This window comes from Ananas comosus, linkage group 15, assembly GCF_001540865.1.
Source record: "Ananas comosus cultivar F153 linkage group 15, ASM154086v1, whole genome shotgun sequence".
NCBI lineage: Eukaryota > Viridiplantae > Streptophyta > Magnoliopsida > Poales > Bromeliaceae > Ananas > Ananas comosus.
This window is the reverse complement of record NC_033635.1, coordinates 6,486,997-6,549,589: the sequence shown is the minus strand read 5'-3', so window position 1 is coordinate 6,549,589 and position 62,593 is coordinate 6,486,997. Positions and strand designations below refer to the sequence as shown.

Genomic DNA, 62,593 nt, shown 5'->3' with positions numbered 1-62,593 from the left:
TGATTCCAAGGAAGATAGAACATAAGAAGAGACAAACTTGGACACCAAATACTCCAAATCCAAAGGCAAAACAAGCATGGAAACCAAAGAAGGAGGATATGAAGAGGAAGTCAATTCAAATCGTCGACAAGCCACGATCAACAAAAGCACGCGAACCGACACAACCCAAAACACGTAAAGCTTGGGTGCGCAAAGGTGAACTCTTTCCATGCCTAGTCATTCACACGTCACTTCATGCTTACGACAACTCTTCTTGGTATCTGGATAGTGGCTATTTTATTTTTATATAGATATATTAAAAAATAAAATATATAAATAAATATTAAATAATTTAGACCTGCTGCAGATCGTCACCGCGCTGCGCTACTGCCACGTGCGCGGCGTGGCGCACCGCGACGTCAAGCCGCAGAACCTGCTCCTCGCCCGTGACGGCGCGCTCAAGCTCTTCGACTTCGGGCTCGCCGCCCTCGCGAAGCAGCGCGGCCGCGACGGGCGCCTACGCACGGCGTGCGGGACCCTGGCCTACGCGGTACTGTTTATTAATGGCTCTGAGACTTTCTCTTGAGTTGGTTAGATGCCATAGGAGCTTTAATTTCATTTATTTATTGGAAGGGTCCATAGGATTAGTTTATTTTAACTGAACGAACATATATTTTTTCTACGGCATTTCATCCTCTCTCTCAGCTTCATTTTTTATATATATATATATATATTTCTTTTGAGATGCGCTTTGGATGCAAGATAGTAATCAGTGCTCATTTTGTGAAAACTGAGTTGCTTTTCCAAGATAAATTATGTGAGATTTGGACTGTGTTTGTAGAACTTATTAGTATGTAGCGAAAGAAGTTAACTTGAAAATGGATTTTTATTCCCCCTTATTTGTGTTAGTCCCCTGGATTATTTATCTGCGTATTAAATTGTAAAATGAAGTGAATCGTACACTTCTAGGGTTTTTCAAGCATGTGATAAATTTCTAGGTTTCACTTCTAATGCTACGGGTACGACGGGGTGCGCGCCGAAGCATGGTCGTGCGGGGTCATCCTCTTCGTGCTCCTCGCGGGACAGCTCCCCTTCGACGACGCCAACATCCCGCTCATGTCCCGGAGGATCCACCGGCGCGACTACGCGTTCCCGCCCTGGGTCTCCCCCCTTCTGCAACCACCTCATCTCCCTCTACGCGCGATGCCGCCTCCCCGTCGCCGCCCGCAAGATGTTCGACGAAATTCCCCAATTAAAATTTTCTATTTACATATATATATATATATAGAGAGAGAGAGAGAGAGAGAGAGATAGAGAGAGAGATAGATAGAATATATTCTCCTTTATCTTTTTTTTTTTTTTCCTTTCCAATTTTTTTTTAGTATGTGATTCACATACAAAAAAATAAAATTTAAATTTAACTTTAAATTTAAATACAACAATTAAAATTTTCTATTCAAACATATATATATATAGAGAGGAGAGAGAGAATTATAAAAATATTATATATAATAAAATATATATTTGTAAATAATATTATATATATTAGAGAGAGAAAGAGAGGGAGAGAGAGAATTATTTATATATATATATAATTATAAATTGAATTTTAAAAATCCAAATATTAAATTCTAAATATTGAAATTTCAATTTGATATATTAAAATTTAAATTTTAAGTTTCAACATTTTATATTCTAAATTTAAATTTAAATTTTGAATAATAAAATATTTTAAACTTTAAATATTTAGTTATTTATTTCGATTTTTTTTCGTAAATTTTTCGCTGCGAAGCGCGGGCCTTCACTCGTTGTAGATAAGTTGGTACAAATACAGACAAGAGAAATCAACACGTCTCCAGAGAATCCGTGTTTGCTGTTTTGGTCTGTGCAGAATGTTGTGTTGGCCACCATATTTGTTCGATCCACGCTACCGTTTCCGCTGTGTCAATCCCCTTGGCGATGGCCTTCTTTCCTCGGAACCATTTCCTGCAGCAGCCGCCGGCGCCGGCGCCGGCGCCTCCGCCCCCGCAGCCGTCTCCCTTTAGGTGCGCAAACCGCAACTCCAATTTTTCTCCACCTTGCGGTTCGTGCTATATCTCTTTCCCGCCATCATCCTCCTTTCCGTCAATGTCTAACTAGCCAGATGAAATCAGGAATTTCGTGCATGTTGATGGCGAGATCTCCGCTCCGATCGCGTTCTTCAATCCCGCGAGCTTCCAAGATCACGCGCAACCTACATGTACTATGGATCGTTCCCTTATCCCCTCCCTCCTTATCTTTTGTCGCCCAAAATTTCTAGGGTTTTTCCTTCCCATGATACCCAACTCTTCTCGGCATTCTTAATGGCGGCAGTGTTTAACGCCGTTGGTCTCGGCCCGGGCGCAGTCATGGGCGCAGCGGATGTGGGATCGAACGGCGGATGGGAGCTGAGCAGGAAGAGGCCCAAGGAGGAGAACTCGCAGATCTCGTCCATTGATTTCCTGCAGACGGGGTCGGTGTCCACCGGGCTGGGGCTATCCTTAGAAGACCGGCGTGTGGCCGCATCTTCCGGTGAGTCCCCCCTTCTCCTCCTTCCCATGATTGATGAGGATATCGGCCGAGAGGTCCAGCGAATGGATGCAGAGATGGATCGTTTCATCAAGGCCCAGGTCAGGCTTTCTCTCGTTTCAACTTCTTTGATTGTTGTTGTGATTTGCTTAATCTTTGATTCGATTACAAAGTGCCATACGTGTGGCGGTAGAGGCCAATCTGATGTGAAATGACCTAGAAGAAATGGATTTAACTGTGGGGGTTCTGGTGGAGACATGAAGCGACTTAGTGCTAGCTCTAATATTATGTTGCCTAAAGGACCAAGATACGAAAAGGCCCGCTAGCACACTTAACAGTATTACATATTATTATTGTAATGAATTTGCTCCTGCAGCTAAATCTGCTTTTAGGCTTCTGCTGGTTGGCAGTTTGATAATTTTGTGCTCTTATGTTTGACAGGATTGGGCCCCCCCCCCAAAAAAAAGAAAGGGGAAATAAGTTCCTATATGCTCCTACTATGCTTTCTTTCTTTGGGTCCTTCGTAGATTGTTGAATTGAGAATGTCACTCTCCTTTGAATTCTGAATCATACCTTCATTCTTTTCCTGTTATTATTTAAACTTCTATCAAGACATGCGACACTTCTTCAGTTGCGTGTTAGGAGATTCCGTGCAAAGAAAAGAGATAAAAGGATTCGCAAGATCATGAAATTGTATATTTAGGCTTCATATATGTGCCATCTTGAAGCTGTGCGTATTCTGAGGAATGGAGTGTTTCTGGAGTCACCATTTCACTGGGGATGTATATGCTAGGAGCCTTACCAGGTGCAGGATCAAAAGTTTTTTTCTAGGACAACACCTTTAACCTCTTATTTTACAGCCTACTTATTTTGTCTTGTAATTAAAACTTATGTTGATAAGTTTTATTTCATTTTCTCCGAACATATTACAAAATTCAGGACTTGCATCAAAACCTTTGTTCCACATACACAAAAACGAGATAGGAATGCTATACAACAAGGATAAAGCAATACAACAACCTCTAAAAAGAAATATATATTGGGATACAACACAAGAGGATATGGTTAAGAAAAAAGAAGAAAAATTCTATACAACGCAAGTGGATATGGCAATTGTTTTTGTTTTCTAACATATATATTATAATTTATAAGCCTTAATATGAAAAAATTGTTTATATTTAAGTTAAATTAATAATTTATCATAAACCTAGCAAGAAAGAGATTAAAGATATCCGTGTTAATCTTTAGGTTTATTTTATCGATCATGAATTGATGATGCATGTGTCAAAATGCTGGATAAACTCCTATACTAGGTGTTTGAATTTAGGCTACTTAAGGATTATTCCATCCCAAATTAGACCCTAAGGTATCGTTTGGTTCGGGGATAAGCAAAAAGTGGTTATTTCAGGGATAGGTATAAATTGAGGTATAAGCCGGGATTAGATCAATTTTACGTTTGGATGAAAATTGGGTTATTCCTGAGAATAAGAAAAATAGCGTTTGGTTAGGTAAGATGGAATAAGAAGAATAGTGGGTAGTTATAAATAAAAAATAATAATATTACCCTCTCATTATATTTGAATTTAAATTTTTAAATTTTAAATTTATATTTTTAATTTAAAATTTTAACTTTTAAATTTCAAATTTTNAAATTTAAAATTTTAAATTCAAATATTTATATTTTAAAATTTTTAAATAAGAATAGGGTGGGAACAATTAATAAAATTAATTTATTATAATAAAATTATAAATTTGATAAAAATAAATATTTTAATAAATTTATAAATTTTTTATTATTAATAAATTTATAATTTTTTTAAAATTTCTACTTAAACTTAAATTTAATAAAAATAATTTATTATAATATTTAAATATAATTTATTATAAAATTTATTATAATATTTAAGTATAAATAATATTATTAATATAGTACAATTAATAATTTTATAATAAAAAAATGTATTATAATATATAACATATTATATTTATATAATTTAGCTTTAATTCAATTCATAATTTTAATTAAGTTTGAAATTAAACATTGGAATAGCACTATTCTATTAAAATGGTGGAATAGCAAATTCCAAGCTATTCCGGAATAGTCGGGAATAGCGAGGTTTGACCGGGATAAAATATCCCGGCCAAAAATTATTTTGTTTGGCGGAATAGCGGGGATAACTTCCGTTATCCCCGCTTATACCGCCAACCAAACGGAGCCTAAGGCCCTGTTTGGTTGGGAAAGAGGATGGAATAAGGGTCTTATACTCTTATTCTCCTTGTTGACCCAAACAGGTTGGGGAATTGTAGTTCCCTTTTTAATGGGTTATCCCAGGAGAGCTCATTAATTGGGTGGGATAGTAGTTCCATCCTTTTGGGTGGAACTATTCCCCTATCTTATTCCACAACTAAATTAATAATTAAGCGAGTGAGGCTACTATGCTTCTGGAAGCACGGAGCCTTCCGTGCTTCCAGGTCGTTTTTCATATTGCGACTTTCGAATCGTCGATCGACTCCGTTAAACTTGATCTAGAGTATTTGAAGTACCTAGAAAATAAATTATGCGATTTTTCGATATTATTTGCCTAGTGAACGAAGGGGCTCAAAATTAACGGCTGAAAATAAAAATTTTACAAAACGTGATAACATGACATTAAAATTTTAGATCAAAGATATTCATCTTGTTTTATATAGTATAAAGAATTTTCTATTAAAATTTCACGTGATTTGGATATTTCTACACCGTTAAACTTGCAAACGGCTCACTACGGGCATTAAAATTAGTTGATTTTGAGCCCCTTCGATCACTAGGCAAATGATATCGAAAAATCATAAAATTTATTTTCTAGGTACTTCAAATACTCGAGATCAAGTTTAACGGAGCCGATCGACGATTCGAAAGTCGCAACATCGAAAACATCCTGGAAGCACGGAAGGCTTCGTGCTTCCAGAAGCATAGTAGCCTCACACTAATTAAGCTTATACATATTGCTAATTAATGTATTATATATTAACTTATTTACTAATTAGCTAACTAATGTAGAACTTATTTACTAATTAGCTAACTAAGTAATCACTTAACTTATTAAAATAATATGTAATTAATTATTTGAGAAATTAATTTTTTTTTTCCATAATCAACTGGCTAATTAAATAATTAATTAAATATTTTATGTGCTTATCCATTAAGTAGTATTTTTTGTTATTAAAGAGGAATTTACCCTATTCGAAGTATCCATTACATAATATTCATATTAATTAAAATAATTAATATGTTAACTAATGCAATTATTTGCTAACTAATTATCTAACTGATTAAATAGTTATGTGATTAAATAATTAATAAATCTAACTTATTTTTCATTGTCATTTAACTTATTATTGTGCTTCTCCATTATCTTGTACAATTTTTATAATTAATTAATTAATTAACTTATTAAATTATTACTTTATTAATAATTTAATATTTATTAAGTAAGTAAAATATTTCTATTTTAAAATACTAATCACTCATATTCCCTATATTCAAGCCTAACCATCCAAATTTTATTTCCCTTATTATTGGGACTAACTCTATTCTCATCAAACACAAAGTTAGTCTAGCTTTTGTTTATTCCAAAAGTTGTACTTGTATTAGGAACAAGCAAGAACAACTTATTCCCAAATCCCAACCAAATGATACCTAAAGATCCGTATCATCAAAGTATTCGCCAATTATCTTCCACTTTTAAATTTTAGAAATTTTGAATGCTTCCGTGAAATATCAACTTAGGGTGGCCATATAAAGATTCACGGGAGATTTTACAGTTTGCTTTTAGTGGACTTGACCTATGCAACCAGTGTGGGAAGGAATCAAACTAAATTACTTTGCCTTCTCTTTTTTCTGAACATTTTCATAAACTACTGACTGTCTAAAGGCTGATAAGTGACTTTGGCAATTCATTTGAGTTGACGAGCACTTTAAACTAAAATATAGTTCCTAACTTTCCAACTTGTGGACTGGACTTGGTTCTCTGAAATGAATGTGGAGACTTACTATACCATATTAATGTAGGTACGCCAATATAAATTGAAGATATTTCATGATAAGAAATGAGATGAACCAATTTGTTGGTCTTTTCTTATTGCAGTCACAGCATTGTTTGTCAGCATGTTAGGTTATCTTTTGGTATTAGAACATGAATCACATTTATATTTTTTTTTATTGACTGAAGGTTAAATCACATCAGCACTTCTTCTGAAGTATTTAAATAAACTTGGAATGCAATGGGATGCCTGTTTCATTCATAAAAGTGAAAGGAGTGAGGTATTGGAGAAAGAAAGGTTAAAAGTAGGAGGAAAAAAAGGAAAGAAAATAAAATAGAGGAGAGAGAGAAAGAAGAAAGGGATTGATAAAAGTGGGTTGAGAAGAAAACAGTATTAGACAAATCCTTCAGAAGTTTAGGTGTTTAATATTTTTTTTTGTTTTTTGTTATCATATGTATATATTGCTTGCTGAAACCTTATTTTGTCCATGGAATTGATTCTCCAGCTTAAGTAGGACTAAGATTGTAGCGATAAACACACACAGTTAAATTTTACTTGCCTAACATCTCTGATTATGGAACTAACTCTAATTAAGGGATTGATTTTGCAGCTATGGCTTAGTATTGTTTGTTGGATGGGTAAGCGGGAACTTAGTCTATCTTGATTGAAATGTGGGTTATGCTAATAGTTTAGGGTTGATATTTTACATGGACAATTTCCTCTAGGAAAGAATTTGGATAGTATAGAAAAAGTTTAATTACATTGAAAATTGTCGAAGGTGATACAAAAGTTTCACTTTAGTCCTTGAACGTTACATTTAATGGCCAAAGCTTCGTTGTGTAATGCAATGAAGTGTTGCTATGAGCATCAAATAAATGGCAGTCATAAAAGATAATGTGATTTTTATTGTGATATGATCGGGTATAGGCATAAACATATGTGATCATCATGTTGCTTCATCTAATATTAGCCGACTAGGATGCATTTTGTATTCTATGCCATTGTCTTTTGTAGTTGTTCATAGTGGGACATTATGTCACATGAAAAGTCTTGGTGTGTTGAATGTGACAAATTGAAGTCTAGTGACACAATGAATACTGTATAGTTGAGTGGCGTCTAATAGAATTTACCTAAAATAGAGATCTGTAACACCAACTAAAACTATTGTTATAGTTCTTGCTATTTGAGATCATTTGGTTCGGTTTGTTAATAATAAAGCACAGGGTAAGATTTGGCTCATAGGAGGATTAGATGGAAAGAGGATTTGGAAATAGAAGTATGGGCCTTAAATAGTTCTCCATAATACTTTATCAAATCAATAATGCTCTATATCGCTAAAGATGGGGTGATCGAAGTACTTAGCATTTGCTACCTATTTTCCTAGTAGGGCTGTCCAGGCATCTCGCTTGTTGCAAAATGGCTCATGTTAGGCTCGAATTTGCACCAGTTCATCTCACGCAATTAACAAGAGTTTTCTAGCTCGAAAAAGTGAACGAGTGAAACACAACCCAAGGTCATCTTGCTTGTGTTATCAACTCGGCTTATATAACTCAGTTTGAGTCGGCAAGTATCAACTAAAGGTGTAGATTTCTTTAGATAAACTGTGATGCTATCATCTTTACCATATAAGTTGTGCATGCATTGGGACATAAGGCTATATTTATATTGCATTTAAGGTTATATTTGTACAAAAAGAAAAAGAATAGAAATAATATCTCACAAAGAAAGGGTGAAAGGGGAGAAAGCTACCACATCTCACTATTTCTTGCACATTCATAGTCAAACCATATTAGACAAGACAATTCCATTTCATTCTTTTTCTAAGCATGCAAGAAATGTGAAAATGGTTGCCTTATGTCTTTTTCTCTTTTTAAGAATCGGAGAGAGGAAAATGGTCGCTTCGTTGTTGTTGAACTACTTTCTTGGCTACCTATTGAGTGCACTGTCACGCCCGGGTACCAGCGGAAGCATACCCGGTACATGCACAGACCCGTCATATACCTGCAGTATATAAGACTTCTACAAAATTATGTTAAACAAGAACAGATTGCAATAAGGTTCTAACACGATATCAGAGCAAAATACAAGTCAATAATATTACTATCAGAAGAAAATAAGTCTATACACTCCTGAATTTCCACTTTGCAGAGAAGTACCAAAACTGTAATCCCTGGTTCAAACGACATATACATCACAAGGTTACTCAAAATATAGGTACAATGGTAGTCTCTCTATACACGGGTACATCACCCTCGACCGTAGCATGAGTAGCAAGGTGATCGCCTAGTAAAACTTCAAGCTATGTCTAGCTAGACGCAACTCCCTTGCCGCAATCCCTAGCCTCTCTTGTAGTAGGTGGCTCTGTAAAAACAATAATAAAAAGGGCGTGAGAACTATTAAACAATAGTTCTCAGTGGGTAAGCCGCCAGCCTCGGCGAATTACACCACTAGGCTCATGATGTACTAATTAGAAAGTAGAAACAATTATAACATGAAAGTTTCATCAATGGTAATTGGTAAGGAATTATGTCATGCTGTCAAATATATCTATCAAGTAGAACAAGTAAGGTAATCGCAATAAATATAAATATGTCATGTAACTATACACTACTCAGTGATAATCAGTTATTTTTACCATTTAATACTTTGGTTTAATTCATAGGGACCTACTCAAGGTAGTCCAGCTTGCGCTGCGCCTAATGATCCCGTGGTAGTAAGCACTCCCCACGGCAATCCACTTCGGCACCTAATCCCGCACGGGCGAGCAATCTATCGCGTAGGCTAACTCCGAAGTACCGGCTTGTGGGGTGCGACCCTCACAAGCATGTGCGAATGAGCACAAGGGCAAGCAAGTTCAATTTACAATTTTCTAGTCCTTATTTATCATATTTCAAGTAAATGAAGCTTTCGCTTTCGACCCATAGGTCGCAGTAACCACTAGACGAATAAACTTGTATAGAACTGCTAATTACACGTATACCATAAAAGCTTGACAATATAAGTGTACTATCATTTAGTCGCAAGTAATTGTCCCTGTTCTCTACTTTAAAGAAACAGAATAGAGTCACTAGCTGACTAATATCCAGTTTAACTAACAGCCAATGCAGTTATATACTACAAGTAAGCTCATTGTCCAAGTACTCATCATGTAATAGCATCTTAACCCAAGTGCGCCTAATTAACAATTCTATAATAGCATAAAGAACATAGGGGAGCTTCACTTGCTCTGGTGAGGTCAAACCCACCTACTAGTCAACAGCTCTGGTCGAACTTCACAAACGAGGGTACTTTGATATCTCCAAGTTTCCCAATTTAAGATGCAGCTAGAATTTCCTGTAATTACAAGTTAAAGCACCTCAATTCAGTTCTCTAAGTCTCATTAAGTTGATGATGACAAAACCTACGGTGAACTAATTCTAAAATTGCATTGAAGCAATTATCAACATATTCCAATTTGACGGGATTCTCACCTCCTAATGCTGTAGCTTAAACCTCTTTATCAGTTCAAGTTAGTTCACCAAGTTCAACCTTCGAAAACTCTTTAAGAATCAATCAAAGGTGATTCATTCAGCTGCTGCGAACCTGCTGCCAACTCACTATAAAAAAACTGCATTGAAACTATTATTAAACATCCAATTTGATGAAATTCTCACCTAAATTTAAAATTTAAATCAGGGTTAATCCTCCACTTCGACTTGAATTATAGCACCCCAATCCAGTTTACAATCATCATTAAATTCAGCTCGAAGTGAATAACTGCTGCGATAAGAACTCAAAATCAGTATCTTAATACATCACTAATAAACTTAATCCATCTTTAATAGTGAAATTACTGAATTAATCACCTTTTCACAACTTCACCTTAACCTCCCCTCTGTTTAAGTAGAAGAATTACAGCCAACTAACTCCTTTTTAGCTGCTGAATTCGATCCCCAAACCTGCTGCAGTTACAACCCAAGAACTCACATCAACCTCATCCCTAGGTTCTAAACCAAAGAAAAGTTTAATAACTCACCTTATCAAGCTTAAGCCCAGTGATCTACTGAATTTAAGCTGCGAAAATCCTCTCCCAAGTCCACCTTTTTCTTCTCCACAGCTGATTTAAGTCCCCTAAGTTAGCAAACAACAATAGGAGAAGAGAAATAAGCTCAAACCCTTGATTCCCCTTTTAGAGAGAGAAAAAACCCTAGAGAGAGGAAGTGAGGAAGATGCAAAACCCTTTCTCTGAGCTCTAGTGACTCTCCCGCAGCTTCAGGAGTCAAGCTGGGTCATTTAAAGATAAGGTTGAGAGAAAATTACTATAAGACCTCTGCTGCCAGCCAACTGCTGCTGCTGATTCAGCTGCTACTGCTGATGCTGCTGCTTCAGCTGCTGCTGCAGCCTGCAGCTGCTAATGCTGCTGCTGCTGCCAGCAGCTGCTGCTGCTGCTGCTGCTGAATCTGCTGCTGCTGCTGAAGCTGCTGCTACTGCTGAATTGCAGAATTCTGCACTAGCAATGCTCTTTTGTGCTTCCGGCAGTCTGATCACCCTCAAACTTATCCACAAACTGTCTAAGAACCTTTAAAACTTGTGGGTACACTCCAATTACCAATCCCACTCTCTCGAACTTCACAATTTGCTAAGTTCAGAGTACTACATGCACACTTGTATCGTTGCTATCCTTGGCAACCTCATGAACGTCCTCAGTGTTGACGAAGTTTAACCACCACTTACCACTATGCTATTTGCTGTTTGGTAATGAAGGTTCCTCGCCTCTACCTTGGCCATGGTCGTGGTCATGCCATTCTCCTTCCAGCTTTGACTTCCCTCCAAGATGTCTTTTGTCAATCCCCGCCAAACACGACCTAGCTTGAGTCAACATCAAATCGATTTTGAGTTTGTCTTCCTTAGCTCATCGTGAGCTTGATCTAAATACGAGCTGGCTACCTCTAGTTTCGAGCATAGCTCGAGCTAGGCTAAGCTCACTTGGTTTCGTTCGTTTAAACCCGTACTTCCCGAGATTCTAATTTCTTAGTTGAATTGCCATGTGCCTTAGTGAAGCACGCACTATCAGAGTATAGCATCAATTAGCGACGAAGGCATTTACAACAATTCTTTTATCTCAAATGATGAAATTGGGAACTTATAGCTCAAAAAGTTTGTCATTTCATAAGTAGCTCTGTGTTTACATATGCATGGTATCCTGAGAGACAGTGGAAATAGTCCGAAGGGCATTTCTTGTTTGACTTATTAATGCAATTATTTTATGCAAATTAAAAGTGAGAAACTTCTATGTGCCGGTTCCCCCTTGCTAAAGCTCTTGAAAATCTGCCTAAAAATCATTCTGATTGACAAATATATTTTGTTTCAAAGTTAATAATTCTCTCGCACTAAAATTAGTTCCAAAAATACTATTATAATTTTCTCCAAAACAATATCCATACTAGTAGAATAGCCATTTTTGGCCTCATTTCTTCCAATTATGCCTTCTCTCTTACATTGAAATACCTTTCCACTCCTATATCACCCATGTATTTTTTTAATGTCCATTTTATGCTTGTAAGATTAAAATTTTTTAATTTTAATTTAACATGATAAACTTCAACTATCGGATCTAATCTGATGGATGACAGATATAGTATGTGATGTAGGACGGAGTATGGGGTCCTGCGTTTTAGAGGTCTACAAAATATGATTTATAATTTTGAAAGCTTTTCAAAATTTTGGAGATTTTTCAAATATTTTTTTGAATGTTTTTTAATTTTTAGAAATTTTCATAATAAAAAAAATGAAAATTGAAAAAATAGAAAAATAAAAAAAACGAAAGAAAAAAGAATAATCTGGACTCACTCTTGAATCGAAGTCATTTCGGGACTAGACTCACTCCAGGGCGATGCATTTGCGAAGGAAAAAAGATTTCTCGTGCACCAAAGCTCCGGATCATCTTTATTAATTTATTAATATCATTGTCTTCTTCATACAATAAAGATCTACATCTTATTTATACTATCCTTAGCCTTAGATACACATAACCAACTTCGGATTTGATCTTATCCTAAATAACTAATTAAAACAACCTTATTTGGAGGTTAACTAAAAAATAAAAATCTAAAACCAATAAGAAAATAGCTAAAATTCCTCATTTAACTAACTAAAAGATATGCTCAACAAATCTAATCTAATTAAAAAAACGATGAACTAAATCGGTTTAATCCGATCAACATTGGTTTAAGCCTGTTTTGCATCAATCACTTCCGCTGCGCAGGATCTCGCCCTCGAGATCAGTTGGATTTGCAAGGTGATAGGAAACAATCAAGTGTGTAGAATAAAGTTATGTAGCCCAATGCCTGCATGTCGAACAACTTGTAGCATTTTAGTTTCTGGCTTAGTGTTGACATAGGGATGACTGATAAGTCGATGAGGCTTCATAAGAATTGATATTAACGAGGAAAGTGGTTCGGTACAATTAAAAGCTCACGTATGGAGGACTCATATTGCTGGGGTAATGAAGGTAACTCGATTTATAATCTTACCTCTTTAACACGCTCATCTACCTTGGCTTCGTGATTTAACTGCAGATGCTCAAATTCTAACTCGGTCACATTTGGAAATTCTTTGCAATCTGATGGTGTGGATGGAATTGGATTAGAATTGTCGACTCCCAAATGTGTTACAGGTGGTGTACTCTGTAGAGTAATTAGGGTCTCCAGTTGAAATTTTAGTTGGATCCATCGATATTCATATCTGATCTTATCTATCAATTGAAACTCATCTTCAGCAATTTTAGCCCCATCTTCAATATTTTTCAATCTTCTTTCTTTTTCCTTTAAAAATATTTTGTTAAAATCAAGTTGAGATACTTGCATTTGTCTATACCACCATCTCAAGTCATCTAGTATTTCTATTTGAATATCATTTTTTTTTCTCTCAAAATATGATCTTTGATCATACAACTATTCATCAAATTCGACTCTTGTTATCTCGCATATTTCTTTTAGTGACTCAATAGGAATTGCTTTTCTTCTACCATACTTTTGAAAACTTTTTAAAGACATTCTTTTGCATCCATAATGTTTATTCTTGTTTCTTTTTACACTACCTTCATTTTTTTTTCTCCACACTTTTTCTTTCCTATTTTTTACTCCAATCTTTTTTTTCATATTATTTTTTCTCACTTTTTTTTTTTAAAATTCTCACCCTGTTTTCTTCCATAAGCCCAAAACTTTTGATGAAATTGAACTGTCAAATAGCCTAAACTGATACCAAATTTGATGTAGGATAAGATATAGTCCTACGTTTTAGAGGTCTCCAAAATATATTTTTATAATTTTGAAAGTTTTTCAGAATTTTAGAGATTTTTGAAATATTTTTTTTGAATATGTTTTTTTTTAATTTTTTAGAAATTTTCGTAATTTAAAAAAATATGAGAATTAAAAAAATAGAAGAATTTAAAAAAAAGAAAAAAAAAGAAAAGATAATCATGACTTACTCTTGAACTGAACTCACTTCGGGACAAGACTCATTCCAGGACGACGCACTTATGAAGGAAAAAAAGATTGCTTGTGCACTAAAGCTCCAAATCATCTTTATTAATTTATTAATATAGTCTTCTTTATACAATAAAGATCGACATCTTATTTACAGTAATCCTTAAGACTTAGATACATATAACCAACTTTGGATTTGATCTTATCTTAAATAACTAATTAAAACAACCTTATTTAGAGGTTAACTAAAAAATAAAAATCTAAAACCAATAAGAAAATAGCTAAAATTCCTCATTTAACTAACTAAAAGATATGCTCAACAAATCTAATCTAATTAAAAAAACGATGAACTAAATCGGTTTAATCCGATCAACATTGGTTTAAGCCTGTTTTGCATCAATCACTTCCGCTGCGCAGGATCTCGCCCTCGAGATCAGTTGGATTTGCAAGGTGATAGGAAACAATCAAGTGTGTAGAATAAAGCTATGTAGCCCAATGCCTGCATGTTGAACAACTTGTATCATTTTAGTTTCTGGCTTAGTGTTGACATAGGGATGATTGATAAGTCGATGAGGCTTCATAAGAATTGATATTAACGAGGAAAGTGGTTCGGTACAATTAAAAGCTCACGTATGGAGGACTCATATTGCTGGGGTAATGAGGGTAACTCGATTTATAATCTTACCTCTTTAACACGCTCATCTACCTTGGCTTCGTGATTTAACTGCAGATGCTCAAATTCTAACTCGGTCACATTTGGAAATTCTTTGCAATCTGATGGTGTGGATGGAATTGGATTAGAATTGTCGACTCCCAACTGTGTTACAGGTGGTGTACTCTGTAGAGTAATTAGGGTCTCCAGTTGAAATTTTAGTTGGATCCATCGATATTCATATCTGATCTTATCTATCAATTGAAAATCATTTTCAGCAATTTTAGCCCCATCTTCAATATTTTTCAATCTTCTTTCTTTTTCCTTTAAAAATATTTTGTTAAAATCAAGTTGAGATACTTGCATTTGTCTATACCACCATCTCAAGTCATCTAGTATTTCTATTTGAATATCATTTTTTTTTCTCTCAAAATATGATCTTTGATCATACAACTATTCATCAAATTCGACTCTTGTTATCTCGCATATTTCTTTTAGTGACTCAATAGGAATTGCTTTTCTTCTACCATACTTTTGAAAACTTTTTAAAGACATTCTTTTGCATCCATAATGTTTATTCTTGTTTCTTTTTACACTACCTTCATTTTTTTTTCTCCACACTTTTTCTTTCCTATTTTTTACTCCAATCTTTTTTTTCATATTATTTTTTCTCACTTTTTTTTTTTAAAATTCTCACCCTGTTTTCTTCCATAAGCCCAAAACTTTTGATGAAATTGAACTGTCAAATAGCCTAAACTGATACCAAATTTGATGTAGGATAAGATATAGTCCTACGTTTTAGAGGTCTCCAAAATATATTTTTATAATTTTGAAAGTTTTTCAGAATTTTAGAGATTTTTGAAATATTTTTTTTGAATATGTTTTTTTTTAATTTTTTAGAAATTTTCGTAATTTAAAAAAATATGAGAATTAAAAAAATAGAAGAATTTAAAAAAAAGAAAAAAAAAGAAAAGATAATCATGACTTACTCTTGAACTGAACTCACTTCGGGACAAGACTCATTCCAGGACGACGCACTTATGAAGGAAAAAAAGATTGCTTGTGCACTAAAGCTCCAAATCATCTTTATTAATTTATTAATATAGTCTTCTTTATACAATAAAGATCGACATCTTATTTACAGTAATCCTTAAGACTTAGATACATATAACCAACTTTGGATTTGATCTTATCTTAAATAACTAATTAAAACAACCTTATTTAGAGGTTAACTAAAAAATAAAAATCTAAAACCAATAAGAGGATAGCTAAAAATCCTGATTTCACTAACTAAAAGATATGCTCAAATTTAATCTAATTAAAAAAAAATGATGAACTAAATCGGTTTAATTCGATCAACATTGGTTTAGGCCTGTTCTGCATTAGTATGTCTTTTCTTTACCGAAATTACCCTTAACATTAATATAACCTTTCACACTATTCTGCTTCCAATGCTTCAAAATTTGATGTCGTCATCGATCTGGACCAATAGCACTCACCAAATCAAAACCGTTAAAAATATATCCGATAGGTCAAACTTCACCAATCCACAAATCTACATGCTTCTTTCCTCTCGTGAAAAATTCCAAAACCCTTTGCCCTGATATTTGACTTTTTTTTTCTTCCCTCTCTAATTCCCCCAACGGCCCCCAAGTTGCCAGTTCCAATAACCCTAATATTGGGGGATCATGAAGCCCACGATCTGGTGCATGACATGGTATACATTGTGAAGCAGATTAACGGGCGCATCTACAAGATGCATAACATTCTCAAGATCTTGTCACGCCCTGGGGCCGATTTTAAAAACCTTTTTATAATGGATACAATTTTAAAAAATCAGAGTTGCGAAAAACATGCCATTCTATTTTATTTTTTGAAATCTACCTGGCCCACGTGACGTACAGACTGACCACAAATACAAAGTTTCTCTATCCACTTGGACAGTCTCTTTTGTATTTGCACGGCGTACCAACAATAACATCAGGATCACAACCACAATTTACATTCACCAATCCACAAACAATTCATGCGATGTGTCACGCCTCGGGGTCTCGTTTTGATTTAAACTAAAGCGGAAGTGCCAAATTTTTTTTTTTTAAACCTTGATCCCCAGGGTATGCCAGATCCACCACAAATACATGGAGTCCACTGTTGATCCGTCGGAGGAGGAAAGCAATGTCGCAGCGCCTCCCCGAAGGATATCTGAAACCAGATTAAAGAGAAGAGGAGAAAAGAACACAATTTTTATGTAGAAGAGTCTATATATTAATTCTCTCTAAACTGGAATGATTTACAAGAGCCAGTAGGACCCCTATTTATAGCCTTCTGGCTTACAAGAAGATAAGAACAAAATAACAACTTTATTCTTATTCTAACCGAAGTAGCTGAAACCACCTCGATCTTATCCTAACCGAATTAGTTAGAACCAACTCGATCCACATCCTAACCGAATTAGTTGGAATCCTCTTGGATCCATATCTTAACAGAATTAGTTGTAACCGTCTTCGCCTTATCCTAACCGAAGTAGTTGGAACGATCACCGCCTTACTCGCAACGATTGAGACTTATCCGGATAGTTTGATCGTCCCGGATCGTGGCTCCCCAAATTTGAGAGGAACCAGCACCTGCTGGATCTAGAACTGCAAGTGAGGAAACTGAGTTTCCCTAGCTTCCTTAATGAACCATTTAGCGGCACTCGGCTTTTGACCTTTCCGTCCAACACGGAAAGATTCACGTTCATCTTTGCGTGTCGTCGTGACCTTGCGTTCTAGGATAGTATCCTCAGCTAGTCGCTTTTCGTGTTCTACCATGATATCTTCCACGGATGGTAGTACTTCTCCGGATTCATCGTCCAGCATTGATGGCTCGAAAGACTTTAGGTTCTCAACATTGACGACCGAATATATCCTCATGTATTTGGGCAACTCTAATTGATAAGCATTCTCACCAATTCTGTTTAGGATCTTGAAAGGTCCATAACGAATGGGTTTAAGTTTCTTACCCTCGCCTTTCAAGCGCTCTTTGTTGAGATGGAGTCAGACCAGATCATCCTTTTGGAAGTCGTCTTTCACTCGATGTCGATCATGTCGCTCTTTATACTTCTGCTGAGATTTTTGTAGTTGTCGCTCCACCTCGCTATGCACTTTCTAAATGCTCTCTAAGAAACGTTGTGCCTTTGCCAGTACATTTTCCTCGGTGGTCTGCGGTTGCTCCATCGTGAAGGCCAAGTCGAATGGGCTTGGTGGTAAATAACGCAAGCACACCTCAAAAGGAGTCTTGCCAGTGGAACTGTGTATAGCTCGATTGAACGCGAACTGCAAGCATGGAAGGCTCTCGTCCCAAGTCTTGGGATGTCGAGCATTATATCCTCGCAGCAGATGTACAACGATTCGATTGACTACTTCTGCTTGACCATCGGTTTGAGGATGGAAAGCCGTGCTTCGTTGTAGCTTTGTATCCATCATGAACCACAAAGATCGCCAAAAGTTGCTTAGAAAATGGCTATCACGGTTAGACACAATCGAGGTTGGTAGTCGAAAATGTGTCCAAACGTGTTGGAAGAATAGCTGCTCAGTTTCCTCGCCGGTGATTGTCTTCTTGCACGGTACCAGTACTATCATCTCGGAGAATCGATTGACCACCACATAAAGGTAGTCGTGTCCTCGTCAGGTCCTCGGGAAGCCTCCTAAGAAATCCATGGAGATACTCTCCCAAGGACGAGTCGGCACCGAAAGAGGGGTATAGAGGCCCACCTTCTGATTTGCGGGCTTGGATGTACAGCATAAGACACATTCTTTAACAAATCGCGCCACATCGTTTTGCATGTGAGGCCAATAGACGTAGCGCTGGAGATTCTGCAAGGTTTTGTTCACTCCGAAGTGACCCGCCACTTTCGAGGTATGGGCTTCTCGGATCCATTGTACTCGATTGCCATCTTTTGGTACACATAGCAGTGCATCCTTGTACAGTAGGCCGCCTTGCAAGACAAACTCAGTAGGACGTCTTGCTTCGATATCAGCCAGTGCTCCTTGAAAATCTGAGTCTTCTTTGCATATAAGCTTGCATACTCATGAAAATCTAGCTGAACTTGTATGAATGTTGACAAGCAAAGTGCCGCCACTGGTGGTCGTGATAAAATATAAGGCAGTTTGTTGTGAGCGCTTCTTTTGTACTTAATCACCAGATTGAACTGCTGCAAGTACGTCATCCATTTCATGTGACGCGCCTGTTGCAATTTTGATTGCGTTTGGAGGTATTAAAGCGGACGGTGGTCTGTATGCACCACTATCTCTTTTCCTAGGAGATTGACCCGCCAATACTTCACCGCTTGATGTAGTGACAAGAGTTCCTTGTCATAGGTCGGGTAGTTCTTTTGAGCTCCCTGGAATATCTCGGAGTAATATGCAATAGGCCGACCATCTTGCATCAAGACAGCCCCCATGGCGTATCTTGATGCATCCGCCTCCAACTCGAAGGGTCGTTGCAGATTTGGTAGCGCAAGAACAGGCGCCTCGCATATCTTTCGTTGCAAAAGTCGGAACGTGTCCTCATGTTTCGAACTCCATTCGAACTTTTGGTTGGCCTTCGTTAGTGCATGTAGAGGGGCAGCAAGGACAAAAAAGTGTTGAATAAACTTTCGGACAAATTGACAAGATGAAGCTCCGCACATCCGTCACATTTTTGGGCCTAGGCCATTCCTTGATGGCCCTGACCTTGTAGGGGTCGATCTGAAGCTCGCCGCCGCCCACCACGAACCCGAGATACACCAGGCTTTGCTTGTTGTACTCACACTTTTTAGGGTTTAAGCGGAGTTGGTGTTCCTCGAGCAGCATGAAGACCTTCTTGACATGCGCCAGATGCTCCTCCCATGATCGACTGTAGATGAGGATGTCGTCGAGGTAGACAATCACGAAGTCATCAAGGAAGGGACGTAGAACATCATTCATCAGTCGCATAAAAGTGGCTGGTGCATTGCAAAGGTCGAATGGCATGACGAGCCATTCAAACAAGCCTTGTCGAGTCTTGAATGCGGTCTTCCATGTGTCATCCTCTCGAATCCGGACCTGATGATAGCCGAAATTCAGGTCTAGTTTGGTGAAGTAGCGAGCGTGCTTCAGTTGGTCCAAGAGATCATCGATCCGTGGTAAGAGGTACCGATTCTTGATGGTGATTTTGTTGAGGACGCGGTAGTCGATACACATTCGCCACCCGCCATCTTTCTTTGGCACCAACACGATCGGGGAGCCATAGGGGGAGCTACTCAGTTTGATAGCACCACTCTCGAGTAACTCAGTCACCTGTCGCTTTATCTTCTTTTTCTCCACCACCGAGTTTCGGTGCATGCTGAGATTCGGTAACGGAGCGTTGCTGATCAATTAGATCTCATATTCCACGGCTCGCTTTGGTGGCAGTCCTTGGATTTCTTGAAACAGATCCTGATGCTCGCCAGTCAATTTAGCTATGTCATCAGTTCTTTCCTTACATGCTAGGCTCAATACCTTGTTGTTTGCCTTCTCAGATATAATTGGCCGAATGACCAGTAAGGCAAACTTCTGACATGCATTGATCATTCTCTTGGTCTGGGAAGCGATTACCAGGTCTACAGTTGTTGATAATGGCTCTGTGGTGAACAAAAATTTTTGTCCATCCTTAATAAATTGGTATTGCTGAGGACGACGGAAGAAGGTGGCGTCACGGTCCCATAGGTAGGGATTGTCGAAAATGAGGTTGCAAATATTCAGCGGCACAACCTCGCACAGCATTTCATCGATGTAGACGCCGGTTATCGCAAACTTCACCTTGCACTGGCGATCGATCTTCATCTCAATGTTGCTGATAATCTACCCTAATGGATATGGGTGTGGATGTGGTGTGGTCGACAAACCTATTCTTTGAACTAGGTTCTCCGAGATCAAGTTCTTTTGGCTGCTAAGATTGATGATGGCATCGATCACCTTATTTTTGACTTGAACTCAAAAAGTGAACAATTCCTCTCTCTTATCAGTCGGATTTGACGGGCACAGGCTTGTCTCCTTCGCCATAGCCATTAGAGACAAGCTAGTGTCCGCTTGATCAATCCGTCCGATTAAGGTAGGAGCATCACTTGTCGATCCCGCCAATGTCGTTACCGTTGTGCATTTACCACGATCGTCCTTCTTCTTTGGTCTCATCTCTAGATGGAGTTTCCAGCATCGATCCTTGACATGTCCTGTGACTTTACAGTGATCTTAATACAAATCAGGATTAGAGGACCCTTTCTTTTTAGAGCCTTTCTTTTTGAACTTTTTTGAGCCCTCAGTAAACTCTAGATGGCTTCTCCCTACGAGATGGTTTGTTATTTCGTTCAATCGCCATGGTTGTTTGGCTGGCCGAGGCGATATTACGGACACCGAAGAGACGAAGCTTATCATTGATGCGCTCCTGTAGGCCCGCGGTCTATTTACGAAAAATCTGTGGATCGTCGAGGGAGATGCCAAGCGACAAGGCTTGTCGTCGGAAGTCGGTGGTGTAGTCCTACACTGTCTGGTCACGTCTTTGGCGCAGGACATGCCACCGCTTCCATCGCTCTTCTTCATATCCCATAGGGTAGAACTCCTGGCAAATCAGTCGTTTAAACTGATTCCAGGTGAACTCCTCGTTGGCGGTAGTTTGGAGAGTGGCCTTCCAACAAGTCAAAGCATGACCTACAAGTTTTAGTTTTGCGAAGTTACCGTTTCTGCGTTGCTATAGTTGTAAAGGTCGAAGTACGTCTCCAGTTGGTCAAGCTAGGCGTCCAGCTTTTTGGCGTCGACAACATCGTCGTAGTTGGGGATCTCGATCTTGGCCTCAACCTTAAATGGTTTTGGCCTCTCTTCTGCAATCGACGGAGCTATACTTCCGTCATCGTCGGAATCGTTGTTGTCTCGCACACCCGAGGTATTCTCGGCAGTGCCCTTCATTGGCGTCACACGCGCCTTTGGAGGAGTTCCTGCGAGCCGACCGCTCTTCTCCACCGGCATTGCCGATGGTGCTGCAGATTGGGTCCTGATCCAATTTAAAACGGTCTTCATGTCGTCGGACAGTGCAGCGACCTTGGTGGCAAGGTCGGATGGCGTCGCTATCCGCTCATCTGCAGACATGGTAGATGCACTCTTCGTTCTCCTCGTCGATGGCTTGCGGAAGATGTCGAGGACGGAGAGTTGTTCGCCGGCAGCTTTGTAGACGCTTTTGGTTCGCACCATACACCAGGGTCAAATGCTCTGATACCGCTTGATCCGTCGGAGGAGGAAAGCAATGTCGCAGCGCCTCCTCGAAGGATATCTGAAACCAGATTAAAGAGAAGAGAAGAGAAAAGAACACAATTTTTATGTAGAAAAGTCTGTATATTAATTCTCTGTAAACTGGAATGATTTACAAGAGCCAGTAGGGCCCCTATTTATAGCCTTCCGGCTTACAAAAAGATGAGAACAAAATAAGAACTTTATTCTTATTCTAACCGAAGTAGTTGAAACCACCTCGATCTTATCCTAACCGAATTAATTAGAACAAACTCGATCCACATCCTAACCGAATTAGTTGGAACCCTCTCGGATCCATATCTTAACAGAATTAGTTGTAACCATCTCCGCCTTATCCTAACCGAAGTAGTTGGAATGATCTCCGCCTTACCCGCAACGATTGAACTTATCCGGATAGTTTGATCGTCCCGGATCAACTGTCACATGGACAGAGTCTCCCCTGTATTTGCATGGCGTCGCACAAGTACAAGATACAATTTTACTATACCAAATACAACCACACATATGAACATCCACAGATAAGCATACACCATTCACAACCATATTTATTTCATCACAAATATTCATAAATTCATATCTATCAGTTTAAAATGTTTCATACCCGAAAACTTGTTTTGAAATACTAAAAGTCATGAAATAAAACTTTTTCAAAATCGTTTCCTACACAAAAACCCTTTTATTTAAAACACGCTATACCATGAGGGGTAGAAAACCGTTTTCATCTCAAAGAAAACCATTAAGTTCTTTAATTCATTTATCCAAGTAAACAAAAATCAATTGAACCAATATGTCTAAGTCGTATCATCAGAAATAAAGAGAGTAGCAACTAAACTAAACAAACCGGGTCGGAAGCTCTATCGGCAGCTACGAACGCGTCTCAACCCTCACCGCCCACAATATTTGAAAAATGGTAGGGGAGGAGAGAACATGTAAACATGAGGAGTACTCACCGGATCAGAAAGAGATAAATAAGGTCATGAGCAGATATAACAAATACAGTAGCCATAAACTGAGAGGAAGTAGAACAATAACAGAAAATATAACTACCGTTACTGTAAGGAAGAACTGAATGCATACATGGATATCAAAACAATGGTAGCAAGACAAGTGTAAAGAAAGAACTATATGTATACATGCAACAACTGCTACTATAGTCATATGCGTCAACCGGACGTGTAGACCAAATATACCCAATCTAAAATCTGTGCTCTGTTGGTCCGCACCGTAGACCTCAAGCGTGTGCCCACTGCCACTCTACCATGCATATAACCCAGTTCTGACCGTTGGGCTCACGATTGGCACCTGCAACCACTTTTCCGGAAAAGAACACCTAGCTGTGGTGGATCAGACCGCTGGTGTTCGTGAAATGCGAACGAGTCTCGGGCGATCAATGCTGATATGCTCAATAGCCAACCGTCGGCAACCAGTCGACAATCACTGACCCTTGGGGCAAACCGACCAATAGGTCATCAAACTGTAAGGAAGCACAAGAACCGACCACTCATGTCAACTAGAATGAGACAACTCAACATCCTTCCAAAAGTATGCAAGTATTGCTCAATGTCACTAAATGTATATGCAAGAACCGACCAGTAGGTCACACGAATGTCACATCATGTATCACTGGAATCCAGAACTATCATCAGCTACTAGCCGACAATCCTATCCCTTAGGGTACACTGACCTCAAAGGTCATCAAACAGTGAAAGTCACGAAACCGACCGACAAGGTCACATAATGTCAAATGACGGATCTGTGTAAACTATAATCATCCGTTGGCACTATCCGACAATCCCACCCTACAGGGTATACCGACCTCAAAGGTCATCGAACGACAGGAGTCAAGGAACTGATGTATAGATCACAATACTGGATACCAGAATTGACCAACTAGGTCACGGATCTCGCAGGCAATCATAAACCAGCTCTACTTCTACTTATGATACTAGACATGTAAACAACCAAGTAGAGCGTAACAAGAATAACAAAGGTGCTAGGCTCAACATGATATATATATGCGCAGGATAGTAACAAGAGAGCAGGGATAAGAAGATGTCACCGGCGTGCACCATTGTATCGATTTCGGATCGAAGTACCCACTTGTAAGAATAGTGTGCCTGTTTCCTGACTGCGAAAGAACGTCAACTGGACCTAAGGAGGGTCTATCAGGTTAGTATCTAATCCCCATATATGAAACACTACTCACAAACCCACCTGCAAAAACCCATGGGAATCGATTTCCCAAAACCGATTACCGTAACTCACCGGAAATTCCGAAAATCGCACTGGGACTCCGCCGGGACCTACGAACTGTCTCGGAATTCACCGACTCGTGCTACGAGTTACCCGCTGCCACTAAACACCATTATTTGTGTGTCCTGGCAGCAAACACAAGATCTCGCCTCCAAACAATCATCGTTGGGTAATCGTTCGAACATCTCTGATACCAATGTTGGTATTCGGTTAAATCGAATCGGGTGCGCCCATAATCGGGCTCGATCTGACGGTTATTATGTTATCTAATTAGATTAGGATTAATTTCGCTTTTAAATTGGAAAGCTATTTAGAGATAAAATCTAATCATATCAGGATAATAATTAATAACCGATTTGGCCTTATCACTTACGCTATTAGGATTTTGAAATCCCTTATAAATATACGGGCGATCCCACATAAAACGATGAACGAACTAACGGAAAAAGAACGAGAATAAGAAAATGAAAGACAGAAACCACATCCTCCATTAACCTATTATTCTAGAGGGACTTGAACGGTGGATTTGCGATCGTGCTCGTTTGTAGTTCGATCCACCGCGGGTTCGGAGCGTTAGAAAACCTTCAAGGACGATCCGAGGACACGTGAATCAATCTCTACGATCCGGGCTCGTCGCGTTGTAGCGCTAATCGCTTCCGCAAAAAGGTACGAACGAATACTTCCGCTGCGTTCCACATTGGTATCATAGCCATATTAGGTTGATATCGTGCCCTAGATCAACTTTTTACCGAGATTACATGCGTCAAAATTAGATCAATCATGTTTTAGATTTTTTCTTGCATGTATGTGAGCGTTAATGGCGGATTTTTCAAAAGTGGATATCTTTGCTTGATTTTCTCACATCATAAAGCACCGATGTTGTAGATTAGATCTACAAAATTTGATTTAATTTGGTTTTGTATTTTTGGAGGAAAACGAAACCCTAAATCGGAACTTTGGGGGTGGCTTGTTTGATGTGTGATGCATATCCCATTGGGAAATTTACATGATTTGGAAGAGCTCCTCACAAGCTTTCCATCGATTTTTTTTTTTTTTTGCATGATTGGGAGTTCGAAATCATCTGTAATGATTTTTTGAATTCGATCTAATCTTTTATTAAAAAAAAAATTACTGTTCGATGGATGGCACGCGGCTTGGAGCTGCGTGGGCGCACAGGCGGGCCGATTAGGCCGCGTTGGGCTGCGCCGATCGCGACGGTCGCATCGGGCCGCGCGGGCCGCACGGGCCGTTGCGGGCCACGAGTCCCGACGAAGGGCCATGCGGGAGCGCGGGCGTGCCGCCTACTCGCCGCCACGCAAGCCACGGCGCGCTTGCCGTGCCTGGGCCCTGCGGCAACGTGCGGGCCGGCAACGCGCGCCGAGGCGGCGCAACCGCACGCAGGCCACTCGCGGCAGCGCACTGGGCACCGCACCTGGCGAGGCCACCGCAGGTTGCACGTGTCCGCTGGCCAGGGAGAAAAGCAAGAACACAACACAACGACGATCTGAGAGCAAGACAGAGCAACAAACAACACAAACAAAAAGCGGGCGTGTAGGCCACGAAGGCCTAATAACGCAGTCCAAACGCTGGCTGTGTCCCACACAGACTGAGAAGCACGGAAGACACGCACCGGGCAACACACACGAAACACTTCAGAGCCAGGCGGAAGCTGCGGGTTGCGCTCTGCGCGAGTCCGGCGGGCCGCAAGAACAAGAACCACATAACCGCGAGGCCGTGCGAAGGCCCGGCGCGGGCACAGCAAGCTGCGCCGTCGCCGCGCGTAGTCCAGCGCCCGGCAAGCAGGCCGCGCGTGCGGGCTAGCGCGCGCAAGCGAAGCAACGAGCGAGCTCGCAGCCCGCACGCGCCTACAGAATTTTTTTTTGTTTTTTTTCTTTTGTTTATTTTTTTTTTTAATAAACAATTTTCTTTTAGCATATTATATGGTTTAAATATGCATTTGTGATATATAATGCATGCATTTATTATGATGAATATTATGATATGCCTTTTATGATATATAGATATATTTTTTGCATAATATAATTTTTTATGCATGCCTTGTCAAGTGGGAGTTTTTTTTTAATTTTATTTTTTGGTAGAGTATAATATATGCTTTAACTCCCAAATATTTTGTACATCTTAATTAAATAATTTAAAAATTCTGACATATGGTGTGTGATGTGATTATGAGCATAGCAAAATTTTCCTTTACGCATCTATGGTCTAATTTTTAATTTATTTAATTAGAGATGCGGCAAAATTGAATGCATGTATCGTGTGCTAATATGAAAATGTTTTTTTCTGCGCATTGTATAAACTTGGGTAAGAAAATGGTCCAACCCACAGAGAGCACTAGTGCCCAGGCTCATCAAGATAAGGAAGCCTATAATAATTGGCTTAAAAAGGATCGCATTGCTCGCATCATGTTGCTGAGCAGTATGCAGAATGATCTTTTGTACAAGTGTGAGCAGTATTCGACTGCGTATGACATGTGGAAGGCTCTCAAAGCAAAATTTGGTGCAACTTCGGCTACAAGGTTGCGCAGTCTGACTATGCGTTTTGACAGTTATAAGAAGCGTGCCGATCAGACTATGAAACAGCACGTGAGAATAATGTCAAACATGATTCGCGAGTTAAAGTTGGCTGGCGGCACCTTGACAGATGAGCAGCAGATCCAAGCTATGATTCGCTCCCTTCCCAATTCGTGGGAACATATGTGAGTGAATTTGACCCATAATGAAAATATCAAAACTTTTGAGGATATTGCGCGGCATTTGGAGTTGGAGGAGGAGCGCCTTGAGGCTGTTAAAACTCCAACTGCTAATGCTACTGACTCAAACTTTCGCAGGACATCTGGGTTCAAGCGAGAGAGGACTCCCGGGGCTCAAAATCATCGCAGATTCGCGCCTAAGAATGCGAATAGCACTAAAAAAAAAAGAGAAGCAAACGAGATGGCAAGAAGAACAAGTCAAAGATGACCTGTTCCAATTGTAATCAGCGGGACACTTCGCTCGTCATTACTGTGATATACCGAAAATTCGGAAAATAAAAGTATCGAACTTTAGTCAAATTGACCAAAGTGCGAGGACGGTACACTTCGGAAAGCCGAAGGTGTTAAAATAATCAAAAGTGAGTTGTGGAAGGTTTTCGAGAGCTAAAGAATCAAATTCTGCAAAACTGCAGATTTTCAGCTCTCGGGGACCGGTCCCTAGTNTTTCAGTTTTATATATCTATCTATTTGCATATCTATCTGTGCCTGCTTAAGACCTAGTGGGGAGATCGGCGGAGTCGGCGGCCGAACCCACTGGGAACTATTCGTAGTTCTCACTCAACCACATTGCAGGTCCGAGCTCGAGCGTCTCGGGAGAGGATCGCGGTAAGGGCGTAGCGCCCTAGTGGTTCATGTTATAGCTAGCTCTCCTCCTTTTTGCATTAGCCCTACCCTGTACTTATGTTTGAGCGTAGATGATGTATAGGGTGAGGTTTTGAGTGGATTGTATGAATTGTACAGGTTTGGAAAAATGAAATATTTGTATAAGTTTAAATGAGTTAATAGTTAAGTACATCTCTCTTTTTCACTTGTAAGCTTTACATGTGTTGCTTGCTCTTGTTGATAAGCATTGTTTGTGCTTTCGTAATTGTTATGGTTGATTGATTGTGTATGTATCCAAGTTGTTTCCTGGGAACTTGTTGTACACAATCTAGTAGTTCGAGCCTTGGGCGGATAGAGGAGGTGCTGTCCGTTCGGCGGTCCGTTCGCAGCGCCCGAATCGTGCCAAATAGGTAGCGGACTCGGGGCGGGGCGTGACAACATCTCTATCTTGATTCTCGCTCATTTGTTGCTGAATCTCTCCCTGTGTGGATTGTAGACTCAGGGGCAACAGACCACGTAGTGAGGGATCGGATGGGATTCGTCGAGTACCGTCGTATGCCTGCTGGGAGCAGAAGAGTATACATAGGGAACCCACCGTCGCTCACACGTCATTTCCAGACCCTCGAAACGATGTGGGTGACCATCTAACCAGGCTCAGCGACGACACAAAACATCACCAGGCACCGTCATAATAATTCCGAACCAAAAATGCGTTTCATCGGCAAATTTTGCCGATAAACGCACCCGAAATCTCTTTCCGATTTCCGCAAGGGCTTGGGGCCTTAGACAATCAGTCCAGAGGTCACCTACAGCCCGCACACGCTGCCCACAGCGACCACAACATAAACAATTGCATAAAAACCCTTCCGATTACATAAATCACATTATTTCATGTGATTTTCAGGGTTTTACGGCTCGACAGCGCAAACTGAGGACCTTTGAGTCGAGCCGAGACACCCGCTGACAGGTCTCGTCATGTCGGTGGGTGTGCTCACACTTCGGAGCACTACCGGCCGCTATGGTAAGCGCATGGGCGCTGCGAAATTCTATGAAACGTGCAGTGTCTAAACCGCATTTAATACGCACACTGGGGCTTCACTGATCTAAGTGGAGGTGAGCACGATGTTCGACACAGATTATAGATCATCGTGCTCAGTTTCGGGGGTGTCGGGGTGCTCCGGGTCGCCGGAACAGTGAACGGAACCCCAAATAGTGCACAGTAGACTGCCAAAAACTCACCGAAGCAAACTGGAATTCGAGAGCGCCCGGCGGCGGCCGGACGGCGGAAGCACCGGCGGCAGGCTAGTGCAGGCGATGGAGGGAGGCCGGGGCGTGCGTCAGCCGGCGACGGGATGCGGTGGCGACGACAGGCGATGATGCCCTAGCCGCACAACGTGGTGGGGAGCTTGGTTCCTGCCCGGCCGGCAGGGTCCTCCGCGGTGGGGGCATCGACGACAGTTGAGTGTGGCCGGCCTAGGGGAGGCAGAGGGCGGGTCCTAGGCAGCAGTGGCACGCGGCGCAAGAGAGTGACACGCCTTCAGCCCGCACAAGCTCCAGATTGGTCACAAGTTACCCCAACGGCGACGGCGGCGCGTGGGGACGGCGGCTATCGGCGGTGGCGCTTGCCAGAAGTCGGAGGAAGGTGGCCACGGTGGCCCAAAGCGGTGGCGACGCGCGCGCTAGGAGGTGGTATGACCTCAGCCCGAGTCTGCATAGTTTGGCTGCAAGCTACTGGGGATGGCGGTGGCGGCAAAGGAGGACGACGGGAACGCACGCCGTGAGGTCGCCGGAGGTCTAGGAGGGTGGCGCGGCCAACCCCAAGGCAGTGGCAGCTCGTGGCCACGAGCTGGCTCAGGCTCGGCCCGAGCTGCCCGCGGGTGGCTGCGGATCATCAAGGCAGCGCTGGCGGCGTGCCCGGACGGAAAGGGCCGACAAGGACGGCGCCCGAGGTCGGGTCTCAACCGTGGAGGGGCCTTACCTGTGAGGTTTACTCTATGATGTCCACGGCCAAGAAGGTGGAGAGGATGATGGAGAGGGAGGGCAACTCCAGCTTTTCCGGCAGTCGGAGACGCTCGCCGGTTGCCGGGGTGTGCGCGGCGAGAACAGATGTCACGCCCCGAGACCGCTACCAATTTGGTCCGGTTCGGGCACGTCAAACAGACACCGAACGGACAGGGCCTCCCCTGCCCGCCTAAGGCTAAACAACCTGATCAATGTACAATAAAGCGCCCAGGAATGCTTAAATAACATACATGATCAATGCAGCGCACACAAGTGCAACAAGATCAGAGCAAGCTACAAGTATTAAATACAAGTACAATAAAGAGAGAAAGATCTAGCTATTACAACCATTCAATGTTTACATCATTGATTACATTACATTTTCATCTCTCAAAATATATTAGTAACTCTCCGGTATCTATCCAAAATATACATAATGTCTAGTACACGAGGGTACTCTAATGCATAAAGGAAAGCTACTATATAATGCACTCGCTCAAGGCGCTATGCCCTTACCACGGTCGTCGCTCGATGGGCTCCTGTGTGTACCTGTATCCCAAAATCACATAGGGTGAGAACTATATAAATATAGTTTCCAGTGGGTTCGGCCGCCGACTCTGCCGATTTTCCCACTAGGTCTAAGCAGACACGGATAGAGAGATAGATAAATAAACAATAAACTGCAATTACTCTATCATGCCTCCAATAAAAGTAATGCATGCAATGATCTACTATCATGCTAGGAGTATGTCGTAAGTATATAAAAGTACATAGCAATGCAATCTACAACATATACTATGTCTACCAAGGTAACAATTCAAATCTACTATGCCATTCTTGTTTATTATCCGATCTATTTGGCTAATCCGTGGGTTAAGCCCTCGACTCACTCTCAATCTCAAAAGTGGGGAGGAACTACCCTTGCACCCCGAGACTGTCTGCGGGACAACTACGCCTGCCCCGGGACAACTACGTCTGTCCCAATGTGAAGTACTCCGGAGACCACTGCTTCAGTGGAGCGACCACTGACAAGCAAAAACAGACTAGTGAGTATGATCCAATCCTCCCAAAAGGATACCCTATCCACTAGGGCCAATGTGCCTCTGCTGCACAATGTACAATGTATTCTAGATGTCGGGACCTCTACTATCCCTACAGTCATGTCATGTTTACTACACTAGACCCGATGCCACTCGTTCAGTCATTGTAGTAATGTTTTCTAACTAGTTGACATGCCACTCGTCAAATTAGTGTTTCTACTACACTAGTTCAATGCCACTCTACTAGGCTATGTCCAAGTTCACTTGTTATGCTACTATAGGGTTCCAAATCACAAGACCCAATCCTCATGCCTCCCTAGTCCAAGTGTCGAGCCCATAATGCTACACTACTAAGCAAGCATGCAAGAAATAGAAATGTAATTATCGACAACCCTATAATGCATAAAATCCACATATGATCTAGGAATGTAACTTAGACATAAAGGAAAACCCGGTTGCTTCGGGATGGACACTCCCCACCTTTTGTCGATGTAGAGGTTCTAGACGTGCTACTCGACACTCCAAACGACGCGCTTTCCACCCTTTTGGAGGAAACGAAGCTCGGTCGGCCTTGTTTCGCCGATATCTCTTTAATCGCTCGTCGGATGCTAAATCCGATCACGCCCACGCGTTTCGTTACCTATCAATTAGGTTAGAGGAGGGTCAAATGAGATCAATCCTCTATATTTCCAAAAACCCTAATTTGGGTGCCCTAGGGTTAGCAGTAGGCAACCCACTTCAAAAACCCTAGATTCTAGCTCTAATCCTACCATTCATGGTGCTAGGGGTCCATTTGACCCCATTGCAAGAGCTAAAACCCCAAAACCCTAAGTTTCTATCACTAGGGTTATAAGCTTACCTCTTGGTTAGCTCCAAGTAAGAAGAGAGGAAGAGGAAGAGGTCCAAAAGCCTTCTTAGCTTGATCTCCTTCTTCTCCTTTCTTCTTTCTTTCTTTTCTTTCTAGAGAGAGAGAGGGAGGAAGAGAGTGTGAGAGAGAGGGAGTGGAATGAGAGAGAGAGAGAGAGAGGGAGAGGGCCTACATACCCATTTATTGTAACAATATCCACTTTAGCCCCTCAACTTTCCATCCTGTGCACAGCCCTCTCTTGGTGGTTCGCGGGCGGAGGGACCGGTCCCCCCGACGTGAGACCGGTCCCCGAGAGCCTTCAGCCTGGTCACGCGTTGAACCGGTTCCTCTGGCTAGGGGACCGGTTGCCTCAGCCGCTGCCGCAACCCCAGCCAAGGGAACCGGTCCCTCTTTGCCAGGGACCGGTCCCCGAGAGCAACCCTGCGCAGACCACGTTCGGGAACCGGTCCCTGGTGGCAGGGACCGGTCCCCGAGAGCAGATCTGCCAGAGTGCAGATTTTGCACTATAAGCTCTCGTGGACTCATCTCTAAGGCACTTTTAGTCTTTTTGACTTATTTGGCCTTTCCAAAGTACATCGACGCGACCCTTGGTCGATTCTAAACAAAGTCTAACTCTCGTATTTCGAGAATTTACTTCCTTACAACAGAGGACAAAGAGGAAGGCGGCTAGGCTCAGTTGAGGGAGAAGACGAGGCTAGGGTTAGGGTTTCATGTATGGAAACCCTAATGCCTATAAATACCCAACATGTAATTTTCATGAAAGCCCTCCAAAGTTCGATATTTTCTGCCGAGTCCTTCATCACGTGTGTATTTTACGCGTACGCACCTCTCCGTTCGATTTCATGCAAAATAGCACATAAAATGTCAAGCTTTTCGCAAAAATACCATTTTGCCACAAATGATCCCTCCTCGATCAACGCGCGATTTAGGAGATCCGTCCGTCGGATTTGCGAACGGACCGCATCGGTGTGATCAGCACTACCCAATTTTGTTTTGCCTCGATTGGTCACAAATTTGCTACAAATTTGTCCTCTCTCCAACTTTCCAAAGTCACACCTAAAAACAAGTGTAAATACAATAAACTCCCTTTTTCTCGAAAACCGTGCATCAAACCTAAAATCCGTCAGCGCCATTGGTTCCAGAATAGCTGAACCATTCAAAACGAGCTATTGGATCGCTATGAACGGAGTCTGATACGCGCCAGAAGCCATCTCCTTTGATCGGCCTCTCCGGAAACTGGAGTTACTATTCACTTTAAGTGATTAGTATTAATCGCGTAACTTCTCCATTCTAACTCGTTTTCTCCTGAAACTTGACGAGTGCTTATGTAATTAAATTACACACAAAAATATCGCCAACAGAGAGTTTAGCGACACTGCCAAAATCTCAGTCCTTACACGATGCTTTTCCATACAGCTAGCGATTCTTAGAAATGATGCATGCCTCTAAACACTCTTTAGGCGCTGGATGATGCAATGCACAGTACAACAATCATCCTATTTTAAAAGTGCTCCCCATTAGGAAGCTTTGTTTTTAAAATCTATATAATCATCCATAAAACCATTCGAAAACCTTTTTAAAACTGTTTCTCACTCGGAAACTTCACCTTTGAAAACCGACTACCTCGAGGTAAAGAAAACCACAATGCGTAAATACATAGTCCGAGAACCAATTATCCATAAAACCAAAACCACAGATCTAAAATCTCCAATCACATGCATAAAAGGAAATCACCAACTCAACAGTTCATAAATACTCAAACAGTAGTATTGATCATCTAACTGAATCATTCATTATTAAAAACTACTAAGTGCGGAAATGAAATATAACCAGGGTGACGATCGCTACTGCAGTCTAGCTGTTACGTCCTCTCGTCGTGCCTGAAAGCCAACTCCTTGTCCGAGCCACTTGGGGAAATGGAGGGTGAGAAACCGCAATCAATGATTCCCAGTGGGTACGACAGAGTCACGAAGGCAAGTCGTAATCACTGAAAATCAAAGGAGGTAAAGTAAACAAAGTACATATGCTTTGATACAAAAGAGAACTACAGTAGCTATAACAGATATGGTAAGGAGCAAGCAATAAAAACTGCTATTGTAAAGAATACAATACTGAGTATGCCTCAAGGTAACCAAATCGAAACTGTACCCAATCTAGTGCCTGCTATATTGGTCAAGGGACCTTAAGCGCTGCCTGCCACATATCTGCACCGACCTGATTCATCCTACTGGACGACCTATCGGATAAGTACACCTTCGGTCGATGGCCAAACCGACCTGGTGTCATGAATACACCCAAGTGTTGTGACTAAGTCATGCTGATATGCTCAATGCGAAAGCCGGCTGAAGCCGATGCCTTGGCCGAAGCCAGATACAAGGGCGTACAACACCGAACCACGATCAACCAAATCGAAACACACGACAAAGGAGTCGATGTGTTGCCGGGACCCAAGGTCCACAGAGATACAACATTTATGCAAGCTTGCTCTACATGTCTATCAACAATAATCATCATGCAGTCAATAAGGTATAGATAAATGAACGATAACAAAGCAATTGACATGTAGAGACTACAATGCTGAAATAGAAGAACAGAGAAAGGTGAAACGATTTCACTGACTACCAGCTCTAAGCACCCACCTGTTACTATCGCGTCGGAAACTGGGTGCGCACAAGTCAACTGAACCTATGAAGATCCACCGGGTCAGTATCCAACCCACAAACCCTAAGTACACGACTCACGAACCCCTACACGTCCCCAAAATCAGTTTTTCAAAACCGATCACTGTAACTCGCCGGAAATCCTGAAAATCACACCGGGATGCCGTCGGTACCCACTAAGCGTCTCGAAACTCACCGACTCGTGCCGCGAGTCACTCGCTGCCACAAAACACATCGATTTGGGCGTCTTGGCAGCAAACACAGGAATACACAACTAAACAGTGATCGCCGGATAATTGTTTGGATCCGGGTTTCCGGAAGTGTCAATTTCGACACCGGAACCCACCATTGCTCACTCGTCGTCTCCGAACCCACGATATGACGATGGTGACCAGCCGATAAGGCTCACGACAAAGCTCAGGGCAAACAAACGACGTCGGAAGAAATTCGAATCAAAACCGCGTTCCGCCGGCGAATTTAACCAAAAAACGCACCGAAATCGACTTTCAATTTCCACGACGGCTATTGAACCTTGGACAATCAATCTAGAGGTCACCACACACATACGCACTGTCCACAGTAGCCACAAGGTGCACAATTGTATAAAAGTCCCTATATTTACATAAAATTCTATCATTTTATGTAATTCAGGTTATTTTGTGGCTCGATAATGCAAACTGTGGACTTCCGAGGTCCGCCGAGACACGTATTGACAGGACTCGACGTGCCGGAGGCCGTGCTCATGATCTGGAGCACAACAGCTCATTGTGGGAGGCGCGGGAGAGACCCGAAAATTATGCGAACATCGTGCACTTAGGGAAAACCATGCCGAAAACGCAACATCGGAAGTCGCTGGTCCGAAGTGAGGTAAGCACTGTGATCGGCACTGACTAGCGATCACCGTGCTCACCTCCGGAGGCATCAGGACAACCTCGGATCGTCGGAAAAGCGTGCGAAATCCAGAACTATGCACAAACAGCAATAAGTAAGGCTCACCGGGCATAGAGGGCTAGGCCACGGCCGGTCGGCGGCTCTGTCGCGGGCGCGCCGGTGGCCCTGTCGCGGGCGCGCCGGTGGCCGATGGGTGCGGTCGACGTGAGGAGGCCGGGGCTCGTGCTGGTTGGCGACTGGAGGCGGCGGCGACGGCGACGGAGCAAGCCTAGCCCGCATAGGCCGAGCTCGGGTTCAGTGTTTCCACACCGGCCTCGACGGCGGCCGGGATGCCTTGGGGCGGCGGCGAAAGGTCGCCTGAGGTAGAAGGGAGGCATCAAGGGTGGCCCCGGGCGGCGGCGGTGCGGGGGAGAAGATGCGAGGTCAGCTCGGCCCGAGCTTATCCAGGGGGACAGTAGGCTGCTAGGTGGCAACGGCGGCGCGCGGGGATGGCAACGACCGGCGGGGGAGGTCGCCGGGAGTTGGGGGATGGCGGCGCAAGTAACCCAAGGTGGCGTTGGCGCGGGGGAGAAGCCACAAGCTTGCCTCGGCTTGGGCTCGGCCGAGCTGGTTGCAGGCAGCTACAGCACGGCGACGGCGTTTTGGGGTGGCGACAGTAGACGGGGAAGGACGCCGGGGCTTCGAGGGAGGTGCCGAAGAGGAGCCAAATGGAGGGGAGTGCCCTACACCACCCTCGGCCAAAGAAGACAAGGGGGAAAGGTGGTGGAGGAGATGAAAAGGATGAAGAGGGAGGCTGCGGCTACTGCTGGCCAACTGGGGCTCGGTCGGCAGCAGCTGGGAGGTGCGCGGCTAGGGCGTAGGCAGCTAGGGTATCAGCTCAGGGTAGCATAGGCTAGGGTTAGGGTTGGGCCAAGAAAACCCTAGATAAAATATATATACAAGTTGGCTAAATTACAAACTAGTCCTCCGTAGATGGTTAATTTCAACCAAGCCCTCCACAGCGCCAGTAAAACGCGCGAACACTCCACAATCGATTTCATACAAAACAGTACATAAAACGTCGCGCTTTTCGCAAAATTACGGTTTTGCTATCTAAGACCCCTCCTCAGTCAACACGCGATATTCGGAGATCTATCCGTCGGATTTGCGAACGGATCGCACCAGTGCGATCATCACGATAGAGACATCAAACCCACTATTTTGTTTCACCTCGTTTGGTCACGGATTCGCGACAAAACCTACCCTCTCTCCAAGTGGCGAAACTACACACAAATACATATAATATACGCATTTCCAGTTTTCTTTAAATCCGTGCGTCAAACCTAAACTCTGTCAGTGCCATTGGTTCCAGGATAGCCGAACCATTGAAAACGAGCTATTAGATCGCTATGAATGAAGTCCGATACGCACTGGAAGCCATCTCTACACTGTGGCCTTTTCGAAAAACCGAGTTACTATTCACTCTAAGTGAAAAGTAAAGATTACGTAAAATCTCGGTTCTAACTCGTTTTCTCCCGAAACTTGACGAGTGCTTTTGTAATTAAATTACACAAAAAAACATCGTCAATAGAGAGTCTAACTATACTGTCAAAATCTCAGTCCTTACAGATCTTCCTCGAGAATGTCATCTATAATGTCGTCACCTACATGGAGCAAGTGCGACGCATAACTATCACCACCCTGAACGTTGTCGACGTGCTCAAGCAACACGGGCGCACCCTCCACGGCTTTGGCAAATAAGGACGACGATGAGGTAGGTCTTGGTTTTGATAGGATTAGGGTTTTGGCGTGGGTTTAGTTTTCTTTTGTGATTCCAAAAACTTTAATTTAGGGGATCACTTTCACGCCTCGAGCTCGCAACGGAAGCACTCATTGGGCACGTGCATGAGACCTGCCGAACGGACAGAGTTTTGTCTATCTTCCCAAGGCATCACAAGCATGTATACATCTTACATTCCAAATAAGAATTGAATCTATGGATTGCATAAGGAAAGTATTACAAGACAAAGTAAATGCTACTTTTATTACATCATTACATCATTCAATTACATACACAAGTTTTCTTTCCAAAATACAATCGAAAATGGTGTGTACTTTTTTCTTTTCTACTCCCTCTTTATTACATTATGCCAAAATGGGGTACATCTATGGAAAATTCCAAAACACAATAGAAGGGCCGCTATCTATGGTGCTATGCACTTTCCTCTCTTCGCCGCATCTGTCTTAGATGGACCTGAAAACATGGAAAGGAGAACTATAAACATAGTTTTCAGTTGGCAAGAAAAAAGCTCGACCCACCAGGTTCATAGGAGGCAAACATAAACATGGGTTAGTACAATATATATAATCAAGAAACATATAAGTTCCTATATTATATGCAACTGAAAATAATATGCATATGCCTCTACTCATGATAATGAAATCTTACATGTAAGTTATTTTTCATTTCTACTTACTATTTCATTATCCTATCTTATGTCACTGGACTCAATTTTGAGTCAATTAAGAGCGGAATCATTGATTTCATCTTGACCGTAGGTGGCGAGATTATCCCCCACCCCCAGTCATATGTCCATAACTTGTGAAGTTGTTCCATTCCTTGGTATTAGGCGGCACTCCGCGCATCCCCGACCATAAGAATTGTTGGTCAGTGGTAGCGAGTTCAATCATCTCATCTCTCACCGTGGTATTAGGTCGCTTTTTGCACACCTTTGACCGTAGGCTTATGGGTATCAACTATCAAGTCACCCAGTTGGCGTTAGGTGGCACTTAAATCCTTGGTATCAAGTCACCCCCTTGGCATCAGGTGGTATTTGGCATTAGGGGGTTGTTGGGATTTTCGGAATTCTTCTTTCGTGGTCTCAAGGGTCCATTGTTTTTACTCTATATTGTCTACTTTTTTAGATTCAAGTCATCTTGTCCAAGTGATATCCTATCCACTATGTTTTCCAACCTATGTTCCAATGGCACTATGTTCTGTATGTTCACATGTTGAGTTCTTTACCAGCCTTAGAAAATATCAATCTACATCTAGTCCATAACATAGGTATGCAATAAAACAATGCATGCATTTACACATTCAATGAGAACATTTATTTTAGTTATCACACATCAAACATATGCATATTTGCTCATACATAGGTAGTACAATTACTTAATCCAAGTAACATATGCTTCATGCTTTCATAATTTCTTAATTAAACTACCATGTGACACATATAACTTAATTTAGTTATTTACTCTCTATACATGGAAGTGACCTATTCACTTCGGAAGAGCACAACCCACCTTAGAATACTCCTAATTGCTCGTAGACAGTTGCAATTAGACTTTTCTTGGACTACTAGCTTAGTTCCAAGCTTTCGTGTCCTAAAACAACGAAAATGGTTTGTTACCTCATTCGAACTTTAAAACATTTTTATTTCTTGAAATCAAGTTGTCCCATATAATTTTCTAACCTCCAATTAGGGTTTTAAATGGTCAAAATAATTTTAAACCCTCAAAATCCAACAACTCTCTTTTAGCCTAGGGTTTCCCAAAATTCGATTTCAATTTCAATGGCTAATCTCTACAATTTGTAGTCTAAGTTAGTTAGGTTTGATAAAATCCAACTTATAAGGTTTAAATCCAAAACCCTAGATCAAACCCTAAAAACTCACCTTTGCCCTAGCTTTTCCCAAGCTTCTTCTTGCTCCAAGAAGCTTGCTCTCCACTCCAAAGCTTTTCCAGGCTTTTTCTCCAAATCCCGGACGTGGAAAAGATATCTCTAGAGAGAGGAGGAGAGAGGAGAGGGGTTTCTCTTGTGTTTTCACAAGTAGGGAGAGGGGCTGGTGTTTTCTCTTTTATAAAAGTTGCGAAAGTTGCAACGAAGCCTCCCAAACACAATTATTTACACTATCAAAAACTGTATTGCGTATCGGTAGAGAAATTTGTGTACCGGAACATGGGCATTTAGTTCTAGTACTCATCAGACCCGAACGTTGGATTTTTAGGTTTTCTACTGTGTTCCGGTATTCAGCAAATTAGTATCAGTACACAGTATATTAGTAACGGTACTTAGGTTAAGTTCCTCAGAACCGGAGAGCTGTTTTTTTTTATTTTTATTTATTTATTTTCATTTGTATTGTGTTCCGGTACCCAATTTTAGTATCCGAACCAAGGTTTAAAGTGCCGTGGCACGGGGGCGTGCCGCTACGTCCTTGGCACGGTACGGCACGGGCACGCTTGTGTGCCGACACGTGGCACGCTTGCGTGCCGACAGATACGCACGACCTCCTACTGGCACGCTTTGGCACGAATTTATTTAAGTTTTTTTGGTTCCAGTAAGCTTTTATAATGTTATTTTGAAAGATTTAGGCAAGTTATTATTAATTTTTGCTATGTANAACCAGAATAGTACCGTAATTACATCCATTTTTTTTTTATTCTTTTAAAAAATATCTGATCAAAATTTGTTTAGGAGATCGATTTTTGTTCCCCTGATTCATCGAAAACTTCACGGTGCAACAAATTTTGACAAAATAATTTGCGAAGAAAAAATGGATGTCAGTAGTGGGCTACGGGCTCGAGCAGCCCGCGGTATGGATCGGATTTGTCAACTAAAAATTTGCTTTTATATTGATAAATAAGAAGTTAAATTATAAATTTTTAATTTAACAAAAGAAAAAAGAAAAAGTCAAAAGAAAAAGCCAAAAGGCAAAAAAAAAAAGGCATCAGCCAAAAAGAAAAAAGAAAGTTGACAAAAAGACAACACAATGTCAAAAAAATAAAAGAAAAGTGAAAAAAAGGCAATATAGATGGCCAGGCGAAGGCTCTGTATCCCAGAGAACAAAAAGAAAAAAAGAAAAAACCAAAAAAAAAAAAGCTAAAAAACCAAAAAAAAAAAGAAGAAAAAAATAGGGCGGCACCCGGCACAGTGCCGCGGCACATGGCCGCGTGCCGCTTTGTCTCGAGCGGCACGCGGCTTGTGCCGCGGCACCCAGGGGGGGTCCGAGACCCCCCCTGTACCGTGCCCCCTTCTTGGGGGCACGGTACGGCACGCCCCGTGCTGTACGGCACGGGACGGCACCTTCAACCTTGATCCGAACACAATAAGAAATTTGCAGCTTAACAAATTTGAGCTTTCGGAGACCGTTTTCGCGCACAGTTTGCACAAAAAAAAAACTCGAATAGTTCCCTAACCTCGCCAAAATAATTCAAATAGCCTTCTAGGCTACTTTCCACTAGAACTGCATAATGTGTAATAAGTCTGGTGCACTACAATCATGAAGTTCTCTATCTAGCGTCTAGCTAATCCTAATCACGAAGTCCACTCTCTAGCATTTGGCATCGCGCGACAGCAGTGAAAGGGTCGTACCCTCCACAGCTTCGATAGATAAGGACGAAGAAAAGAAAGGATTGGTTTTGCCAGGGTTAGGGTTTTGATGTGGGTTTTATTCTTTTTGTGGTTGCAAAAATCCTAATCCAGACTCTAGGGGATCTTGAAACCCGCCATGCAACGTTCGGCATAGCGCGACCGCATGAAGCACATCAGCAAGCTCATCTATGACGAGATCACGACGTCCTAAGATCTTCCTCGAAACTATTTTTCGCGATGTCGTCACCTACAAGGAGGAAGCGTAGTGCAAGATCGTCATCGCCATGGACGTCGTCTACGCACTCAATCAATAGGGACGCACCTTTCCACGGCTTCGGTAGATAAGGATGATGATGAGATAAGGTTTGATTTTGCTAGGTTTAGTGTTTTGATATGGTTTTTGTTTTTTGTGGTTCCAAGAACACTAATCCAGGGATCACAAAGACTAGGATTTGGTACCTGCCATAGTGTGACGGCATGAAGCGCATCAACTGGCTCATCTACGAGGAGACGTGCGGTCTAAAGATATTTCCTCGAGAATGTCATTCACGATGTCGTCACCTACATGGAACACGTGGTGCAATATTGTCATTGCCCTGGACATCATCTATGCGTTGAAGCTATTTGGCCACACCCCTCTACGGCTTTGGCGAATGAGGATGACAATGGGGTACGGTTTGGTTTTACTGGGGTTAGGGTTTGACATGCGTTCCGTTTTTTGTACTTGTAAGGGTTTTCATACTGAGTATTGAGATCTCTGTTGAAGTTGTAAATAGGACAAATTTAAAAGTTGGTAACTTTGTTATTAGAACCTTTGTTCGTAAAGTTACTTCTATTATTCTATTATTAATAATTTTGGATTTGAATTGTGGTTTTAACCCAATTTGAATTTGTGAAAAATTAAAATCCTCGATTCCTCTATTTTTACACCATGTTATTTCGTAGAACTTTAGATTGAACATTGTAGATTTATTTGTTAATTTTTGGTTATAATGTTGGAGTTAGTGGGTGTTTGGCCTAGCTTTTGAGAAGTGATTTTGGATCGAAAAGTGATTTCAGCTCAATAGATAGAGCATTTGGCAACATCGTTTCTAAAATTTGATTCTGATTTTAAGAATTATTTCTTTGATTTTCGAGGCCCAAAATCAGAAGCAGCTAAAACTTGTTTCTAGAAATTTGATTTTGATTTTGGACTTAAATTTTAATTTTTTATTTTCATTTTAGATTCAAATTTTAATTTTAATTTTAATTTTTAAAATTTATTTTTAAATTTTTAAATTTCAAGTTTTAACTTTTAAATTTCAAATTTCAAAATTTAAAATTTAAAATCAAGATAAATTTCAAATGTAAAAGTTCAAATTTTAAATTTCAAATCTCAAATTTTAAAAATAAAAATTTTAAATTTTAAATTTCAAATTTAAATTTAAGGTAAAGTTTAAATTTGAAATTTAAAATTTAAATTTAAAATTTAAAATTATAAGTTTTAAAATTACAAATTTCATATGTTTTAACTTGAATTCAAAATTTTAAATTGTAAACTATAAATTTTAAATATTAAATTTAGATTTTAAGTTGGAAATTGAAAATTTAAATTTAGATTTAAAATTTAAAATTTTAATTTTAATTTTTCAAATTTCAAATTTATATTTTAAAATAAAATATCAAATTTTATATTTTAAATTTAAATTTAAATTCAAATTTTATATTTTAATTCAAATTTTATATTATTTTAAAACAAAAATCAGTAATTTTTTATTCTTAAACAACAAAAATATTTTGCCAAACACCTTTATAAAATTACTTCTGAAAATTCGTTTTTTTCATCTAAACTTAACCAAATGCTTTACAGCTTTTAACCAAAATTAATTCTCCAAACCTAACTCAATTTATCAAAAATCACTTTTTTTAGAATTGGCGCCAAATGGGCCCTTAAATTCTGTGGATTTGCTAATTCAAGACGCTGAATGCGTTTTTATTGGCTTTGATAGAAATGCGGAATTACTTTTCTTACATTCTCGTTCAATTGTTCAAGTATGAAATTTGGCTCTGATCTAGGCTATTTCTCACGTTCTCCTCCTGTCTCTCTGTCTCTCACCCTCTCTCTCCCTTTCTTTCTCTTTTTCTCTATTTTCTCCCTATTTGCTTTTGTTCTCTTATTTGCCTAGATATTATTTACTATTCATAATCATATTGAGAACCCCAAACAAGAAGCTTATTTGAAATCAACCAATTTACTTTTTTTTTATTTGATTTCCTCTCAACTTTGATACATTTTAATTTAAATTATGTTAATTAATTTGATGAAATAATTGTTGGAAATTAACCAGCACAAAAGAAAAGCACAGCGGAAGATAATTTTGCATTTTGTAATTTTTGAAAGCCAAATGCATATCATATATGAAAACTGAAAACCAATAAATCAATGCATTGCCGGCAAATCATTCTCATAATTACTATGCAAAAATTTGATCTAAACAAAATTCTTATGTTTAGTGATCTTACCATAGACTAGTTAAGGTCTCTTGATCTACAGTACGATTGGTATTGTATGTTTCGATCATTGCCCTGAGGTTCTGGTATATAGCCTCGGACGTGCCCGACGTGTACGCATATCCACACAGAATCGGCGCATACCTAATCGATTTTTCGTCTCACGAATCGGATGAGTCACAGACCATTTGGACGGTGCTAGCAATCCCTTCATAATCCACCAGTCGATGAAGAGTAGAGAAGTTGATCGGAGAGAAACACGGGCACGAGGGAGAAATCAAAGAGAGATTGATCTCTATATGTATATTGACCGAGCCATCATGCATCTAGTTAATTAAGGTGCTTGAAACCTTAATTAAGATGCCTCCAATCCGTACGGCACCTTGTGACATACGAATCAACTTTTTTTTTAAAAAAAATTAGAGGTAAAAATTAATCTCTCCATATTTAATTAGATCTTATCTAATTTTAGTCTTATCCAATAAGATTACTTACTAAATATTTAAATCTAATTTAAATATTTTTATGATTAGATATTATTCACTAATTTAATTAGTGATAAATTTAACTCCTGCGCATAATTCTTGAATTCTAAGATCCTAATCTAATTAGGACTATCAGTAATAATTGAGTTGAATAATTAAATCTAGTTTAATTAAGCAGCTTTCTTTTATTTTCATCACTTACACTAAACTCTTTTGTGAATGACTCTCATCCATATGATTCGGATGTACACAGTTCCTAATGTGTGTGATCGCATAGGTTTATTACCATTTGGCAGTGGAGCTCAATATTAAACTCTTTGATATTTAATTAGAACTCTTATAATCGATGAATAATAATAATTTAATTCGAATCATTCATATTCTCTCACCGTCCGTGAGTGACACCTAGCAGTATATCACGGCAATCCAGAATAGTGATGAAAAATGAACCTTTCCGCTTACAATTGTCGTGTGATTAATTCCTTCCAACATACAACGTCCCTATCGAATTAAGGTCATGACTACTCGCTAAACCTTATCATTCGACCATATGAATAGAATATCTGAAATTTACTGAATATGGTATCACAATTAGAAACTTTTTTCACATACCATGTACCATGGCCAGGGGTTTTTCAAGTCAAGTCCGATAAACTGCATAAGACTTCGATTCTTTATTGCGCATTCACAGGCCATCCCACATAAATCACTACAGTCAATCAGTACCGAATATAGACCTGTGTCTAAAGTCTAAGTATTAGTACTGTCAAACGGTAGCAATCTATACGTGAAACAACTATGATGCCTCAGGTCTGAGGAGTGCTTCACACAACTGTAGTAATGAACTTGTCACTGGCGAATATGGAACCATGTGACTGTTCAACTAAATGGTCACGCTCAGTGTACTTGTTCTCTAACAAGCACCTGTATACTTGTTAGTATCCCTACACTAGTGACTTGAGATTCATCACCTCAATTAGAAACATAGCATACATCGGCCTATCCGGATATCACCGTTCTTGTAATATTCCTATGGCTAGGAGCATTTAAAGTCTCATACAGAAAAGTACATATCTTAAATTCCTAACTCTTAGGAATGTCTTTTTAAACAAAGACCCTATGGACGATTCACGTCAATATTGCACTACTATACAATAGACATGAATAAAATATCTGCCATTATATTTTGAATTATAAATGATTAATACGTAAATACCCTTAACCTAGTATCACCAGATTGGCTTTTGGGGATATAATTAACGATAATTTGAATCATGTTTGTTATGTATTTCATTAAATTTCATGATGACTTATTATTCAGAGTTTGTTTTAGGATTTACATTGAATAAATTTTTTGTTTGGCAATATAAAATTTTTACCCTTTTAATTATATGTGACATGCATTGCACGTCTAATTTACTACCAGTAATAAATATGTGTCCTTTTGTATTGTTGTCATTTCCTTTTTTCTTTTTTATTCTTTAAACCTAACTCTAAAATATAAAATATAAAATATAAAATATGAATTTAAATTTAAATTCTGAATCCAAAATTTAATTTTGAAGTAAAAAATCAGAATTATATTTCAAGAAGCAGGTTTTAACTACTTTTGATTTTTGGCCTCTAAAATCAAAAACTAATTTTGAGAATCAGAATCAGATTTTAAAAATAGGATTGCCAAACACTCTATTACAAAGAAAATCACTTTTGGCTCCAAAATCACTTCCTAGAAGTTAGGCCATACACCCCCATTATTTGCTGATTTATGGACTTCACTATTTTTGCCATTGCTGATTAGCTTGTGAACCTAGTCGGCTGAATGGTATATTCTTCTTCTTCAAAAAAAAAAAAGGACAAAAAAGGAAAAAAAAAGGTTATTAGTTATTTTATGTTGTCAAACAACCTTAGATATAGAGATTGCAAGCAATGTATCCACTTGCGCATTCCGTCACCATAGAATTTCTGTTAAGTGAAGAGGCAATGATATCAAACAAGGCCTAATGTGGTAAGTTTGTCAGATTTGAATGCCCTAAATATTATGAGAAATTTATCTATTACGAAATGAACCATATATGATGCATTGGCTATTGTATATGCCATGAAATTGCAGTGAATTATTTCTTGTGAATCTACTATAAATACCATCCTTAAATAATTACTTCAATTATTTGTATTGTAATGTGCAAGACAAATAATTATTCTAATCAGAGAATCAACATTAGTGTAACTTGTTTTGTGATAAATTTTATGAGGTGGTAGAAATATTTCTTGGCTGAATATTAGAGAAATATTTAAAGAATACAACTTCATATGATATTCCTTTAGTAGCTTTATTGTCACGGCTTGGTTCCCAGGCGGGGTCACCCATCACTGAGCGCACGGCTTGGTTAACTGGCTACTCTAGGGGCATGTTTGTTTCAACGTAAGTAGACTTGGGGTGGAAGTGGACTTTGGGTTGAAGTGGAGTTGGGGTGAAAATTAGTTCACTTCTGCTGTTTGTTTCTAACTGTGGAAGTGCAGTTCTGCAAGTTCTGTTGTTTGTTTGGTAGGAAGTAGATGACGTAGAAAGTGTAGCTCTCCACCCCCGGTATACTTACCTCCAAAGTGATATTATTGTCTATTTTATAACTTATAGTGAATAATAAATTATAATAAATAAAATTAATATAATTATATATGTATATAATTATATATATGTATAATTATAAAATAAAATTTTAAAAAATTATATTATTTGTTTGCATATAAATTATAATAATGCAACAAATAAAATTCTAAAGTTAAAAAATTATTAACATTTAACAAATTTATTTTTCATCATTTTCTAAATATACAAATTAAACAAAAAATATATTAAAGCTTACCTAATCAAATTTGATCATATTTTAGACATACAATCAAAATAAAAAATTTAATTATTTTCACAATTGAATATATTTGGTTGAAATGAAAAGGTAACCCTAACACATTAATCCATTCTTGCCTTTTTTTTACTTCACCGAAATTGACTTCGCCCCATGGGAGGGTGAAGTCAAGTTCCTTATTTTGGGTGAACTGAACTTTCGGGTGTAAGGTGAACCAAACAGCGGAAATGGTTAGTTTTCACCGAAAATCACTTTCCCCGTCCCACTTCTACCCCACTTCCGTCGAAACAAACAGGTCCTAGACGTAATAACTTATTGGACACAATCCACTAACCCAAAATGCTGTAGCTCAGTTATTATTCTTTGGGATACCAAACCTTATATGCCCATATTTTATGGATTTCCGCCCCATTGTGGGATTAAACCTAGGGTTAGTCCTGGCGTCAAGGACTTAAGTGCTGTGGCATGAGGTCGTGTCAGAAAGTTACCAACATGGTACGGCATGGTGTGTGCCGGTTACAAAAAATTCATGTGTGCCCACACATAATAGCATGAAATATTTATTTTCTTTAGCAACAAAATATACTAATTGTTTATTATGTATTTTTATCAAATCTTTTGAACGTTATTGAGAAAATTACTTATTAATTTAAAGAATAGAGAGTTTTGAGATGTGCCATTGGCACGGGTAGTATCGTGTTGATATCTTGTTGGCACGATACGGCATGGTAGATACGGCCCGTGTCGATGGACACTTAAATCCTTGCCTGGCGTCTTCGTCAGACTCAATCGCACACACAAATATCGAACTTGGACCGGGCGAGCAAGCTAATCGCACCAGCACACCCAGACCCAACCACATGACCTAATGTCCAAACCCACCCATGGGCTCCCGCTTGAGTCACAAGCTTGCGCTACTGAGCTCTAGTGAAGGCTTGGTGCCACGTTGTCACGGGTCGCCCGTGACAACGTGGCACCTAGAGAGGAGGGGAACACGCGAGGCTGGTTTCATAGAGTACTTCTAGGATGGATGACCCTGGGGAAGCGGGGTGTTTCATTAGTCTTATTTGGTGTGGTTATTTTGTTTTCTTCAGAAAAGTCAATATTGCTTCTCATCATTAGTTAGGAGTTTGTCAGACGATTTATATTTGTTAATATGTTGATTTCTACAGAACCTTTGTATGCTCTAGGATTTTGTTTGATTGCAGGGACACGTACCGCATGACTACACATGTAATATAGGGCTTATTTATGGAAACAACATGTATCTGATGTTGGCATGCATAACCATGCATCAATTTAGTATTTTATGTAAATTTGCTCGGTTTTCATGCTAAGTTTGTCAACCATCTTTACAGGCACAAATTATATTTTGGCTGCCATAATTTTAAATGTTTTGTGTTGGTATTGTCAATAACACGTCCATTCCTCAATGTTCAAGTGGTGTGGAAGATATTTTTTCTTGTTCTCTATTTTGTTTACTTATCATGGTGGGTATGACAAGAAAGACCATTAAATATCACAATTAGCTTCATCCCTAAGGATATGGGTTGGTGTCTTGTACATGAAAGCTACTTCTGTCTTCAATAACAGCATAATTATAACGTCACCCTCCTGATAAGATGCACTTGAAGGAAGGGATAGCCTATTTCTACGATGTGGGACCTAAATTACTGGTCTTTTTGTTTCTACCCGCCAGTCCTTGAATATGCTTAGGTGCTGGTCTATTTGACATTTGTTTGGCTTTTTTCTTCTGCATTGCTTCTTGTTATTGAACTAATAAGTTAGTATGGCCCCAAAACTAATAGCACTTCATCTGTAGTCCTACACAATTTATTTAGCTGGAATGAGCATCTAAACTTGCATCTTTTCTCACCAGTCCTTGTCTTATTCTTGGTGTCGGTCAATTTTAGCTGTGTGTTTAATTTCAACAAAGCATGACTTAATTTAGAAAAAAGTTGAAGTTCAATTGGAAAATTGTTCACTTGCTAAGAACTTCCATATGGAAAAACAACGCCTTATATTTCACTCGGAGACCGGTCCAAGTTATAGAGTAACAAAGGTGAAAAGGGAGGGCAAATGCACTTGTCAGACAACACATGCTGGGAATGATATATATTTGATGATGCATGGAGCATTGCATGCTCATAGTTCGGTGGATGTAGCCATGAAGTTGGGGCGATGAATATTGCTTTTATGGTGTTGATTTCACTGCAGTACAAGGACAGCGGCTAATAAATGTCTTGATGTCTGGCTTGATGGAAAAAGTGTTGGGAGTATATCATTGGCCTTTGGCATCTATTATTCCTTTTCCTCCATAGTTGAACTTCCATCATAATAATCCGATAGTCCCTTTTATTTATGGATGATATGTTTTTTTTTTTTACTCGTTTACTTGTTCTCATGTTTCTCCTTTTCCCAGGGTAAGCGTATTTTCTTCATTTGTCGCCATCTTGAAATGGCATGCTACTTTTCTCTCACATGAAATCTGCAGTTTTCTTTTTTTCTTTCAATTTACGTAAGTAGACAATTCTTAAGCAATCTATGCTCATAGATATCTCGATTGATAGGGTGAGCGCCTAAGGCAATCTATATTGGAGAAGATTCAAGCCAAGCAATTTCAAACGTTGGCTTCAGTGGAGGACAAGATCATGCGGAAGATACGGGATAAAGATGTGGAAGTGGATGATATTAATAAAAAGAACTCAGAGCTTGAGGAACAGATTAAACAGTTGGCGATGGAAGTTGCTGCTTGGCAGCAGAGGGCAAAGTACAATGAGAACATGATTAATGCCCTCAAATACAATATCGAGCAAGTGTATGCGCAAAGCAGGGACAACAAAGAAGGGTGTGGTGACAGCGAGGTCGATGACACAGCCTCATGTTGTGATGGTGGGGCTATAAAGTTACATCTGTTGGACAAGGATAGGAAGGACAATAAGCACTCGATGGTTTGTAACGTATGCAAAGTAAACGAAGCATGCATGCTCTTGTTGCCCTGCCGACATCTTTGCCTGTGCAAGGAATGTGAGAGTAAGCTGAGTTTTTGCCCTCTATGCCAGTCGTCAAAGTTACTTGGCATGGAGATATATATAGTGTGACATAGTTGACTGTTGCAAACTGGTTGATCGTTTGCTGTCCTATTATTTAAATATTTAGCGGCTGACACTGTGAATATGCTCCCAAGTTGTTATCCAGTGACATTGAAGAACTCTTTATGTTGGGTCGCATATTGTATATTGGCACTAGTGTTGCATGTTTTCTTTTTGAACTTTGTCTCTGGAGTTTAAAGCTCTTTCTATATATTTGTGTTCTATTTTGGTCTTCTTAACCAATTTCCTGGTGGACACCCTTGAGTGTGTGTTTTGATGTTGTCAATCAGTGAAACTCTTATTTGAGCTGGGGCGCAGTTGCATGCACTTTCTGTGCTCAAATTATGCTATTTCTGAGTGGCGGCAAACAGTATTTCTTCGCTTGCTCTGTGGTCGAATCAGAAACACATCCACTTCATCTATTTATGACGCCAAGTGTGTTACATAAATTATCTTACCTGAAATATTTTGAAAATTTTGACACATCATATATTATATTATAAAAGTATATTAGATTTCACACATTTGATATAATTCTTTATCGCTCGTCTTTGTTTCATCTACCAGTCTTGCCAGAACTGCAAATAAGATCGAATAGTTTATAATAAACTTTTTAATATATGGCAAGAAATTTGACATAATTAATAAGAAAATCAATCTATAATAAACATTACCTAAGACATTGCCTTTTGTTATGTAGAATTTCAGACAAATTATCAATAAACTGCAGAACTCTTGAAAATATTAATTATTAAATAATTTTAAAGTAATTATTACTTAAAAAATAAAAAGTCCGAGCTTAACCGATCCGATATTACCCTGTATATCAATAAAAAGACATAAATCGGGGGTATAGGGTGGCATATGTGTCGATCACCCGTGATCCCAATGCTTCGCCTGTAATATTCTGAATCCCCGTACCATAGTGTCAATTTTGATCGAATTGATCAAAATGTGGTACGAAGGTGATAGGCAAAGTTTCCATATAGCCTTGAAAGAATTGGGATGGTTAGAAGTGAGTTTCGGGAGTAATTGAGTGTTTTCGGCGCGAACTGTGCGCAAAAACGGACTCCGAAGTGATAAGTCTGTTGGAACAGCAGAATTTGTATCGAGTATCGGAACCAGGAATGGAGTACTGGTATCCAATATAAGTGCAAAAATACCAGCTCTCGGGTTGAGATACTGAGCTAGGGGTACCGGTATTGGGAGGCCGTGTACCAGTATTGGAGGTTGCGTATCGGTACTCGGTAGAAACTCAAATAACCCGCTCTCTGTTGAGGTAGCAGATAGCGGATACCGGTACTGGAGGGCTCGCATACGGTACGCCAGTTCGAGTATCGGTACTCAGCCCTGCGAAATGTAGAAACTGAATGGTTGCAAATAGTTAAAGGTGGAGGGTCTAATTGCAATTGTGTGGGCTTATAAAAGGGGCCCAATGCACTCTCTTCCTCTTTGCATGAGAAAACACTCTTATTCTCATTCACCTCAACTCCTCTCCTTCTTTCTCTAGGATCTCTCCAATAACTGTGCTTTGGAAGAGATTTAAAGGGTGGATTGGAGCCTTTGGAGGAGAAGAAGCTCAAGAATTGTGGTGTAAAGTGGTCAAGGTGAGTCTCTTGTGCAATATGACTTAGGGTTTGGTTTTTTTACCCTAAATTGCATATTTTTGGGATTCTTGAGATATGAGAACTTAGTGTAGTCCATGAATCCCCATGAGCATTTGGTATTCTTGGTGTATGTAAACCCTAGAGTCAAAATTAAGATTTTGTAGGAAATGAGGTCTATGATGAAATTGACCTCTTGTATTTCTAATTGAAGGATTATTCGACACGTTGGGCAACTCGGATTGGAGTTTCTACAAGCCTATGGCATTCCATTGAAGAAAAACATCATTTTGCTATCGCTAGTGTTAGGTCAAGTAAAATCGGCAACGATAAATCGCAGGACTTGGGTTTTAGTACCTTGGCATCCCTACGAGGTGGGTGGTGCTATCCGAAACAGTTGAATTTTGTTTTATGTCTAAGTCACCATACTGATCATGTATGTGTATGTATAGAATTCATACATTGTAGAGTTAAATGGTAATATGTTGGAACTTCTTGCATGCCTTAAAGTAAAGTTGTAATTGAAATGAGAATGGAATCTTGGACATATGAGAACATAATAGATGTATGAATGAAGATGTGAACCTTAGTAAACATGGTGACATTATGACTAAATGTGGTTAGCACCTAAAAGCATGGAATGCTAGTGAATAGTACACTATGAGTGTTGTGACATTAGTTGACATGGTTTCCTTATGGTTAGAGGATTGGATCATACTTATATATAGTTTGATGTGCTTGAGGGTGGTCGCTCCACCTCAAGCTGTGAGCTCTGGAGTTGTCACACTTGGGCGATAGCAGAATTCTCCCTAGTAGATGGTCCTATTGGGTTGTAGCGGAATTCTCCCCAACAAAAAGGGATTTGGTTTGGTGAGTTGGGCTTAACCAATGGGTTAGCCAACATGATCGGGTTATGGTCTTGAATATTACATGCGTCATGAGCATAATGGAATATTGTTTCAGTTTCATGTTACAGGCATAGTAGCTGCATTAGTTTTGAGTTATATATCTATCTATTTTTTCTACTTATGCCTGATTAGACCTAGTGGAAAAGTCAGCGGGGTCGCCGGCCGAACCCACTGGAAACTTTTTATAGTTCTCACCCAACCATTTTGCAGATCCTAGAGCTAGCGGAGCGGTCGAGGATAGCGGTAAAGGGAATAGCGCCCTAGGTAGAGGATCTCTTGGCATTAGTTGTACCCCTCCTTTGTCATCTTTTGTATTTGATGAAATGACTTGTAAAAATGTATTTTAAGAAATGAACAATGTATATAATGATAAATGAAAAGAAATGTATTTTGGTTAATATAATCAAAGCTCAATTGTATGGTTGTAATAGATAGAAATTTACTTTCACTCGCTATTGTATAATTGGCGGTCCTGGGGCGTGACATCGCCTCCCCCTCTCTACATTCCTCCCTCGGCTTCCGCCCCTCTCCGCATTGAGCCCTTTCGGCTAACCCATAGCGCACAATATAGCCTACTCCTTCCCTCACCCATCCTCCCCAACCTCTTTCCCCTTTGAGCATGTGAATGGGAGCAATGCCAATGTTTGATGGGATGGGTGTGATGGCGCTGTACCGATCTATACGGCTTCATCCAAAACCCCTTCATACACGTATCTATACAGCTTGATCCAAAATCCATTGTAATATATCGAACTTTTACAATTATGAAGTTTTGGTGGTAACTAGCTTAAAAAGTTATTAGAGTAGTTCCGACAAAGTTTGGGGAGTATTGGAGTGTTTTGGCATGAACTCGACGCGAAAACGGACTTCGGAGTGAAACATTTGTCCAAGTGGCAGAATTTGTATTGAGTACCGATACTGAAAACTGGGTACCGGTATGCAATACAAAATTAGGAAAATGAGTTCTCGGGTTTTGAGCAATCAAACCTGAGTACCAGCATTGAATTTGTTTTGGGTATCGGTACTGAAAATTGAGTACTGGTATGCAGTAGAAAATTAAGAATCCAACGGATGTCTGAGTACCGGTACTGGATGTTTGAGTACCGGTACGTGAACCCAGTACCGATATTTAGCTCTATAGAATGCTGATTTTGAGGGGTGTTTTGGTAATTTCAGTTGGGGGCTTATATTAGGAGACCTTCTCCCCTTTTCTCTGTAGAACACCCACACGCACATAGGATAGAGCGAGAGAGAGAAAGAGAAGCTCTCTCTCACTTCTTCATTTTCTTCTCCTATGGGAGCTTGAAGGATCAAGCTTAGAGCAAGGATTTGGAGGTTGAAGGCTTTCTCTTTAAGCAAGAAGAAGAGAAAAGTCTTTGGGGCAAAGGTGAGTTCTGGGATTTGACGTTGGGGTTTTGAGTTTAATCTTTTGTTTTAGAATTTTAGCATACCCTAGGTAAATCTAGACCACAAATAGCGGGATTTACTATGAGATTTGGGATTTTTCTCTAGTTTTTGAAAAACCTTGAAAGATGGATCTCCTCATGGAGAGTTTTAAAAATACTTTAACCTTTTAAAACTCTAATTGATGGTTAGGAAATCAAGTGGAGCAACTTGATTTCAAGAGAAAAAAATCGTTTAGGGGTTTGAAATTGGTAACGAATGGATCTCTTGTATAGGGTAAGAAAAATTTGGGAGCAAGCTTGGAGATCCAAGAGATTGGCCTAATTGTAAGTGTCTACAAGCAATTAGGAAGCTTTGTGAGGTGAGTTGTGTGTTTCACCGAAGTGACTAACCCTAGTTCTGCCCAAAAGAGTAAAGTATGATATTACTTGTTGATGCATATATATGGAATGGTTGGTTGTGTGTGGCAAAGATGCATGTATGAATTATGTCTTAAAAGGCGATATATATATATATATATGCGTGCGTGCGTGCGTGCGTGCGTGCGTGTGTGCGTGTGTGTGTATACCTAGGAGTGGATGTGAATATAGGTCGATGAACTCTAGAAAAATTAGAGAATTCAATAAATTGGAAACAAGGACTGGAATGTCATGAATCCTAGGCGTGGACAGCTAGGATAACAAATAACATGATTGGACATTGAACCTAATGTCATTGAACATATGTTATGAAATGTAGTGGCAGGAAGACCACTTGTATTAGAATTTTCATTAAACCTAGAGTCGAATGAACCTGGGCGGGAATGACATAAGACCTAGCGCTGTTGTACCTAGGTTATGAAATGTAGTGGTAGGATAACCACTTGGACCTATGACTATGAACCTAGAAAGGTTGACAATATAGGGTGAAGACAATGAACCCTTGAGACTTGGGAAATGGATTTTAGAATCCCTAGGATTGGTACTTGCGGGTCTGCTGGTTCTCCTCGTCCGGCAGTGATTCAACGGGTATGTTGGTTCTCCTCACTCTGTAAGCGACTTGTGGTCAAGGGTATGTTGGTATTTCCTCGCCCGATGGACGACCTACAGTCGAGTGGATGTAAGGCTAGGTGCATATGAGACATCCTCCCCTCAGGCCTAGATATGAGCGGTTGTCCGCTAAGATTGACTCGAGAGTGAATTGGGTAGTTAGCTTGGCTAAGGTAAGAGAGACCTTAGGATTGGATTGGGAAATGAAATGCACAATGAAATAGAAAGTAGAAAGGGTAGATCTACTTGCATGATTTTCATTATCACATTTGTTTGAGACATAAGCATGATATTTATTATTGCACATAGTATATGTTTATATATATGTTGAACTGACTTGTTTATAATGCCTCCTTTGGACCTACTGGGTTGAGCTCTTCCCTTGGGTGGCCATACCCACTGAAAACTATGTTTATAGTTCTCACCCCTATGTTTTTCAGGTCCACACATGAGCGGCACAGGGCATAAGGAAAGGCGTAGTTTGATAGATAGCGCCCTATCACTTGTGACAAGAAATAGAAGTACCCTTCTATTTAGCCTAAGGGCATTGAAAGAATTTGTAATAATAATAATGTAAGGAAGTGAATTCTCAAAATCCGAGGTTGAACTTCGACTAGAATCGACTTGTTGTCGACTTGGTATGCTTCGGAAAGTCCGAGGATGTCAAAAATGCAAAAAGTGCATTGTGGTTGGTCTCAAGAGCAAGTTGTGCGAATCTGCATAAATTGCAGATTTTGCTCTCGGGGACCGGTCCCTGGCGGGAGAGACCGGTCCTTGTACACGTAGAGTTTGGGATAAAGACCATTACCCGCAAGAGTTGCTCTCGGGGACTGATCCCTCAAGGGACAGACCGGTCCCCGTAGCCCGAAATGCCTAAGGATGGGCTGTTACATAGTTGGAAAGTTGAGGGGTTTTCTGCAAATATGCATTATAAGAGATGCTTGGGAGCTACTCTTCTCCCTCACTCTCTCTTTTCCTCAACCTAAAGCATAATATATCTCTCTCTTTCTCTCTAAACTCTCTTGCTCGCTCTCAAGGAAGGAGAAAAGAGAGGAGACTTGGTGGAGATTGAAGCTTGGAGCAAGGAGATCTTCTTCTTCTTCTTCCTTTCAAGCTTGGAGCTAGGTGTTTGAGGTAAGCTCCAACCTCGCTAATGGCATTTTTCTAGGGTTTAGATTTAAATACTCTAGAAATGGTTTTGATAGAACCTAATGGTGCTAAGTAGATGCTAATTGCATGTATCTAGGGTTTTATTTGAGTAGATTGCACTAATTGCAACCTAGGGCTCCAAAATAGGGGTTTTAGGAAATAGTAGGTTTTGATCTAATTTGATCATATGTAAACCTAATTGCTAGGTGTGTAAACGCGTCGACGAAGACGGTTCGACGATTAGTTGAGTCGGTGGAGAGTTGTCGGCGAAAAAGGGGTGATCGTAGCTTCGTTTCTACTTGGAGGGGCGAAGCGACATCCTAGGAGTTGCCGAGTTCCATTCAACGAGTTGCTACATCGCCAACAGGTGGGTGGTGCCATCCCGAAGCAGTTGTACTGCTCCCTATGTCTAAGTCTTGTTCTTGACTATATTTGCATATTGTGATATTGCATTATAGGGTGCTTAGATGATTACTTCCCATCCTTGCATGCTCCTTGGTATAGTTGCATAGTGGGCTTAGCACTTAAACCTAGGATGCATGAGATTAGTGCAACATGGCTTGGAACCCTATAATGAGATGGTAAATGTGGATTGGACCCTAGGTGAATGAAAACCTAGTGAATGTGTAATTATTGTATTGAAAACACAACTCATAACGAGTGGCATCTAGTTAATGTTGAACATAAGAACGAGTCGGCATATGAGAACCTTAGTGTAGTTGGAACACTAGGATGATGAGTATAGGAATTACTTGAATTCCATGATGATGATGACCCTAGTTGGTAGGGTATCCTCAGTTGACGAGGATTGGATCGTGCTCGCCTAGCCTGTTATATGTTGTCGTGGTCGCTCCACACAAGCCGTGCACTCCGGAGGTTTGGTCACACGATAGGGCAGTAGCTAGCTGTCCGTAGGCGGTCTTGGGTGAGTCGAGCGGCTGGGACTCCTCACCTATGGGATTGAGATGTGAGATTGAGAGCGAGCCTTCGGGCTAGCCGAGAGATTAGGTGATCTAATGAATGGCTCCATTGTTGAACATAGTAGCATGATAGCTAGTCGTCTACTACGAAGTGCATGCATTCATTATATTGGCGGTCTCGGGGCGTGACAGGTTGGACATGAATGATATTGAACCTAGTGTTAGTATACATAGGTTGAACAAGTGAACCTAGAAGTTGAGATCGAGGTAGAGATGACATATAGCCTAGCGTGGTTGAACCTAGGTTATGGATTATAGTGGTAGTAGCCACTAGGATGTACATGGGTTGAACCTAGATAGGTCGACATTGTAGGGTTTGCATATGACCCTTGAGACTTGGAAAGTGGATTTTAGAATTTCAGGATTTGTGCACTTGACAGTTCTTGGCTGCGGGGGTTGTGTGGCATATTCCCCTCCCACTGGGAGAACTTCGAGGATAGGCTTATGGAAAATTCTTGGCCGTGGGAGCTGTGTGGCAGTATATTCCCCTCCCTATCGGGGGGGTCTTGGGCCGCGAGGGCTGTATGGCATATACCCCTCCTACCGAGAAGATCCCTGACCACGGGTGTATGCAGTTCTGGGCGACCCGTTGGGCGATGTGGTTTGTGGATTGAAGGCTGAGGTGCAAGTGAGATGTCCTTCACCTCGAGCCGGATAGAGCGCGGTATTCCGCAGTTGATTGACTCGAGGCCGAGTCGGGTAGCTGACTTGGTTAAGGTAGATGAAACCTTAAGAATAAGTGGTAAATGATATGGATCTAAGGTAATAGAAATCTTAGTAGTTAGTTGGATGTGAGCTAGATAGCGAGATAGAAGTAGAATCGGTAGATCTACTTATGCTGTTGCATTGTTGCATGATTTGCATATAGCATGACATTATTGCATTTGTGAGGCAAAAGCATGATAAATGTTAGTTGCATAATTTATGATGTTATATCTATTTGTTGGACTAATATGTTGGTTGCCTCCTTTGGACCTGTCTGGTCGAGCTTTTCTTTTGGGTGGACGTACCCACTGGGAACTATGGACATAGTTCTCACCCCACGTTGTTTCGGGGTGTTACAGGTTCGCACGTGAGCCGCGCGGTGGCACGAGGAAAGGGCGTAGCTTTGTAGATAGCATCTACCACAGTGACCAGAGATAGTAGTACCCTAAGTTGGTCTAGCTTAGGGTTGGAAAGGAAATGAAAGAACCAAAAAAATTGTAATAAATTTGTAATAACTTAGATTGTATTCGGATGAAATCAAATTGTAAATGCGATGTACAAATCATGTATGTGAATGCTTGTAATAGCAGCAGTTGTTTATGTTTCGATACTTCCTTATGCAATCTTTGCTTGAATACTGTTCCTAATTAGAATCTTTTGTATTGTATTGATTGCGACGCCTAGGATGTACAGGAGAAGCTCTGTCCGTTCGGTGATCTGTTGACGTCCCGGAATTTGACCAAATAGGCGGGTGTAGGGGCGTGACAGTTTTAGGAATCTCGATAGGATGGATGATGAAATATTCTACGAAATTATGATATCCTTTTGAGCGACCATTCTCAGGGGTTTTACTTTCATCCATTTGGTAAAATAATCTATAACCACTAGGTTTTACTTCAACCTATTTGGCAAAATAATCCACGATCACTACTAGAAATTTGTGTCTGGCTTGAAAGTTATGGGGATCCCGAGGATCGATCAAGAAACTATTAAATACCAAGAGGGTGGTGAATAGGTTTCTAGGCCATAAACACATATCTCGATACAATAAAAATAAATACGAAAATAACACACCAAGATTTGTGTGGAAAACTCCACCTTGGAGTAAAATATCCACGGGATTAACACGCGATAATAATCTACTGAGAAATAAAAGATTACAAAATGATTATTGACTCCACAAACTAAAACCTCTCTTTTATCTTCTTCAATCCATGCCCCACGTTGGAATCCACGAACACCACTTGAATGTACGAGCACTAATTGTTCGAATCCACGAATTATTTTGATCATGTCGAATCCACGACACCTACTCGAATCCATACAGAGTAAGAATTACAAATTGTTGGTAATGATTTATTGCTTAGAAAAAATTAAAGATCTGAGAAATAATCTCTAAGCAATTCTCAAATTGATTCTCAAAGAACATTAAGGGCGTGTTTGGTTCGCTTTTTTTTCATCCTGGAATCGGAATCGGAATGGATAAATTCGTTTGTGGGTGTTTGGTACGTGGGAGTTCCATTCCGATTACGATTCCCGAGTGGAATGGGAATCCCCCAATCTCCACTTTTTTCAATCCGGCCTAGGAGGCCGGATTGAAAGTTGAATCCGGACGGAATGGATATTTATTCGGATTAAATTTATTTTTTCAACTTTTTTAATTAAAATATGAGTTAAAATTTTAAAATTAAATATATAATTTTAAATTTTAATTTAAACTTAAATTAAAAATTAAAATTTAATCAAGTATTTCGAATCTAACTTATGAATTTGAATTTAAATTAAATTTTAATTTATATAANTAATGAGTCATTCCGATTCCGATTCCAGCTTATTTTGATTCCGATTCCGATTTCGATTCCGACTTCGAACCAAACGCGCCCTAAAAGTTAGGGCACCAAGAATCAATTCGAGAGGAACTTGTTATAGAAGATGAGGAAACAGCTACCTACAAGCTTCTAGTATTTTAAATGATAATCATAACAGTGAATTTTACAAAAGTAACTTTTGAGTTCGATTATTTAGTTGGCTATAAATTGAAACATAGAAAATTATAGTTTTGTGGTTTCAATTGTTTCATTATAGATGAAGAAGTGAAAATACAAATAAACAGCCTATGCTCATAAATTAAAATTAAAATTAAAACTTAAATCTAAGTTGAATTGTAATTAAAATTTGAGACATACAATTAAATTTACAACTTGAATTTAATGTTTAAGTTACAACAGATAAAAGAAATTAAATTCTAAAATCAAATTTCAACATAAAAATTAAAACATTAATTCTAATTTGAATTCACAATTTGAATATATGATTTGAATCAAATTTAAATTTTAATTTACTTTTTGATCTTAAATTTTAAATTCTAAATATGAAATCATGATTTGAATTAAAATCAAAATTAAAATAAAAAATTTCAGTTTAGATCACAATTTATATTGAACATTTGAATTCATTAAAGTTCAAACTGAAACTCATTTGGAAATTAAATGCAAAATACAACTTAAATTCGACTTCACGTTTTAACTTAAAACTTGATTTTTCAATTCAAATTTCAATCAACAATTTAAATTTATAGTTTGGACGAATTTGAATTCAAAATTCAAGTTGAAGTTCCTAGCTAAATTAATTTGATTAAAATTTAAATTTTAAATATTATATTTATATTTAAAATCTAAAACATTCAAATTTAAATTTCGATATAAATTCACAAATCTAAATTTAAAAAATTTATGTTGAATTTGAATTTACAAATATAATTCAAAATATGAAATTAAATTCATAATTTCAAATAAAATTTAAATTAAATTAAATTTTTAAAATTAAGACCAAATATAACTTTTTTAGGTAAACTCTCTACTATCAGTAGCTTTCAAATTTTTGGAGCGGAAGTCAAAAAGGTGAAATTTAATTATAACTCATTTTGTAACCACTTATACAAAATAATTTTTATATTTATTTTTCGCAAATCAAAGCGATTGATAAAACAAAACGTCACTTTCCGAAAATATCATTTTTGTCGCTTCAATTTCAGCGGACCAAACATGCTTTTAATGCCTGTAACTCCAATTTTAGCCTCCAATAAGATGACCTGAAAACGCCCGGACTTTCATGCCCAGCCTTATTTTGCGATACATATGCAAGGAACATAAATAGGCTCGGCTAGCAGGAGTGACGTGTAAAGAACAACAACAAACTGGTGGTTTATTTAAATCTGCGGCACGGCACAAGTCAAGAATAATATTAAGCACAAAAATTTTTAAAAAAAAAAGTAAAGAATAGCCCTGTATCGACAACAGCGTCGCGCACTTCCCATCAATCACCCTTTTTAACAACTAGCCAAAGAAATGCATATCTATGCTCACTTTTGCCAGCTGAAATTTTCGAAATAAATATCTACTGGCTGCTTTTATGCACCCGCAATGCCCAGTTTTTCATGTCTTCTGCCGCTTTCCATGATACGCATGCCATCTTCCAATCCCATATTGTCTTTGATAGCTGAGCAACACCTAATTTCTTTGCGGCCGTCTTTGGAATCCTAGAGAAATGAAGGCAATAGAAACTATATTAGCTCATCTGACCGCAAGTCAAAGTATATATGTATCACATGACATTCCACAACAAATGTGAAACAATATGATGCATTAGAAATTGTACGACGGTTCCGATTCTAACTATTATTTAATGTGCAGTTGGGACATGGATGCACACCTAATAGTCGTTGATGTTCAGCTGATTGCACCTATAACTTAATTTGTCTACGACTAGGCCACTACAAACGGCTAGCCAAGTCACAAGAATGCAAGAACATGGACATGCAAGCAAAGGATGATGAGACTGGAGTTGAGCATAGTACACTCGATATTTTAAATGCTTGAAACATATTATACACTTTATACTGATCAGGTGGAGGACGAAATAACTGAGACACCAATATTTAAATCTGATGATTATATAACAAGTTCAACTATCATAGCTTGTTGTGATAAATTATTTGACAGTGTACACATTGTGGCATATGTAGTAACCAGCTTTGTAATTCAAAATTAGCAAACCTCTACGCAAAATGCAAGAGAGATGGAATATTTCAATAGCCAAGGAGCTCGTGAGCATAAATGCATGGGAGGAGATGGCTGGAAACATAAATATCAGAAGCCCATGGATTAAGTTGCAATTGTCGCAACATAAAAGAAGCCTAAAAAACCCTAGGGTTTCTCAGCACAGAAGGGCAGGGATTAAGCCGAGCCTGAGTATTACTCGGCTCGCTCGAATTAAGCTCAAAAAGCTCAAAATATATATAAAAAATTAGTCTACTATATACTATTAATAGTATCAACCACTTTCTATTAGGTTTTCGGCTCGTGGATGAAGGAATGTGCGGTTAGGATGATAGTAATCTGCTAGTAATTAGTTGAATAATATGACCTAACGGGTAGAAATGCGCAAAAAGGTGATTTAACGGTACAAAATTCGATAGCATCAAGCATTTGGTACTATCGATAATATAGTAGCCGAACTCTCTCTCTCTCTCTCTATATATATATAGTCCGGCTACTATACATACTATCCATGCTATCGATAGTACTAAATGCTTTGTACTATTGAGTTTTCTGCCGTTAGATCTACCTATATATATATATATATATATATATATATAGAGTCCGGCTACTATACTATCGATGGTAGCAAGCATTTTATGCTATCGAGTTTTCTGCCATTAGATCAATCCCTTTGGCCATTTTCATCCATTACATCATACTATTCAGCTAGCCACCCACTCAACCCTAGGAGGCTACTATCATCCTGACCGCACATTCCTTCATCCAAGGGCCAGAAACCTAATAGCAAGCGGTTTGTACTATTAATAGTATAGTAGCCTAATTCTATATATATATTGGCTCGGGCTATTATACTCTTATAAGTATAGACCCCTTTATACTTATAAATTTTCAACCGTTGAATGTGTGATTAGGATGACAGTGGTCTCCTGAGATTGAGTGGGTGGTTCGTTGAATAATATGATTTAACAGATGGAAATGGTCGAAAACTTATGAGTATAAAGGGGTTTATATTTATAAAAATATAATAGCCATACTCTATATACATAATTATATATCATATATATTTTAATTATATAAAATAATATATATTATGTATTTTAAGTATTTGTACATAGAATTTAGATTATTGGGTCCACAAAACCAAATCAGCAAAATCCTACTCTAATTGCTCTCTCTTTTTCACTTCCTCGTAGAGTCTCTTTCTCTAATTTTTTCTAATATTATAATATCGTATTTCAAACATTCATTTTGTATGTTGAACTATTAGACATTTTTTGTATCAAATTTTAGATAATGTTTTATAAAAATTAAACTATAGATTGCACGACGTTAAGAATTTCAAGCGGCTCGTTTAGGGCTCGAGCTCGCTCAACTCGAAATTAGGCTCGTTCGAGCTCGGCTCGAATTAATTTCAAGCCAAGCTTGAGCCTAAATTTA

At 39.7% G+C, this 62,593-nt stretch overlaps 2 protein-coding genes across 2 annotated transcripts in view; one reads left to right on the top strand and one right to left on the bottom strand.

Annotated features, from left to right (window-relative positions):
- On the top strand, nt 1,866-49,556 carry LOC109721299 (probable BOI-related E3 ubiquitin-protein ligase 3). Its single transcript, XM_020248831.1, has 4 exons — nt 1,866-2,024; nt 2,133-2,218; nt 2,332-2,627; nt 48,796-49,556. The coding sequence occupies exons 1-4, from the start codon at nt 1,939-1,941 to the stop codon at nt 49,324-49,326; spliced, it is 999 nt and encodes a 332-aa protein (XP_020104420.1). The 5' UTR covers nt 1,866-1,938; the 3' UTR covers nt 49,327-49,556.
- LOC109720936 (putative transglycosylase H16_A0665) overlaps nt 60,268-62,593 on the bottom strand; it is a 36,795-nt gene continuing 34,469 nt past the window's right edge. Inside the window, exon 5 of the mRNA XM_020248304.1 lies at nt 60,268-60,633. Coding sequence (XP_020103893.1) covers nt 60,505-60,633 — 129 coding nt within the window. The 3' untranslated portion in view covers nt 60,268-60,504. The remainder of the gene's footprint in view (nt 60,634-62,593) is intronic.

What these genes read in the sequence shown, in the direction of transcription:
- LOC109721299 (XM_020248831.1), top strand. Translation starts at nt 1,939, where the DNA reads ATGGCCTTCTTTCCTCGGAACCATTTCCTGCAGCAGCCGCCGGCGCCG. An exon ending in CCGCAGCCGTCTCCCTTTAG is followed by an intron (nt 2,025 to 2,132) that starts GTGCGCAAACCG and finishes AGATGAAATCAG; the next exon opens with GAATTTCGTGCATGTTGATG. An exon ending in AGATCACGCGCAACCTACAT is followed by an intron (nt 2,219 to 2,331) that starts GTACTATGGATC and finishes TAATGGCGGCAG; the next exon opens with TGTTTAACGCCGTTGGTCTC.